This window comes from Parus major, chromosome 2 (assembly GCF_001522545.3).
Source record: "Parus major isolate Abel chromosome 2, Parus_major1.1, whole genome shotgun sequence".
NCBI lineage: Eukaryota > Metazoa > Chordata > Aves > Passeriformes > Paridae > Parus > Parus major.
In genome coordinates this window covers 66,502,260-66,574,348 of record NC_031769.1, presented here as the reverse complement: position 1 = coordinate 66,574,348, position 72,089 = coordinate 66,502,260, and the positions used below count along the sequence as shown (strand labels likewise).

General features: G+C 42.3%; 1 protein-coding gene across 1 annotated transcript; it reads right to left on the bottom strand.

Moving 5' to 3' along the window:
• Nucleotides 1–17,496: 17,496 nt before the first annotated feature.
• PXDC1 (PX domain containing 1) lies at nt 17,497–41,821 on the bottom strand. The gene is made up of 5 exons (XM_015619651.3): nt 41,301–41,821; nt 28,421–28,512; nt 28,028–28,145; nt 25,213–25,324; nt 17,497–19,153 (listed from the first exon to the last, which is right to left on the bottom strand). Exons 1-5 carry the CDS (start codon nt 41,554–41,556, stop codon nt 19,036–19,038), a joined length of 696 nt encoding a protein of 231 aa, XP_015475137.1. The 5' UTR covers nt 41,557–41,821; the 3' UTR covers nt 17,497–19,035.
• Nucleotides 41,822–72,089: the final 30,268 nt, after the last annotated feature.

Genomic DNA, 72,089 nt, shown 5'->3' with positions numbered 1-72,089 from the left:
AGGTATCTATTGATTGAAAAGTGATTTTCAATTTTACTGATGTCTGAAAGATCCAAATGGCCTCAGGGATTACAGCAGCAGCAGCAGCAGCAACCCTCCTGGACACAGTCTCTGTTGCTGCAGACATGGTATATGTGGATTTTAATTCTGGGCAGAGCTTAGTTCAAGAAACACTTTCTGGACAACAGCCTATGACAATTAATCTATCCTTCCTTCTATTGTTAACCTGCCATTCAGTAGGGAACAACAAACAAGAACAGCTAAGTGGAAGGGACAGCTGAGAAAGTATTTAGAGCATTCAGAAGTGGGCATCAGGAAATGACAGTTTCAGTGTTTGTTTGTAACATTTTGCTTAGCACAAAGAGTCATTCTGAGGATATAGAAAATGTCAGAATTGTTTTTTTGGAAACTTGTATTCCAAGTGATACATCAGTATTTCACAGTTTTTATGATGTCCTGGCCAAGAGGAAGGACTGACTTGTATTAGCTTTAGTACAATATGTTGGTTTCTGCCTCCAAGATGCTTAATGAGTCATTAAATTATTGAACAGACAGACTACCAAGAAAACCAAAATAAACCCCACAACAACAAAAAACCCAAACCACAGGGAAAGGGACTTATTTGGTTTTGCTTTTGAGAATCAGTGTAATAAATGAGAAATATCTTGTTAACTTTAATAGCAAATGCCAATTCTTTTGCCTGCATGAATTAAAATTGCTGGCAAGATTAAGAGAGAAAACTGTTTCTAAAGAACTGTCCTGGCTTGGTCCAATGACTATAGGAGAGTGGCTTATCTCTGGAATCTAGTGGGATTTCTTTGCATTTCAGGGAAAAGCTGATGGTATTTTCTTGTAGCACTCCTATGCCTTCCCTATAAAGTGCTTGTCTGCTGGATGCCAACCAGAATACAAGATCACCGTTCTATGCCTGCTTTCCCCACCTTCAGGACAGCTGCTTTGGGGATGAGCAATTGGTCTCAGATTCCAGTATACAGAGATGGCCACTGACTTCGCTGCCTGGAGTCCTGGAAGCAGACTTCCCAGGACATATCTCCTTTTTTGCTTACTTTTGCATCATCCTAAGGCCATCTTGCTTATTTGAGGTTGTAAACCCTGTTTCATCACTCAGTTTGAGACTGATCTTCATTGTTACTCAAATTACTTTAAACACCAGAGCTCTAGTCCTGCTCAGAGTAAAAAAGATATTTTCTGCAAGGATTTCCTCATGACTGTAACCTGCCATCTCAAATCAGCTATTGCTTGGGCACACCAGAATTTGGAGTGCACCAGTAATCAACATAGAAGCATGACCTACTGCAAAGCTTCTGACTGAATAATGCTCACAAAAATACCTGTTTCTGGTAGATCATGGAGAGAATAATGTCACATTTATCACTGAAACAGCTGGAATGAATAGGATGATTTTATTGATAGCTTAAATCAATGAGATGATTGCTTTTCCTCCTAGAACTCCCATTACATTCACAGCATCCTAAAGCTATCACAAAGACCAATTCCTTTCATAATAACAACACTACCAGTCTAAACAAATAAAGAGCCATCAGCCAGCATAAAACTACAGAAACAGGCTTTTTTCTTGATGAAAGGTTACAATTTTTCTCTAAATTTGTCTGTTCCTGCATGAAGCGCCCCAGTGCACACTGCTATTGCTTCAAGTAAGAGCACAAACAACTTATGAAAAAGCAATACCTTTGAGAAATTCCATCAGGTCCGTGCCTTGATAAGCCTCATGTTTGGAGAAACATGTTAAGTGTATTGGTTGAGTCTTAAGCTCCCTTCCACAGGGAAGAATGAAAAGCAAGAAGCGGTCAAGAAACAAACAGGGACAGAGTTAATGAAATGAGCTGATTTTCATCCTGGTGCAGAAATTGTATCTGAATTTTCAAAGCCTTCATTTAAAGTGTAAAGCTTCTTCAGCATATGGAAATGTTGGTGAATATTCAAATATACATGTGTATATATATGCACACAAATATACATGTATATGTACATATATTTAACTTAAATACTTATATCTGACTTTATGAAGCATTTAATTCCTTTAATCACACTAGAAAAGGACAATCCTAAACAAATTTTCCCTAGTAACAGCACTACAACACTAGGAATGACATGGTGGGCTCTTTCCAGACCAGGATATTGTAATCATGATGGTATAATTGCAAACAAGAGCAACATGTAATCACAATATTGAGTAAAATGTTCAAAATGATATTTCTTAAAGAGCTGAGATAATGTATTAGCTAGGAAAGGGGAACATTCAAACAAGAGTCCTGGCTATTCTCACAGCATGGGCACAGAAACAAAGCTGGAGGGCAAGCTACAGAACAAATGGATACCCACAGCAAGGAAGCTGATGTTAGTGTTTATTTTATACTTATTGAATATGCTACTGTCCTGAAAAGCTATGTGTCAAATCAGATTTGGAATTTCCCACTCTCACAAGTGATGAAAGAGACACCATTTACAAGAGAAGCTTTACATTTTTCCTACTAGGCAGCCACAGTAGGCTCAAAGCCTCCAACCTAAGAAATGCAGATTACAATTTTCTTATTTAGTAGGTTTTAATAAAAGGCTCTGTCTAGCATGAATGTGGAAGGCATTAATATTTATGCCCAACTGAAAGAGGGCTGTTTGTCACTTAGTGCCACTCCTCTATTGAACACCTTAATCTCCCTAGTCACTACTGCTCATATTTTTCTTTAAATTTAACTGCCTTTCTTGCTGTGACCTATTTTCTAGAGAGCATATACTCAGCTAATGCTGGTAGATCAAATCAAAACTGTAGCTATGATTCCTTTGAACAGAGATACATCCTTTTAATTTGAAACACAACATATCAGGGCTTTTTCTGGCATTTATTTCTAAATGGAAACACTAGATCTGTTTAGCCAGGCTAGTTTAAGCCTACCTTAAACTGAAAAGTAGTTATCCTTATTACAGCATCAAAAGCTCATTATTTTCCTCAAAACAGGCTGGAGTACCTCTACTATTAATTCAATTGCTATCTCTTACACAATAGCCACATGTTCCACAATGCTCAATAAAAATAAGATGGGAATAGCTCTGCAGATGTGATTTTTTACACATTTGAACCCCTGCTCTACTTCTGTGGATTTGCTTGCTGCTTCTGAAGCCTCACCAAATGTATAATAGTAACTTAAATGATGAAGCTGAAGCCAGAGGGAGGAAATGCCTTTGCAATTTTTCCAATCAGCTCAGCACCAGACACACCAGATGCTCAGCTCATCTCTGCTTCAGCATCTAGTTTCAGCTCAAAGTCTTTTGACCCTTTAACCTATTGCAAAAGATTATTTACCTTCATTGCCCAGCAGCAGCACATAGCCTACACAAATTATATACATTCATGTGAATGCTGGGATGACCAGGAGCTCTTCCCATCAGGCAGCCCCAGCAGAGCACTTGGAGGTGAGGTCCATGTGCTGTGCTCCCCCTCACTGCAGGGAGCTGCAGGTTTCAACCATCCTGCACAGGGACAAGGCACTGCAGGAGCAGGTTCCAACCATTCTGCACAGGGACAAAGCACTGCAGGGGCGGGTTCCAACCATCCTGCACAGGGACAAGGCACTGCAGGGGCGGGTTCCAACCATCCTGCACAGGGACAAGGCACTGCTGCCTGGAGCAGTGACACTCAGAGGAGACAGCCTGATTCACAGCAGCAGCAGGATCCTGGGAGAAGCTTGCAGCAGGGTAAGGCAACAGAATGTCATCTTCCAGGAGTTCAGCAGGAGCTGGCGTCTTTCATCCTGCTGAAGCCAACTTCTCCCAAGAAATTCAATTTTGCCTCTCAGCTATGCCTTAGAGCTTGTCTTCACTTCACTGGCTCCCAGTTAAGTGATCTAAGTCAAACCTCATGGGGATCCCCAGCTTCCAGAACACATGCATTCTCCCCAGCTCCCATGGCAGGGAGGTTGTGCATTGGAAATGGAGCTCTGGGATGAATTTTGGCAGGGGAGTGGGGACAAGTTTCTGTTTGGCAAAGTCAGATCTTCATATCTTCCACTGTTGAACTGTATCCTTGGCCATATGTTGCCACATGGATGGTATAGATCCTTGGTGGCTCTAACGGAGCAATTTTTTCTCATTCTTTAATAACTCCTTGAGCTTGTGTTTGACCTGTCTCTACTACTTCTCCTAAAGGCTGCTTTTTATGGTTTGTATGGAAGTCTTGGTCTCCACATATCTGGGTTTATTTTAAAAGCACCTCTTTCCTGTCCCCTGCAAAAGGGCATTTGTGTCAGACTGTGACCTGCACACATTAGAAGGCAAAGTTATTACACAGACAAAGAAATCAGAGCAAGCCTAACTACTAAAAAAGGCTCCATTAAATCTTTTGTCATGGACCATCTGAAGCTTTTCTCACATAAATAGGCATCTTCCCACTTGCTGCACTAGGAGCTGGATCAAGACCTTGGCTTTTGTCCAAGACTCAGTTTTCAAGAGCAACACTTCTCCAGAATAGTCACCTCTGTCACAGGGGAGAAAGCAAGCCAGAAGAAAGGAAGAAAAGTGAAAGGAATCCCATCACACCACCCCACTGATAAACAAACTCCATACAGCAGGATTACCAGACTTTAGCTAATCAACAGTTCCAGTGCAGCCAGGCCTGTGACACAGTTTAAAAAAGTAGCCACTGCTACCGCTGTTTGCATGATATTTCAGTCCAGTGAGATGCTTCTCTAAGCTGCTTTTGGAAAAGCAGATGTAAGCTCCTCACTTAGATATTACTGAAAATCTACCCTGCTCATATTAATTAAAAGGAGAATAACTCTCATTACAGATCCTAATTAGCACTGGATTCGTCAGAGGATGTCATATATGTGATGTTTAATGAGCATGTGGCAGATGTTACTCATCTCATTTAACACACAGCTGGCAGGACTTCTCACAGAGTACTGTGGTGAAAAAGAACCAGATACAATAAACTGTGCTTTGCGGAAGTGTTTCCGGATTTCTGGTTTGGGTTTCTTTTTTATTTTTTTGTTTTTTTGTACCCTCCACCACCAATTCCTGAAGGTCCAACTTCTTAAATTTTTGTGGAACTAGAAGAGCCCTGCATTTTTCCAGGACTGCTGCATGACTACCAAAGAAGAAGGCAAAACTGTAAGAGGTTATTTTTGTGAAGTAGAAAGGATAGAACACCACAGAGCCGAGCGAATGCTACTTGATGGAGGCACACACACAATTACTACTGCATATCTCAAAATCCTCTCCAAATTCGGTGTGCCTACAGCTGTGCCCTATGACTACCAGCAGCATTAAAAAGTGATACCATAGGCATATCTGTCAGGGGATTAAGAACACCAATAAATATCAGTCACAAACTCTCCCCATCAAGAGGCTGCTGCCCTGACAGAAGAACCTTGTGGCTGGCAGGTGGCTGTTGTGGTGGCCAAGCATCAGAGGCAGGCTCTGCCTGGCTGAAACCCATCCATCGTGGCAAGCAGTCCCTCAACTCTTCAGCACTGGCAGCAGTACAAGAGCATGCTATTAAATATGAATATCTTAGGGTGTTAAACTGCCACCCTCTATAAATAGCAAGGCATTCATTTTAATCATTTTATTGGAATATGGAAGCCTAGAAATATCTTGCTTTGGGATTTGAATATTTATCACCATTTGCAATCTTCTACTGCTTGGTAAGCTCCCCTAAATGGTTAGCTGCTTCTTCTATCAAAAACTCATTTTATTTTTCTCAAGTACTGCACAAGTTGCAAACAAAAAGACATCTGCAACTTGAGCTTTATAAGAAAAATACATTTTAAAAATGATGTGGATTTTTGTGTGTATTTAGCCAAAAGGCTGATTTTCTTACTGTAGTCAACCGAATTATTTACAACAATTAATGAAAATAAAACAAATCAGAATTAATCCTTTGCTAGTCTTGCATGGAACATCAGATAGTCCCCTGAGTGTTTCTATCAACATCTAGAGATGCAGCTGCACTCACCTTGAAATTTGTGTTGTGCTTTCTCAGATAAGCAATTCTGCATTAAGGTGGCAAAAAACTACAGCTAAAATCTGTGGAGGAAGAGAGCAAGAGAAGCCCCCAAGTTTAATTTCTAATGTAGGTCTTCACTTTCTGCATTGCTTTTTCTCTCCCCTACGGTCAGGACTTTAACCAAAGTTACCTGATTGAAAATTACCACTCACTCCAGAATAAAAAGGTTTTGTAAAGGGTGGCTCAGTTATCTCCTAGCTCCTCCCACCAGGCTACAAGTGTGTGCAGAGGCTCTGTACTGACCTTTCCAGAAAGACATAAATTCACCCTCCACATTTGTGTTGAAGACTCCCTCAAATTTTGTAGCAGAAGCAGTGGGTTCTTCAGGGACAGTCATGGGACAAGGCTGGCTTCAGGTTTACAACAAACTTTGTTTCAATGCAGCTACTCCATAAGAAGATTTTTGTGCATGCCCTGCACCCCTGTAGATATACCCAGCATTATTCCTGGGTTCAACCAAGTGCTCTGCAGAGCTGGTCAGAAGCACAAGTATTTGACAACGCTACCAAAAAGTGCAAGGGCAAGGAGAGAACCATTGCTCCCATCTTTTCCTCTGCTGTATTTGGAGAAAAGAACAAAATGGAAGTGTGCAACTCTAAATAAGAAAGAAAAATCCATTTTCCTTCTTACACAAGAAAATTGCACAACTTGGTTTAGTAGCATATTTTGCAACACAGCCTGTTTCCTGCCCTTTAATACTCAAGGGAGCACATAAATCAGAGTGCTTTCAGCAATCTAAGAGGACTTAATGATAGAGGAGAGCTCTACCTTTCACAGTAAGACGAGGGGGTTAAGAATAACATCTCTTTTTCCAATTTCATATCGACTTCTAACTGGGGAGGAATGGCCATTATAGATACAAAGCACATTTACCCTTTCCCAGATGCAATGGTTTTTCTATTTGCTCTCTGCAGATTTCCCACTCCAACAGCAGCCGTGTCCTCGTAACCATGGCAACCACTCATGGCAAATTCCCTCAAAACCCAAAAGCAGAAGGATGGAAAGGAACAAATATTTTAAGAATGTTGCACATGAAGAGGAAGACAGCCTCCTGTTTTCATAGATGCAAGACAGGATAAAACCACAGTACCCTCATGCTGGAGGGCTTGTCATTGGAGTGGTGACCTTCCTCACTGGCGTTAGACACAGTCCTCTGTTTCATCTTTAATATTCCTGTTGTACTCTGTGAAGACTTGCACAGTGTCAAAGCTTTTCTGAAGATCTGGCAGATCAAAGGACACAACAATGAATTTTCATGGCAGTATATGACAACCTTGCATCATGCCTAGGACAGATGTACTTTGAATTCAAAATAGTAGCTTAGACTTTTTTCTTCAAAACTAAAAAATAAAGATATGATTAAAATCACAGAAAAGGTAGAGTTATATCCTGAGAAGACCTTGGTCCACCTAGCTCAGTTTTCTGCCTCCAGCTATGTCTGTAAATGAGGTTAAAAACAAGTGCCACTTGGAAGGCACTTTCACACTAATACTCTCCCCAACCTTAAGGGACTCCCTAAGCCTGTTGTGGTTTATCTAGGTAGTAAGACTCAAAGAAGCTCTATTCCAAACACTTTTCCAGGCTTCTTTCCAAACCATCCTTTGGCAGGCAGTACAACAAGCCTCATTCACTCCACAGGAACAGCCACCTCCTGTTTGCATTGGGCCTGCCTCCTGCTAGTGTCACCTGATGGGCCACGGCTCTCATGGAAGAAGAAATAACAAGAAGTCAAGCTCTAGTCCCCTCTTCTGGGTCACTCATGGTTTTGTAGATCTCTATCACACCACTATCACACCATCCATCCATCCTTGGAAAGAGACAATGTAAGTTTCATCCTGCTTACCTGTTCCTTGATATCATCAAGGATGATATCCTTGAAAGATATAATCTCATATCTTTGCTCAAATTCATTACCTTTCTTCAGCTTCCTCCTGCTGTGATCTATTCAAGATGAGAGGATCAGAACTGCAAGGGCGGGAGGAGGGGGTGTGACCCTCGGGATTGGACTTCTTTACCCCTGTTCTCCTTCTACAAAGTAGTAGCATTTAATCTTTTATTCCACTGCTACTGAGTACTAGCTGTTGGTTTCATGGGACTATTACAAACCCACAGTTTCGCTCTTACATAAGAATAACAAAGTGTTAGCTCAGGATATTATATGTGAAGTTAGATCTAATATTACCCAGGACTTACATTTACATGCACTGAATTTCATCTGCTATTTTACTACGTCTCTCAAATTCAGGAGATCATTCTTCAGTCTAGCCTTGAGCTCCTCCAGAACACTTGGGTGATTAGTACCAGCCCTGTCAATCTGCTAATTTTCCTGTTGTTTATTTGTACCTCAACCTGTTCCAGAATTACTTCAAATTTTAGGCTGAGCATTTGCTGAACTGCTGCTAAAACAAATAACATAGGGAATCTCCCCATCTCCTTCTACAGTAAGCAGACACAAATAATTATCATCTCTGCAGCAGTCTTATCCACATGGCTAACAGATGGCCCTACCAACCTTTTGGGGAAAGTTTTGTTCTTGGTGTTAGGCCCTGCAGCCTCTCCTCTTCCTCTGAGGGCTACTGCTCAAGGCTGGCTTGAGGTGGTGCCGCTGTGTGACCTGGCTGCTGGGAGCAGAGCTGTGAGAAGCCTTGCTGGGGCTCTCTGCACCTTCCAGTGTATTCAGCTCAAGCCCTTGCTCTTGGTCCCTGCCTGAGCTGTGCTGTAGATGGCCCTGAGCCCACCCTTGCATGTCACAAACGCAAACCCGACCCAATAAATTAACTTCCCAGCCCTGCACCTCCTTGTCACAACAGACTCATGTGTCCAGCTGGACTCCTGGTCACTGTCACCCAGCCCACTCTGCTCTCTCTGCCAGGGACCCACTGTGAGGGCACTGTCCTACCTACTTTGCTTCACTCCTGGCTCCCTGCCCCTCATGCAGCAGCCTCAGCCCCATTACTGCTTGGCAGACAGGCTGGAAGGATGACCAAGTCCTTTTCCTATCGGATTCTCATATTTTTATTATATTATCATCATAAATTTCAAACCCATGATGACGAAACCTGAGGAATGGTTTTGGAAAGTGATGTGGGGAGGAGGAAAAAAGGGACCTCCAGTTTATTCTGGTGTTAGCAGAAGAGGCTCAGCTGCCGTGTACACCACACACATTCCCTGTGCCTGACCTTGATCTGGTTGTTTAACTGCTCCCCGTCAGTTCCTCTTGCTCTTAAAAGGGATTAAACTTTTCTTCTGAGAACAAAGAACACTCCTTCCTCCCTCCCTCCCTCCCTGTAAAAAATGTCAACAGCAACAGCCCTGACTGGAGCTAGGAAAACTTGGAAGGTTGCCATTAACTTTAGCAAGTCAAGAAAGAGGTTTCACTTACAGAGCAGGGACAAGATGAGCTTTTCTGTAGAAAATCTACAGAAAAGATAATGGTCCTCTCTGTGTTCAACATGTATAAATAAACTAGCATTTGATTGGACATCAGATATTCCTAAGCTTATGATATACACAGAAACTTGAAGAAAACAGCTTTTCATGCTGAAGCACCTAAAATTTACTCATGAATATAATACATTATATTGTGCCAGTGTAGCCAGCTTGTAGCCTCAGCTAGCACATTTTCCTTCGTAAAAATCTGTATTTTGGTAAAAATTTTACTATGCCAATCTACAAAGGAGATGGCATATAGTTTTCCACTGACTATACTTTAGAAAATTCTACAATACTAATTATTAAATAGCCTTCAAAAAGAAGGCTAATGCAGTATTGATAACTGTGTTGAAATACATGCAGAAGAACAAAAATTTAAAAATAAAAGTCAATTTAAGATCTATAGTCATGTCTCAGCAAGCTATAAGTGAACAGCAAGAGGAGCAGAAGCAGGAAGAGCACCTCAGAAAGACAGGTTTTCAAAACACCAGGTTTTATTGGCATAAAAACCCACAATATTAAAATATCTTATCATTTCTCCTGATTCTATTTAAGAAAACTAAAGCAGTTTTATGGTGCTCTGCATTTTAAATTATGTTTTTCCCCCTTCTCTCCTTCCTCTCTTTTTGTTGCAGCCTTTTTGGTGGTAAAGTGACAAAAGAGGAACAGGGAGAAAAACAGTGATACAAACATCAAGAAGAAAGAAAAAAAAAATCAGAATATGTCTTCTTGCAATGAGACTGATGAGGGTAAATATTGTCCTAAGAAAAGCCTTGCCATAATGGCATGTATAGAAATATATGAACAAACAGGCCTAGAAGCTGAAACAATGTCTGTGGCTGGTTTTCTTTTAAAACAATTATGTTGATAATGATTTTAGGAACACAGCAAATCTTACAAAGAAAGACTTTATCTAAAAGTTTCACCTTTTCTCCCTCCCATCCATATAATTTTTTATTAATATAACCTAACTCTCTACAACTTTTGGCTCTTGAAACAGGTTGTCATGCCTACATTCATGTCTACTAATGTTTAGCTCAGCTGCCTAAAATATTTAATCACATTCCAGTGCCATCTCTAAGATTAAGCAGCACTGATATTAACAGGGTAAAATGAAAACAAATATGGTCATTTTCTCACTTTCAGCTTATAATGTTAATTAAAATTAAAATTTGAAAATTAAATTTGAATGTCCTGACTTGGCTTCTGAACAGGGAATTTCATACGTCATCCACCCAGAGTATGGAAAAGATTACTGATAATAATAATTACAATGGATCACAAGACACTCCTCAGCTCTGAATATTAAATGGAATAAGGACTTGGAATCCTGGTCTAAAAGGTTCCCAGAAAGGGCTTGTTCTACAAAAATGCCTCGGACTGCATGAACCTAGGACACAGGCCATAGTCAAAGGAGGAGGGCCTAAGGAGTCAGTATTTTTCATTGCATGTCATACCCTTTCTCCCAGGTCCTTGACATTCAAAGGGTTTAAATTGTGCTGGATCTAAAGAGAGACAAAATCCTTACCTTAAATCTGCAGGCTGGGGCATGAAAGGTAATGCTTTCACATTGAGTGAGTAGCAGATCCTGCTACAGGACTTGTGCTGACACTAATTTAGAGGTGAGTTACTTGGGAAGAGCTTGGTATATAAATACCACACAGGACCGTGCAGAGCGGAGTCATCTCGAGTCCTGATCCAAGCAGAAATTCAATTTCACCACTTCTTGAAGTGTGGCGACAGCCAGGTGGGAAGCTGCTTTTCCCACCTGGGGAAATCACTCCTATGCTCTAGACAGCTCACTCCAGGCTTTAATTGCTCAGAGTAACACTTCTTCCGGATGCGTGCTGCGCACATCTGCTTTGACCAAGAACTCGACACGCAGGAGTGCTGTAGGTGTCTGTGTGTCTAATCTGCAGCCGTGCCCTCTGCTGCAGGTGTAAGCAGTGAGCAGCTATTTTTAGCACAGCAGTCCCATAGGATGCTCGGTTGGAGGCTGCTTCAGTGACTGGAATGACAACAGGACTGTACACAGGGAGCATAATTTCCCTCTTCAGGCTAGGAGTGTTAGGGGAGGCTTCCAAGTGAGAGCATCTAACTGCATATAAAATGAAAGATATTTATCTTCCTTCACAGCTATTAATGAATCACCATTTAGATGCCTAACAAACTTGCACATTAAATTCTAATGGCATCTTGCTTCCTTCATTAACCTGAACCACTCTATTGGTGAAAAAATCCTGTTCTTCTACTAGGCACTACAGTGTCTGATACTCCCTGATAAGGCTAAAACCCTAAGTCTGGATCTGCAATCTCAGAGCCGCCTAAAGTGGTAATTCCATCTTTTCTATTTATCATGTCCATGTAACAGCTCTACACCTCTCCTCTGACTCACTGAGACATACAATTCTCTGCCCTATTGCGTGCTTCATAAAAATCCTGTCTGGCACTGTAGCCCTATGGAAAATGTTTTCCACTTAAATGCCTCAGATGTCTTAAGCCAAAGCCCTGCAGGTTCACAATATATTGCTACAGTACCTGTTACAGCATCCCTTGACTGGCATTCTTGCTCCTGTTCTGTTGGTATCTGCTTATACCCATTAGCAGCCAGCCTTTTCTCCCCTCAGTCGTGCATCTAATCACCCATCCTCCACAGATGGCCTGCCACCTTCATCATTCCTCAGGTTGTTAAGCACGAAGAAGACAAATTGAGTTACAAGTCTCATCACAGATCAGAAGCTGCAGTTCCGAATGTTTCAGTGCAGATTGGGTAAATGTCCCTGCTGTCTCCTCAGCTTGAGGAATGGGAGTGCCACCCCTCTTAACTAGTCCACAACTAAACCCAAGGATATTATGATATTAAGCAGAAAGAAGATAGAAGCTGTTCTTTCTGAGAAACTTACTGCTTGCACATTCAACATGCCCACCACCAGTGACTGTGCAGGCTCCATGGTAATGCCACACTTATCAAGCCCCTGACCTCTGTGGGTCTCCTGCCAGGGAACACCTCCACTCTTCCTCTGGCCATGATCATATTTGCCACCTGGAACCACAGGTTATTTGACCAATTTTTTGGTCAAATATTTGACAAATTTGTGATTATCATAATGTCAGCTTGTTCATTGGATTACATATTTATTAACTTTATGGAGAGAAGGTGCCAATAAGTCATTTCAAGTGAACTGCCCATTGACTTTTAAAAATAGTTGGAATCTGAGAAGAAACACAAGGAAATCCCCCAGCCACCAAGGATTGTTATTTGATTATTTTTTGGAAGCTACATGTGAATTGATATTATTTTATTCTAAAACCCAGGGCAACATTAATTTATCATAAATGCCAAGGTCACATCAATGTTTTCTAGCAAATGAGTCATCAAGCAGTATCCAGAACAAGCTACTATACTCTTAACTCATGTGTTATACAAAGAATACATCCCCAGACATAAAGTCTTTGTAGACATTTCTGGAAAGTATTTCTCTAAAACAGGAAAGGTCATGCTAATATCAGGAGATGCTTGTAAAAGACAAGGCTTATCATAATAAGGGGAACTCATTGTGAATGAGGCAGGGTGGTCATCAGTCACCCAAGTGAGCATCAGCCATGACACAGCTCGTGTCAGAAGGCAGCCTAGGGAATCCTGACAACTCAGGAGCAGGACTAGAGGCAGCTGGCCTTGTCCACCTTAAAAATGATAAAGGTCCTAGATGGAGCTGAAGAAGAGCCCCTGGTTGGATGGTGTGGGTGAGGTCCTAGGTGAGGTGGATGGTCAGGGCAATCCGAGCCTGTGAGGGCCCTTGTGGCTATCACCTGCAACCATCTGCTTTTTTACTCCTACACATATGGGCATGAAGCATGCAGAGTAAAGTGCATGCGGGAATACAGAAGCTGAATTCCTAAACCATTTACACGAGCTGTGTGGTGCATTAAAGTGGGAACCACAATCAATTTCATTGATGCAAAATGTCTGTTTCCAGAAAGTTCAGCATATTCATTTTATACAAAGGCACTTGATCAGACCCAGACATCTCCTTCTTTCAACAAAACCAACCAGGGCTGGTAACATTGCTTGCAGGATACCAGGTGAGGAACAGTATGATTCAGCACCTGGACGCTGCCAGACCAGAGCTCTCTGAAAAAGATGAATTATTTCAGCTTCAAGACTGAGACTATCCCTGAAGATTTCCTCTGTTTGCATTACAGTCCTTCATTTATTTCTCCCTCCCTTGCTTTCCAAGCCTTCCCTGTGCCTCCTGTCTTCCCTTTGACATACACCCACTGCTTGCTTTCCTCACTGGAGGTCACTTCGAGATGGCTGGATGCACCATGTGCTATCACTGTGCTCAACCACTGAAGCCAGCTTCCATAAGACAAAGGAAAACTTGGCAAAATCTGGGACATTTCTCTTCTGAAATGAGCCCATGTTCATTCAAAAGCCATGGAATCTGGTCAACATAATTTTAATGGCTACAAAGGAAAATAATGGGCAATGGTTGATTTTCTGGTGGTGGTGCTGATGGTGTTTTTTTCCCATTTTACATAACAAAGTTGGCTTCTGGTACATGTAATTATTTCTATTTCCACCCTGCCCAGTACAAGGTGATACAGCTAAACAAGATTACTTGCAGATGGTTTCCAAACTGAACTACAATGCTAAATGGAGCTAACTTACTAATGGAAATTATCAAAGCTGCTTGGAACTCCCAGAATGCTGGAGGAATTTTGATGTGACTGCACAGAGATTTGTAGAGAGGACAGGAATTGAGAACCTCCTGCAAGTTGCCAGGGGATCCAAAGGAAGCTCAGCACCTCACAGACCTTACAAACACACATACTGCAGCTGCGTCCAAGTGTTGCTTTTTGCCTGGTTGTGTCAGAAATAGCTGTACCAGAGGGACATGCAAGGCTTTACACAGAGTGCCAACAGATGTAGTAAAACATTTTAGTGAAGAATCTTCTAGTTTTTGAAGTTCACTGGAAAACACATACACAGAGCCGGTGTTAGGATGCTTTTAATCAAGATTTCCTGTTCACATTTGGGTTTTCTTCTCACCAGTATATCAGTTGTCATTTCTACCTAAAAGTCTCTGAAAACAGTTAGTAGAATTTGAGGGCTAAAAGAAGGATTGTTAGAGGCATCTCCACAGCCCAGGCCAGGGCTGGACTCTAATCCAGTACTTTCTGGCAGAAGTGGGCACTTGTGCAGCTGAGAAATTATTTCCTACCAGACAGTTCTTCAGTTCAGTCATGTAGGTAGCCTCACAGGACAACAGAAAATTAACTTTACTACTCTGAAAAGTTGGACAAGGCATCTTTAGAAAATAAGGAGCTTTTCTCTAAATCCTTACCTGAGCAGGTTCCCTTAATAGCAGTCTGTGAAAAATGACAACCCAAACCTGTGCAGCAACTTCTATCCTGTAGTGCAAGGCATCTGCATGCTAGATGTCCTGCTAGGACAAAAACTAAGCACTGCAAAATTCTGTCTCAGCCAACTCTTGGTGTCACATCTTCCCTTCTTGATACCAAAGTTCAAGCTGTTCTTTCTTTCAACAGAGCACAGCGGGGTTATATGCATCAATTGTAAAATCAGAGGCATGATAACAGCGTTTGAGAAAGCCCAGCAAAGCCTGAATTCATATAGCTCAATTATAAATGCATCCCAGCAATCTTTACTTCTGCTTTTAGGTAATCTCCATTTTTTAGATCTAGATATATTATTACCTTGTTATTTTGCCCCTACCTAAATCCCCCAATGTATGTATTACTAACAGAGTTAATTAGAATGAGAATGGGTTTAGAGCAAGAAGAAATTATCTGACAGCACTGAAAATGGGAATGGTCTGTGTGCTATAAAACTTGAGAACTGCACTTCAGGGTGTGAATATTTCCACAAGAAAGCAATTACGTTGATGAAATCTGATCAGTAAAATAGCTTGAATAATTTGTGTGTGTGTAGGGAAGGGAGTTCAGAGATAGCTGACTGAAGCAGGAATGGATATTACAGGAAGCAATTAGAAAAGGTTCCTTTTTATTTTAGAGTTTGTTACTGAGCTACAGATTATTGCTGCTATGAAGAACGGACTTGGAATCCAAGACTGAGTTTTTAAAAAGTAGTTGATGTAACCAAAGAGAAAGAGACTGGTGGGCAAAGCACAGCATAGTGGGATACTCTTTTTCTTCCCTAACTCTCCTAAGATCTGGCAACACTATAATGTCAGCGTATTTCATGACTTGAGAAATAAAAACCAAATGATTTTGTCATCGCTACTCCTGCCAAGAGACACATACCTCCTGCTCCTTCCCTAGATACCAGCACACTTCAGCTCTGTTCTGCTCAGGCAGCTCATAGCAAGGACTGGTACACATGATCCCCACGATATGTGCCAAGGGCAGAAGCCAAAGTTGCAGAGAAAACACAGACCAGCTTTTCAAGGACAAGCCTTACATAGGAAGTGTCTTGGCATAGTGTAGAGAGGGGTTTGGGAAAAAAATTCTTGTGCCACTTACTTCCTTTAGAATCATCAATAGGTTAACTAATGAATAATGATGCTAATTTTTTACATTTCTGGAGGACCCCACACAGCACTGGACATGGAGGATTTTACCAACTGCAATGAGTGCACAGGGGAAAGGTCCAGTTAAGAAATCTAAAACATGAAATTTTATTTCAGCTACGTTTTCCTTACATAATGAAAGACTGATTTAATTTTTTTGTTTGTTTGTTTTGATGTTTGGGTTGTTTCTTCTTTGTTTTATACAGTAATGCATCAAGAACTGAATTCTGCAGTGTGTTTCAGGTCCCCAGAATGCCAGGGTACCTGTCAAAAATAAATATACTTCCAAAACATGCATGACAAGAATCCTGACCATCCAGAATCTGGGCCCCAAGGGCTCAAGCAGGTCTGGCTGTCCCTACTGATCCTTGGGTTTGCACCACTCACTCGTGGCCCAGGATCCCATGTCAGGCCCCCAGTCCCTGCTCCAGCAACACCATAGCTGGGCTGCTCTCACGTTCCCCAGAGCAGAGCCACATCCTGGCCTGCCCTTGGCCCACTCTTTTCCTCAGAGAGGTGCTTGATGCCATCCTGGGGCCCTGCTCCTGGCAGGGTGGTGGGACAGGCCCCAGCTGCCCAGCTCTGCGCTGACAGCCCCATGGGAGCCCCTGCCCCGCTGACCCTCACAGGGCCCTGACATTCAGCTTGACAAACTGGAAAGGCACACAGCTTAGCTGGCTTTCATTTGAGGAATGTGGCTGTACATTTTAAAAATTCACAGTACTTACCTATTTATTTTTTAATATATGCAATTTAAAATGCTTTAAAAGATAAGTAGTTACCATGTGGTCAATAATTCATAGGAAAATTCAAATGAATTAGGGGACAACATTGCATCAAAAGCCAATGACGCTGCTTTCCAAAATATCAGTCAAGGAAAACTCAGGGAGATGAGGTAGAATTACCCAAAGCAACATGGTAGGCTGACAACAAGGTCAGGAATTTAAATAAAATATTCCAATATCCAGTCCAATACACATGTCTACCAGATGCTAATTCTACTTCATCTTGGTTAACTAAGAACACTAGCAGAAGAATTAAAACCAATGAGAGTAAAACAAATAAAATGAAAATTATTTCCAATTCTAATTCAAGAGGCTGCTCAGGAAGTCTTTGAGTGAGTGAGAACATATTCCCTTCTACTATATAAATTTACCTTCTAAGAATATGCTTCATGTTCAAAAATAATAATGGCAACATTTGATTTCACTGATGATAGTTAAAATACAGAAATCCTCCACTAAGCTGAGTTGTATTAAACCACATACACCTAGACCCAAGATCAACATCTAGGCAGAGGTTTCATGTGGATACACATCATGTTTACAGTATGAGTAACATGTGGAGCACAGGAATTGCTATTACTCAGCATGTTGCAAAAACTGTGGGGAAAAGAAAAAGGATTTGACATATCTGGGAAAGTGTACTCAAAATAAGACCAAATAACACTATTTGAAGCTGCAGAAGTGTATTGAAGGTGAGTTATATTTTATTTCATTAAAATATATTTTAAAAACATATTGTGTAAAAGAATTAGGATTCTCAATAATTTATTATTTACATTAACAAATTCTGTTTGACCATTATTCTATAGATAGAAATGAAAAGTCTGCAGAAGGGAGTTGTGGAGTTGTATCAGCTTCTTTAGGACCAAACAAGCCTCTTTTCCAAGAAACATGTCCAAAAATGCATTTCTTTCCATTTCAGTCCCTTCAAAATAATATTTGCAAACAGATGGCAAAAAGCTCAATGAAAGGTCATGTTGGTGAGCGTTGAGCACTCACAGTGAGAGCCGGGAATTCAGGGTGCTCTGCAAGGGAGAGACCCCAAGGAGACTTTAACACTGCACTACTCAATAGTAAAGAGGCTGCAGGGTCCATTCACACTCTTGCTCCCACTGTCCTATCTCTGCTGAAATCCATGGCATTACACAACAAGGAGGTCTGTACCTGACCCCTCCAGGCAGATCTCAGAAAACTGGACAAACTCCTTGAGACAGGGTGGCAGTGGAGAGACTGTTTTTCCTATCACTGTAGGCACACTGCAGCTTATCATTCTTTTCAGTCCAAACACAACATAAATCTCAGTGTCTTCCTTCCCATCCTCTGGGAAGAAATATGCATAGGGAATCATCTCTCTGATGTAAATGTCTGTAAGCATCATTCACATATGCTGGTCCACATGAAAAGAAAAAATATTATCAAAGTGCCTGCCATAGCCTTGACCCTTCTTGGTGGAGCAGCTCAGCTTTCCATCGGTTTCCAGACCTCTGAAATCATCTGGGTACCCCAACATCATGCACAGTTCATTGCAGTGCCAGTTGCTGCCTGCTTTACTATTCCAGGAAAGAGCAGTCAGCCTTTCAGTGATTATACAAAAGCCCATGATTAAAAGAAGTAAAGCTGTCAGCTCATGTGTTCTGTTTCCTGGAGGCACTCAGTGGTATTTCTGACATCTCGTGTAAGGCACCAATCATCCGGTAGCCGAGCAAAAAGCGACCCACGAGACCTCCATTAAGCAACTGCAGAGGGAGCTGACAAAGTTCTGCTGGTTTGCTTGTCTTCTTGCTTACAAAGCATAAAAATGTGGTCACGCCATCTGAGGAAGTTTCTGGTGGTATCCTAAAAGGGGAACTCAACTTGCACCACAAGGAGCACGGGTGACTTGTGCCTGCTTCAGCACAAGTTTCTGACAGCTGTGTCAGGGTGGCAATTCCCACAGACATAGCAGAGACTTCCTCAATCCCCAGGAAGCCTCTGTTGCCTTGCTTTCACAGAAAGTGAATTTGTTTTCAGCAGCAAAGCAGATTCCTCCTTACAAGATGTCTCCATAACACACAACGGAGGACCACACTTATAAAACCAGCCTTGTGGCGCTCTTGCTGGATCTTCCCTGCAGTTGGTCTTGGCTGTACAGCCTTATTCACTGAGATGCAATGCCAGAGATAGCAGAACCTATGGACAAAGAGGTTGGCTGGATGCTGGCTGACTGCATCCCCGAGCAGCCTCAGTCCAGAATGTCAGTCTCAAATGGGACCAGGTGGTAGTATGTCAAATTGGTAACATAGGCTGTTGGATCATCACTGTCTTCCAGCTCTGAGGTAAAGTCACTAACACTTTCGAACCTAAGGAGAGATGAAAAAAAAACCACCAAAAGGCATTAAGTCACTTAGAACATCAAAGGAATTGGAAAAAAAGGACGAAGGGAGTGGGAGAAGCACTTGGACCTGATTCCACCCACACTTCCTTCTCCTATACTCATGTGTTTATGAGTAAACCATGGGCCAGTGAGAACCATGGTGAACACAAGCAGGTAATCTTTTCACCCCTGACTTTCAAAGCTACTAGTGAGGAAGGAAGGAAGGAAGGAAACAGCAAATGAGTCTTGAAAGAGTGAATCACACAGTTGAAGTCCACATCCTTCTATTTTGTTCCCACAGCGTGTGTCAACAACACAAAATGCCTCAGTTCTCACATAAAAGTGAAAAAGAAACTGCCTTTGTTTTCCATCTGAATTTGGACTCTCAGCCTTTCACTTCACAGGCTCCTTCTCTGCATTTGGCTTTAGTAAGAGGCCAAGTGTCTAATATAGGTAGCAAAAAATTACTACAGTGTCCTTCCTCCAGAGTCTAGCTGTCCTTCCCATGGTACAAGATTTAGATTTTGACAATCAAAGAATCTCAAAACATAATAAGATTCTGAAATTTAGTTTCACTTGTTTTGGTATTTTCCTCCCCACTTTCCAACACCTGTTTCATAACATGAACTCTTGCAAAAATTACCTACTGTCTCATACCTACTCTCAACCAGAAGTCATCAAGCTGTTAAAACCTACACTTCTCAGTTGCACATATTCCCATTCCAAGAAGGCTTGAATTTCTATGGTAAGAAACATTATCTTCTTCCTATACAGTCAAGCAGTTAAAGACAGTCACTGCAGGCCAAGGACTAAATTTCACCTAAGTTCTAAACGGGGTTTGAAAAACCATAAAGTTTCTTTTGCTCAAACTCTCTTTAATATCTTGAAAGAAATGTCATTCACTATGACAGAGTGAGAAATAAAAGGAGGTAGAAACTGCAAAACATTGCACAAGATGGAAAAAGAAATTTTAACCCAGCTCTTACTTTTAGCACGCGTCTCCAAGACCTTTATCAGCCTAGCTGGCCTACTGCAGCTCTCCAAATGATAAACAGATAAACAGATGAGCTTTAAAATAATTAATATTTAAAACTGCATCTCATCTACACATGACCTAGTTAGACTCCTTAGATAAGTGAAACAATTGCAGACATCCCTCTAACCTCAACCTAGAGGGTGACCCAAGAGTTAAGTATTTCAGAGGAGCTGAAGAAGAGTGGTAGGATAAAAAAACAGGTAAGTCTCCCACTCCCATCTCTCCCAAAACTTTATTTAGAAGTATCATGGGTTATTGGATAGCCTGCTCTATACATCTTGCAATGTATGGCCACAGTTCTATCTTTTCCAATCTCTTTTTTTTAAACTATGAGACCCAAAATAGAAGACTTTTTTTGAGCAGAAACTCATGGATTTTCTCACGCGGTGCTGTTGCTTTGCTCTTCGCTTTAAATGAAACAACAATGAGACTGAACTTTGAATGGTTATTAGCTTCATTCTTCCAGTCCCTCCAGGCTGTTTACTTGCCTGCATGTGTGGGAACGTGTGCACAAGGGAGTTGACTTGGTTCCTTGCAAACACTTCACAGATCATGTTGTGCTGTCTTATGGACTGCAAGTCATCCAGAAACAACAGATTATGAAATACCAGTGGGGCAGATAGAGTGAAGAAAGCGGAAGAGGAGTCAAGAAGGCTATTCAGATTCTGGTCTCTTATCAGCATAAAGCCACATTATTACCTATGAAAGGTCCCACAGATTTTGTGGTTCTCCAGCCTCACTGCTAGGTTACTACAAGCAGAACATGAGGTCCAAAGCAGTGGAAGTCAGATGCTGTGATTAAGTAGAAAGCTTTTCTTGCCACCAAAAAGGAATTGTGTGCAGAGCAGCCTGCAAAGCACTGCTCAGGAGTGCTCATACAAAACCAAACTCAATAAGCCAGGACTGGTTACCACAGTCAATGTTCTAGCTGTGTACACCAACCATCAAAATACTTTTGTGCTGCTACCAGCAGGTCTTTCTCTCAAAATAAATCCTGCAGCTCTACTGTGGACCTTCAGATTCCTGAACCACTGCCATTAATTTTTTCCCTCAAAGAACCTCGACGGACACACTTGTCTTTTTCAAGAGCCTGCTTCTTGTACTGTAAGACAAAATTCTTTACCATTTTAACCTCGGTTAAGTCATTACGTTTGCTAGTCATATTCACCAGGAAGAAGAGGTAACAACATAGAAGCTTATCATTTTGGCAGGCTTGCTAGGTAAAAAACTGGTGGTTGGGCTCAAAGAGTGAGGGATGGTGGAGTTACACCTGTTTGGTTTCACAAGCAGTGTTTTCCTGGGCTCAGTTTTGGGGCCAGTCCTGTTGAGTATCTTTATTGATGGTCTGAATGTGGGGATCAAGAGCACCCTCTGTGAGTTTGCAGACGATACCAAGCTGAGAGGGAGTGCCAATGTGCTGGAGAGCAGAAAGGTTTTCCCAGAGGGATCTGGACAGGCTGGATTGATCTGCCAAAGCCAATTGTACGAGCTTCAACAAGACCAAGTGCCGGGTCACGCACTTGTGTCTCAACAAGTGGCCCCAAGCAGAGCTACAAACTTGGGGCAGAGTGGCTGTAAAACTGCCTGGCAAAAGAGAACCTGGGGGTGCTGGTCAACAGTGGCTGAACAGGAGCCAGCATGTGCCCAGGTGGCCAAGAAGGCCAATGGCATCCTGGCCTGGATCAGAAATAGTGACCAGCAGGACCAGGGCAGAGACTGTCCCCCTGTATTTAGCACTGGTGAGACCACACCTCAAATCCTGTGTCCAGTTCTGGGCCCCTCACAGCAAGAAGGACATTGAGAGAAGGGCAGTGGGGCTGGTGAGGGGTCTGCAGCACAAGTCCTGTGAGGAGCAGCTGGGGGAGCTGGGGTTTTTTAGCCTGGAGAAGAGGAGGCTCAGGGGAGACCTTATCACTCTGTTCAACTCCCTGAAAGGAGGGCAGCCAGGTGCAGGGTTGGACTCTTCTCCAGGTAATAAGTGACAGGCAAGAAATAAGGGCCTCGAGTTCTACTGGGAAAGGTTTAGATTGGATATTAGGAAAAAATTCTTGGCTGAAAGGGTTATCAAGCATTGGAACAAGCTGCCCAGGGAAGTGGTTGAGTCACCACCACTGGAAGTATTTAAAATATACATTCATAGAATCACAGAATGGTTGGTTTGGAAGAGACCTTAAAGATCATCTAGTTCCAACCCTCCTGCCATGGGCAGGGACACCTTCCACTAGGTCAGTTTACTCAGAGCCCCATCTAGCCTGGTCCTGAATGCCTCCAGGGATGGGGAATCCACAACCTGGGGAACTTGTTCCAGTATCTCACAACCCCTATCTAAAGATTTTCTTCCTAGTAGCTAATCTAAACCTACTCTCTTTCAGCTTAAGGACACCCCTCTTATCCTATCACATGCCCCCATGAAAATTCCCTCTACATCTCTCTTGCAGGCCTCCTTCAGGTACTGGAGTGAATTTGCCAAAAAGGCAGCTTATCCAATGCCCCAGACTGGGCTGCTGGCCTAGAAGACAGAAGTACAAACTGTCTACGCAGAGAAAGGTACCTCTGTAACAAAACCAAAGCAGAAGTCCAAATGCATTTATTTACCACCTTTTTCTTTCAAAAGGACTTCAGACTACTCTCCAAGAACCACACACAAAAGGACTAGCTACACCACACGGATGCTGACACACTGACTTCACCACAGTTTGCAACAGTATGGTGTGCTGCCAATCAAAATCAGAGAGAAAAGGAAGGAAGCAGAAAAGACCTACTTCAGAACAAGAGTAAGCAACTGCAATGTGGAAAATTGCTGTGGTTTCTTTTGCAACAAGTATGAGACTTTTCAGCTGATGGGTCACTGGGCAGGTGGCACTGCAGGCTACATAGCTAACCAGCACAGAGAATGGGCACTTCCTGCTGAAGTGTCAAGCACCTCTTCCCAAAAAATACAGGTCTGCTCTGCAAAATGTCTCGTTCAAGTCCATCAGCAACCAAAACCCACAAGTCATAAAGTGTTTAATACAGCTGAAAGGAAAAAATTCCCATCTGAGGATATCAAGCCCACAAGGAATTAACTCTGATTTCAGGGTAGAACACACCATAAATCCAATTTTACTGAGACCGAAAGGGAGCAGCATAGGATTTGAAAGATTTTAAAGTTTCCTTTCTGGGCTAATAACATACATTTAAACCAACAGTACAGAAAATCTCTGCTTTTGAAAAAGGTTCAATTTTTACAAAACAGCTGTGCTGCACTGGCTCCATTATCTCCTGGCTATTATATCTTGGCTATAAAATACAGCTGCAGGATGGGAAAATTTAGGGCACTGTATAAAACACACATTTGAAATTTATTAACTTCTTGACTCTTGACTTCACATCCTTTGGAAAGTTAAACTAAGCCAGGCTGCATAAAGTCAGGCTGTTACCCTAGATTCATTTCTTCCACCACAGTTTATGGGAAACTGTTCCTGCCATTCAGTTTTTATCACATTAGTATTTTCTGACTTTTCTGACTTCATCGGGATGACAATTAGATGATTGTAGTTTCTGATCCCAGGCTGGTAAGTTTTGCTTGGGCTGGAGCACATTTTTAAAACCAAAACTAGCTATAAATATTTTTTTAATATTTTTAAAAATAAACAATTAAAATAAAGCAGGAAAATGCTTTCTTTGGTAATTTTCTCCTATAATTTGTCACTCTCAGTACAAAGAGTAATCCACTGTGAACTATAACAATTTTGATTTCCAGGTATTGGCCTTACAGAATAACCTCTAGTGTGCCATTTCAGCCTCATTATTAAAAGCTTATAAGCTTAAATGCTGTTAGCAAGGTCAAGGTTCAAAACACTAAGTTAATAAAAAGACTTCAAGTAATTACACTGAAGCCAGATACACTCTCCAGCCCCTGCCAAAATGTTGCCAAGCTCTAAATCTTGTTACAGACTGGCATTTCAAATATGACAAGACAGATTACTGCATTCAAAGATAAAGGCTCAATAAGTCTTTCAGTATTCTCTTTCTTTCATTCAACTGGTCTAATGAAAAAGTAGGTCAACATTTCTCATCAAAAATATTTAAATTATTCACTCCCTGAAGCTCATTGAAATATCAATTACCTGGTATGGCAGACATCTGTAGGATGCATATTTCCATCAATACCCATCTGTGAATACAGTCACTGAATTAAGACTTAAATGAATCATGGAATCACAGAATGGCCGGGGTTGGAATGGACCTCTGGAGATCATTCACTCCAACCTGTCTGACAAGGCAGGGTCACCCAGAGCAGGTGACACAGGAAGATGTCTAGGTAGGTTTGGAAGGCCTCCAGAGATGGAGACTATGTGACCTCCCTGGACAGCCTGTTCAGTGCTCTGCTGCCCTCAATGTAAAGAAGTTCTTCCTCATGTTGAGATGGAGCTGCTTGTGCTTTAGTTTATGGCCACCGAAGCCCTCCTGGTTACAGGTTTCTGACCCCAGAATACCTACATTCATTAGGAGGCTGAACTTTCCAATGAAGCCAGTCTACCTTGCCTTTTCCCTGAGGATATACACATGCTACCCCAAGTCCCAGCTGAGCAGCTGTTGACCTTTGTTCAATTACTTTAAGGGATGTGTTCCCTCTGAGGACAGTGTTTTGCTTCCCAAACGTTCTACTACCCTTTGTAGCAGGATATGCCATTTGTTAGGCTGTTGGAGTTTCCAAGTTTGGGCTCAAACCAGCTCTCATCACAGTCATGAGAGAAAGAAATAATTCTCCCTTCACAGCACCCCTACAGCAATCTCAGTTCCTTTTTTCATACACAGAGGATTGATCACTCTGCAGTCAATCATTCTCCCATTTTACCCACTTTAACAGGAAATTGCTGTCAAGTGTTAGCAATCAGGCCCAGTAACATTTTACTAGTCAGGATGACAGCTGTACCAGTCTTGCTCTTCGACAGACAACATTTTGCTAGGGGGTGGGAAAGCTATAGTGAAGGTGACAGCATTGCTCTTGCTCAAACTCCACTTACAAATGTTCTGCTGAATCTACATCCAGGTGCTTCTCTTTCCCATTAGGTATACTGTGGTCAATGACTATTGTTTCGGTGTTGGCTAAACAGAATCCATTTGATCGCATGATTTCTGTTGGGAGAAGGAAAAAAAAAAAAAAAGATTTAAAAAAAAAAGCTGGAAAACAACTGTGTATCATATGTAATTGACACTGATATGTAATTGACATGGCTATGAACAGAGATGTGTGCATGACACTGAAAATCTGCACAGGAAAGCAGGAATGAAGAGCTGATTTCACAGCTTCTCACATCTGCAAACTGACAGCGCTGAAGCAGTTTTATCCACCTATTCATTACACAGAGCATCTGAAGCAACTACCACTACCAAATCGTAATTGTATTTTTCTTACACAGTTCTAGGCTTAAGCAAAAATAAAAAAGATATAAAAAGGGAAATGAAAAGTGACCTTACAAGTTAATTCAACCACCAACTCTAAGTCATGTAAAGAAATACCGTGTTTTACACTGCCCTTCATACTGTTTGTTTCTAACTGTGTTAGAAGCCTCCAATACAGAATGTCTAAAATTTACACCTAATTCCACTGACTGACTTACTACCTTGGGGAGAATTGATAACTAGTGAACAGTATTTGATGTGAATGAGAAGTTAATCCACATTGGTGCTATATGGAAAGTCAAACAAGGCAATTCACAAGGATTTCCTTTGGTCACACAATTTTAGATGAAGCTAGGACCAACGCAAAATAAATGTCCATTTCAAAAAACATCAGCACTGGCTTAAGCAGGATAACTTTTGATCTGCCTCAAGACAGTATGACCCTGTGTTAGAGCCTTGCTTGTTATCAGCACAACAAAAAAAAATTAGTTTGTGGCAGAAAACAAATTCTGCCAATTTCAACAAATCTCAACTATATATACAGTTCAAGCAATGAACAGATGAGACAGGAGAGAAAAGGTTTGCTGTTTTTTTTAACATTACATGCTCCTGCATTAAGGTGAAGCCAAGACTCACTTCCATATTATTCCTGAGAGTGTTCTTTGACTTTCATTCCGTATTTCACTGCAACTCATTTTAGCAGAATACATTTGGGTGTTGTGAAAACTGAACCCCAGCAGAATCACACTTCACCTTACTCGTCTTGAACCAGCATTGTGTGATCGTAAAATAAGATTTGCACCACAAATTCAAATTCAGCTTTCATCTTAGAGGGCTTCTCTCTTCTCCATCACCTACTACTATAAGCAGGACCATGCAGGGGACAGTTTGTTTTTTCAGAGAATACGAAACATTTTTGCATGCTTTTCCAAGACTGTGATCCAGGTAGAAAGCTGCACTATGACTAACAGGAATGTTGGTGTTTTCCTAGTGTCCTTGACTTGACCTAAGAGTTACAGCATTTCACTGCTGCATGAACTGCTTTACCCATTATCATTTACTGCCATCTACTGACAGTGCTGTCAGACACTGAACCATTTCCATTGTGCAACATCCAGATGAGGCAAATATCAATTAACATCAAATTTCCACCTCCATTCTTAGCATTAATGACAGCAATCACTTGAATGATAAAATTAATTATCATAAGATGATTTTGGATAGCTGCATAGGTAGGAAACTCTACCTCTATTTAATTAGGTATGACTCATCACTGCCAACAATAACTTAGAATTAAAACATGTTATTATTCAGCTGACATAGTTTTGTTAGTACCAAAGAAAATTGATACCAGTTCCTTGCCAGACACTATAAAACTTGGAGGACTATGTAGTATTTAATTTCAATTAACTGTAAATAAGCTCTTCTGGTGATACAAAACCAGGAGTTGCCATTAGGCTCAAAAAAGTGTTTCAGTATAGAAATGCAAACCCAGGCACATCAGCAGCTCACAGACCTTTTGACAATGGTCAGTAGCAGATGAAGAGGGGAAAGGCTAAAAGAATAGGCAAGGATAGGCTCTCCACTTTATCCACTAGCAATCTGTGGTTTAGGAACTTCAATGTACCTTTCCTCCACTTCCTTGTCTAGTTCCCTTTTGAAGTCACTTCTGCTTTCAGTTTCACCATATCCTATGACAGTGAGTTCCACTCCATAACTATGCTTTGAATGGAAACAAAACAATATTATAACCTTTCTTTTGTTTAAAGCCTGTTGTCTGTCAATGATATTGAGAGCTCTTGTTTCATAAGAAGTATAGGGTTATTGACCTCCTATTCACAGCTTTGTAGACTTCCATCATACCAGTCTGTAATTTCTTCTCACTGGTGAAGTGTCCTTCTTTAGTTAACCCCTTTCTAGAGAAGTTGTTCAACAACTTGAATCCTTGCCTTTTATTTGTATAATTTTAAATTCTATTATATCCTGAGATGAAGAAACCAAAATTGTGCATATTGTATTCAAGATGGGACTATGCTACTTTCCTCTGTTTCCCCCTCCTTTCCTAATAATATCTAATATTCTCACTGCTGATATTGCCCATTGCTTGACACCAAGCTTACATTTTCACAGAACTGTATCAATTGCCTCAAAAATCTCCTTTCCAAGTGGTACCAGCACTGTGATGATACACAGTAAGGACTGCATTTTCCTCACATTCACTGCTTTACATTTGTCAGCCTCCCATTTCACCTGCCACTTTATTGCCTGAATGCATGTTGCACAGTCTATCAAGGAAAATTCTATGGCCTATATCACAAAGCACTATTGAGAACTACATTTTGAATTGTTGATAGAGAAATAATAATGGGAACAGCAAATGAAGTAATTTTCATTCTTCAATTCTTGCATCAACTGCAGGAAGTTAGCAATTCTTACCTGATATTTTAACAGGGCTTTGAAAGCTTGGCTGAATTTTATGGACGTTGTCATTTTTTAGAACTTGGTCCAAAGGAGACCTCTCAAAGAACGTGAGGACAACTTCAGATCTTGAATACTTAAAAAGAGAGAAATAAACATGGACATCTATTTTTAACCAGCATTTTGCTCTGTCCCTCTTCTCTATTTCCACCCCTTCAGAGTATGACCGAAAGACTTATTACAAGTGACAGCTTGGAGGCATCATTACACAGTTCTGGCACTCAGCATTTACTTTAAATTGCTGCTTCTTTCAGAGTTTGGCAAAGCCCATCACATTCTAATTTGCATGAGAGTGCGTGTCACCATGGAGGAGGAGTCAAGCTGGGCTAAATTGGAACTTGGCTTACTCACCTTCCAGGGCATGTTTATAATAGTCTTCAGAAGCTTTTCCACTTCATTAAGTCTGGCTTCTATATCATGGGCTTCTTTTATTGTGATGAGCCCTAGAAACAAAGTAAACAGATAATAAGCATAAACAAAAGCACACTTTTGCACACTTCAGCAGACAGAAGCAGCCCCTCAGAAAGATATGGAACAACCTCAAATATGCCTTCCAGAAATGTCTTTTAAACCAGTTGATGATAAAGTGTGCGCCCCAAACTGAGGTGGGTGTAGTTTACAAGCAGAGTTGTGCGCCTGACACAAACTCAGCTGTTTATGACCATATGTAGGAATTGCAAGACAAGCAGAAGCAGAACCACCTACTCCCTCACCCTCAGTTTCACTACACAGCATTCCCAGCAGTGATAGTTAAACAGCCCACTTTCTGCTTCCAAGAACCATTATTCATAACTTTTTTTTCTGTAAATAAAAAGGAAAAAAAACCAAAACCAAGAAAACCAAAAGACACATTATACAGATAAGAGGGGAAATAAACACAAGCTAAGCAAAAGGCTTTGAGAGCAGTTTTGTATTTCTAAGTCTGTAAGCCCCAGTGAGTGGACCAAGGAAAATTTGTCAGTATCATGTTTTGAAAGTGCAAGGTAACTGTTAGGATTTTTTTTTCATCTATTCAGTCACTGAATTATCACAGTGCTGCAGAAGGGACTAAGACAGAAATCTTACCTCCCCATATCCAAAATTATGCATTACAATGCAATATTGAATTGCTCGGTATGGCGATCTTAAACATTGATCCTGTATTTTGAATGTATAACCTGCAGGACATCTGTAACTTTCCCCTCCTCTAGCAGACTGAAGGAAATACAGCACAGCTTAGATGCTTGTACAGGGCATATGAGGAGAAGTAAACCCCAAAATCTCACATGCCTCTAGTGGGCCTTTTATTGTTGATATTTGCAACCTTCTTTTTCTAATCAAATCATCATTTAAATTCTACATTTGTGCACCATTACCAAGGAGCAGAATACACCCATAAAAATGAAATACCTAGGAGAAACTATTAAATATAACAAGCCACAATAAACAACCAACCAAACGAAAAAACAGAACAAAAAGATGGAACAGGAAAAGACACAATAAATCAAAACCATCAAAATTAAAAATTTGCAAAGCAGTCTGTGAGGAAGCACTTCAATATACTACAATTGTGTTAAAGTAAGTGTATCTCCATCTTCCTATTCGAAAGACAAATGCAGAGCCACACATCAAACATGCAGAGTGTGGGAACAGCATCCACAAACAGTTTCAGTCTGCACCAGTCCTCGGTGTTTGCTACCAATGAGATACAATCCCACAGAAACTTTCCAGACAAAAGTGTGACTTGGAAGCTGTCAGCTCTCCTCCGGTTACAGCTCTAAATAAAACAGAGATTGTCTCCAAAGCAACCGGCTTTACTTGACAGTTGTCCCACAAAAGTCCCCTGCTTGTCTAAGCCTTTCTCTTGCTCAGCAGTCCTTCATTTTGCCTATTTTTTCAGCGTGGCTATGTCCTCACCCCAGTACAGCTTGCCCCCTCTCCTGACATTAGAGCAATGCATACCAGCAGGCATATAAGGGCACAGGTGGTGTGTGTGTCTTGCTTTGGCTGGTGTACGCTACAGTCAGGTAGCTTTGCTTGGAAATTCTCTGAAATTCTCTGTAAATGTGAAGAAACTCATCTGCATGGGGCCACAGACTGCATACTGGCTGGGCTGTGCTTGGCATTACAGACCTGAATTGCAGACCAGCACTCTTCATCATCCTAACTACGGAGTGCAGGCCTGGGTGGATCTGCTTCACCCCTCCGCAAATATGTTCTCATCCCACATTTGGAACAAGTTCAAATTTTTCAATGAAAGGGCTTTCATCTTCCCTAAAAGAAAGAAAAAGCTGCCGATGGCCCCACAGCTCAGACACCCATCCATGATGTTAGAAACACGCTGCTGGCCCTGCTGCAGCCCACATCAGAGAAAACAGAACCAGCCACCCCAGTGCCAGCTGCCGTGGGGTGTCTCCACTTCTCCTGCTGGTCTTGATCCACTCTACATAAACAGTGATATAGTCAGAGCACAGGCTGCCCAGCTGTGGCTCCCACCTCATTGCTGATCCACCAGGGATTCAGCATTCAACTGCTCCCTCTCAAATCTGCCCTCGATCTCGGACCCTTCCCCAGATAAGTGTGCACTGTTGGAACTAGTGTTTTATCAGGAGGAGGGATACTTTCAAACAAATTAAGATATTCAGACTGGGAAGGGGATAAAAAAGAAAAAAAAACAACCCCAGACCACCTCAGCAACAGCTCTGAGCATTCATCCCCATGAGGAAAACCAGCCAAGCGGTCAGGATTTCTCTCATTAGTAATCAGGGAAAGCATCTGCAGCTCCACATGGCCTTTTTATGCTTCACCAAGAAGTCAGACAAGGCTGTCAGCCTGTTGCACTGTCACAGATCACCCCGTGGGAGGTTTTACAGCTTCTTGCATTCACAGGGAATTTCCAGCCCTGGTATATTATCTCCTTCCACCTCTTGGAAAGACACCAGCCATGCAAACCCACACTCCAACTTGGAAACTGGCACAGAAGACTTGTAACATCTGACACCATAAAAACAGTTTCTTACTGAAGCTTTCAGTAATACCAAAACCAAAAAGCAGACAGCGTAGGAAGGAGGGTGATACATCTGCCTGGACAGCTTCCCATAGATGTGCTTAATGATTGCAGATGTGCAGCTTTGGGGTGTAAGGCTGCTGACCTTAAATGAATTCTGCATACAGGGAGTTCAATTTGGCGAGGCTAAAGCCTTTTTTTCATACATCTGCAACCCAAACAAACAGAAACCACTTGACTGGGCTTATACACATATATTTAAACCTGTAATTTCTTCTTCAATTGTCATGAAGTTTGTGAGGCCCTCATTTATCTTAATTCTACGGGGCTCTGTTTTTTTAAAGTTAACAGATGCTCTTGTGGTTTTCAGATAGTCATAGACCATGATCCCACAACCTGACAGACTGCTCCCAAGCCCACAGCCATGCTAACCAGAGCGAGGCACTGCCTGCCCAAGCAGCCAGGAGGAGTGGAGGTCCTGGTACTTCCTCTCCATCCCTTTCAACACTCTGTCATCAACCACGGCACCTACGTGCGTGAGGAGCACTGGGGTTTCGCAAGGTAAAGTCTCTGGTGTCAACAGTGGCTTAAGGGGTTCCCACCCTCCCCTACACCTCATTTCCTCTCCCACACCACAACACAGAGCTGCTTCTGCTTTGCCAGCACAATTAGGTGAGCAGCAGGGAATACCTCAAACCACTCCTGTCAAAGGCAGGAAACCCCAGACTCCACAGAAGAAGCAAGAGACTGCAGCTGAGGATACCCCATCCAAGCTCCTTTCTCACCCAGGCACTGTATTAAGTTTGAACAGGGATCAGAATTTGTGTAAAGAAGGGTCACAGAAACGCACCTAAGTTTCCAGGCCTACTCTTCACTTTGTGGGAGCTTCTCCTTTGCCTGTCTTCTTTCTTCTGTTTGGAAGATTTGTCAAGGCAGCAAGAAAGAGAAAAAAAAACCAAAACCAGAGACTGTTGCAGGATCTCCAGACGCTGGAAACACGTCTGAACAGACACACGGACATGCCAGCCAACACTGCAGACAGAGCCCAGCTCCCCCACCATTCATTAACCCTGACACAAATGCACCAAAACGTGGATGCATCTGGAGTGTGTGGGACCCCCTGGCCACATAGGAAGCATCCATACAGCAGCCACAACATGTCCCAAGGCTGTTGTCTCTGCCCATGGGCCATAAAAATAATATACCAGTAAAGCAACTAGTATCCTGGAACCAGTTGTGCTTTCTTCACTTTGTTATAGATGGGTTCAGTCATGCAACAGAGCTGAACTCAGAGCTGGGAAATTTGTTAGTGAGGTCATGGTGAAAGTCTGTTCTCATGCCTTTTTCTCAGCTCTGGCCCTTGTCTGGACTGCTAATGGAAAACAGGCACAGACTCCTCCCAGGAAAGCTTTGCTCTCTGTCTTGTTACCTGTACTATACTTGGACAATTAGCTATTATTCCAAGTGATTTAAATGCTATAAACACCTATGTTTATAGGGTTTAAGGTAAACTGGAGTCCCACTGACTCCTTTGTTTTTTTGCCACAAACCCTGCTAACAAAGTTTTAAAATTCCTTCACCCTTCACATGTGGGAGCTAGCAGGCTGGTGACAGGAGGGATGACACTGCCTAACCCAGCTTGGCACTCACCCATGCCTGGGAGATTGCTTTATTTTTATTACATAGTCAGTGACCTCATTCAGTCTTTTTGACATTCTCTCTGCCCTTTTCCAGACCGAGAGCCCCAGGCAGAGTCCTTAAGGCTGAAAGGGATTTGCTTTCAGTTTGAGACCAAGCGTAGGTAGCAACTCTGCACAGAGCAACATGTGTCTGGAAAAGTATGGCACAAGCAGCACCAGAAGCCTGCAGCTTTCTTCCTGCCCTGGGTCCCTGGTGCCGGGGCAGCTGCAGGAGGCTGGGAGAGCAGGACAGCAGCTGTGTACCTGGCACGCTGGCTCACAGCGTGGGAGAGGGGCCCAGAGCTGCAGGAAACAGGCAGGAAACGAGCTCAGCAGCAGAGGAGAACGAACTGAGAGCCAACTCCTGATGGAAACACACAAGCCTTGGTAGGGCTGTCCTATTACTGCTATGTGAGCCACCAAAGCTGATGACATTCTGAAAACCGCAGATAATGCGTCCCATGTTTCTACCACAGGAAGCAGGACAGGAACTGCAGCATGTGCTTCAAGGCTCATGATTAAATCACAGAGGAGTCCTGACAGCATACACAGATGACCATTGTCTCAAAAATCCTCTAGTGCCTTCCAAGGAAGAGTAAGTTCATGCCCAAGTCAGGTATGTATCTGTAATGTCATGTCAACGATGACACACAGAAGCCTGTTTTTCTGGAGGTGTGTTGCTATGTACAAGTCACTGTGTATACATGGTACCAAACTGTGGGCAAACCCCGTCTCTCCAATCTGAAGGGTTACACTTCGTGTTTGTGGTCAGGATGGGAGAAAAGAATGTTCAAGAGATACCCAATTTTCTCAAAATCTGTTCTATACATACAGGGAGCTGAGCAAGACCAGAAGCCAAGGTGTATTTTCTGAAGATACGTGCAAGATGGAATGCCAATAGTCCTAAATGCTGTGTGTTTCAGTATGCATGTGCAGATTGAAGTTGCACTGAGCTCCTCTCATCTAATTCTCTCTCCATTCCCTACAGGAAGACTGCAGAGTAGGTATCAAAGGGGAAAAAAAGGGGTAACAAATAAATCCAGATAGAAATCCTACTGTGTTCTGTTAATCTACACTGCAAGAGAGATTTGAGGCTTATAGATTTAAATCATGAGTCAATCCTTCTCTTTTTGCACAAGACCCCAAGCAGCAGCTAGGGATTTCAAATCTTTAGGGAAGACATATAAGTTGCCTTGCATGGGAGACTGCTACTTTGCTGTCTCTCCTGACCCGACTTCAATGGGAGATGTGCCCTTATTCCCCAGGAACACCTTAGCACTGCAGTGCTAAAACTTTTTTATCCTTTTCCCTCAGTTCCTCCTTTCCCTCAGATATGTTCTAAACCTTGTGTACACACACAATCCAGAATGTAGATGGAGCAATAGAAGGAAGGTCCTAGTCATTAGAGAATAGTGCTAAATAAATGAGTCTAATTCGATCCATCCAAAGAAGGGCCAGGCCTAGATCAGGCTTCTAGGGACTATATCTAGTTGACTTCTAGACAGATCCACAGACAGATATTCCACAGAAACATGCAGAAACTGAAGCTACTCAGCTGGCACATGGATCAAGGCTGAAAGACGACAGACAACTCAGTCCCATTTTTTCTCCTGTTTTGCTCCTTTGCACCACATCCTACTTCCTCCCTATGCTGAACTGGGCCTTCTCAATACCACCTCAGCTGTCATTTTCCCTGCCTTATGGACACCATACCTTGCTCCTCCAGCAGCTGCCCAGGTAGGATCTGTCCTCACCACAAACACTTGTTCCCTCAGCCTTGCCACCTGGGAACTATGGCATTAGCCACCTCGGACAGGATTCTGAAAAGGTAGTAAAAGCTCCCATTAACAGCTGCCTCCTCTCTGATGAAGGAGAGGAGGATAAAAGATTGCTAGAAGGGCAAAGGAATATTCATTGGTATGTAAAGGCAGGAAATAATAATAAAAAAACCCCAGCAGATGGGAAAGCTTGTTTCACACAGCTTTTCTTCAATAACTGCAGAAATAACACCACAGGGATCCCTTAAGTCCAAAGACTTGATAAGATCCAGAGAAGAGCAGATAATTACAGGCAATCAGGGATGTCAGATCTTCAATTACTAGAGACCAGGACCATCACTTTCCTGTTCTCTGCCTGTTATTTATGCTGTTTTCTGCAGCATCTGGCTCTCATCACCAGAGACAGGATCCTAGACCTAGCTACAGCACTGGTCTGACTTAAGTATGGCAGCTCTAGCAAGTCCTCTTTGATGCCTCTTGCCTAACTCTAAAAATCCTTCTCTCTTGGGGCAGACACACTTGCCCCTTCCCCTTGTGGGGAAGTTCATCCCTCTCATGTGGCAGGAGTCACTGCAGCCTTTACATAGGATTTGCTACTGATGCAGTATCACTGACAAGACCCCTCTTGGTGGCATTACTGAGGGAGCAACTAAAAGGACACAGCAGAGCTGAAGAGAGGGGTGGGTGGACTTTGGACATTTATCATATTGTGCTGCCTTTCTCAAACTTGATTATGAGGACCAAAATTTTTTAAAGAGGGATCAGTACACAAAATGCATGTGGGTCACTCCATATCTTCAGAAATTCCAATAGTAGTAGCAAACATATTGAAGATACTGAAATAAATCTGTTTGATACAGAAAGAAAGAGAGTTTTCAAAACCCTGCCCACATCTTTCTTCTTTTGCAGTTCATTTGAAGAAGATGCAGGATGGGGAAAAGCCCTGTCCAAACAATTGTCTGACTGAAATCCCCCAGAGCAAAAGTGACCATGACCTGAGGACCCTGGCACACTTGAATACCCATGCAAAAAAAGGAGGCAAGTTAAAAACTGGGAAACCCAGACCCTCAAGATGATGGGTTTTCCACACATTGTATTATTCGTTATGAGATCTCCCAGGATCTCTGGAATGGAAAAGGCATGTTTTTGTGGCAGAACACAGCAGACAGGCTTTTCCCACAGAGTTCCCAGTCTTGATGCCTGATGAGCCAGAAGAAAGAAAGATGTCAGAGAAGCATGAGATAGGAGTGAACAAAGCAGTCAAAACCTGATGAAAAATGCAAGCTCCTATAACCATTTTTAGTGCTGATTTCTTATCAGGTGAGGGCTGTCATGAAAAACACACCTCATTTCCATTCCTTTCCACCAAAAACTTCCCTGACACATTGCCTTGGTTCACCACAAAAAGGCAGCTTGAGTCTAGCTTTGTAACAACACAGTCAGCTTCATTTATCTCCATCATTACAAATGAACCATGAAATTCAGCTGATAAAAAAACAAACCCAGAAGCCACAAACTTAATTTTGGTTATACAGTTCTGCTAGAGCCTGATAACCAAGAGCTGCATCTTTTGTCTGCCAGAAGACAGAAGCTCTGAGCAAGCTCCACTAATGAACTGTTGACAATGTCAACAATGAAAAGAGCACAATAGATGCAGTGTATTTATCTATATTGTCACAGCACCAAGAAACAGCTGCTGTCTGTGGAAACCACTATGCTGCTCCTCATAAATCACACTCCCAGATGGTCTTGTAAACAACAACAAGAACAACAACACTATAGTGCAGCATATAGAAAACTAAGTTATGAATGTAACATTTGCAAGCAATGTTCCTGGGCTGGCTCTTTGGGAACTGCCTTCTGTGTTGTGCACATCCTTCCAATGGCAGCCCTGGAAGAGCTTCCTGCTGCACAGCCACTCGGACATGGAAAACAGTTGATCACCTCCTTTCTGCAGGAGGATGCCACCCCAGGGCCAGACACAAGGCTTGGAGATGGAGCTCAGCCTGGTCTCTGTGAGGGACCGCTCAGGTCAGCTGAGGGTGAAGTGACTGCTTCTACGCCACGAGGCGAAGTAAAGGTGCAAGGTTTCTACAGGAAATCTCCACCACCACTACTAGAAAACTTCTAGGGATGGACAGAGGTTGAGCACCTGCAAGGTGGAAGGGTACAGAGAAGATCTGCAGAGCCATAAATAACCATGGATGGCAGCACACCGGAGGGAAACCTGGAGCCAAAGAAGAGGAACAGAAAGCAGCTCAGGGAAAGCAACTTGGAGAAGCAGAGGGAAAATAACAGAAGAGCAAGTGGAAAAAACACCACGACAAAGCAGAATGAGTCAGAGGAGACATGGAAAGGAGGAAAATGAGAACTTTGGAAAGAGAGGCCCATCTAGTAATAAAATAAATCTGTCAGAGGGTTTCTGATTTGGCAGTTCAGAGTATCAGAGCAGGACCAGGCACTACAGGTAGGTACAATATGAACAGTTATATTGGAAGAGCATCTGAGCTATCTTCTATCTGTTTTGATAACAAAGGCAACAAACAAGTGCAGAGGAAGATTGCCAGAAACCACCCTGCCACTCCATAGGCAAAAAAATCCCAGTTTTGAAAGGCTGGTAATGCGCTCTTTTGGCTTCCTTAAGGGGTTGATTCTGCCCTCTGAAGTCAGAGGCGAGGGAGGTGTGTGACTGCTGACTGCACTGAAGCTGGCTCAAGTTCTAGGATAAATCTTAGATGAGACCTCCTCACAAGTAGTATTCAGAGAAAATAGGAGAGGGAGGGGGAAAAGGAAGAGTCATTTTCCAGATTTATACCTCAGTTTTGGTGTCTATTTGGTCTGTTGAAACTATTTCTATTTCCATCAATTTTAAGTCAGCTTCTAAGTCCATAGCTCTGCTTTTCTCAAGAAAATGGATTAAATTAAAAAGTAGACTTTATATAGAGAAACAGACAATTTAGTAACATTAGGCTGTGTTCTTTGCAGGAGTGAATGAACCTGTGTTTTCCTGTGATCCTCTTTTGTGCATTTGCCTAGAGCAAGGGACAGGCAGATTTCAAAGACAAATAAAATACTAGCAAGTTAAAGCACAGTGAATCATACTTAGTCACCCTGCAGGTATGCACATATCTAACCTTATTTACCAGTTTCCTAGTGAGATGCCTTGTGTTGCTGAATGTTCTTGGCCTTTAGCATCATTGTACCCTCCAGATGCAGAGTGCCCTCTGCCACGTGTTCTTACTAGTTACCAAAGACAAGACCAAACTGTGGGAATACAGCCCTACTTCCCCCAGGGACCTCCCCTCCTCTCATATCAAAGAAAGGGTAAGATGAACAGCCACTGCAGACAGCTACACCTCCCATCCTCTCCTCTGCAATCTGAAAGCACTCAGCAGCTCCAGCAAATAAGGAAGGGAAGAGCATTGTGGAATTCAATCTGGGAGGATGGGGGGTCAAGAAAGGAATGGAGAGGATGGTTTCCTTGTGCTGAACAAGAAAAGGAGCACATTCCAGCAGAGCAGGAACTGTCTGCTGAAGCCAGCAATAAAGGTAACAACCAAGTCTTTCTAAAATTGCTGACGTTTTTAAAATAACCACAACTTTCGTTTAAAAAGTTAATAACATCAAATAGCTCAAGCTTCCACTCTCAGTTGTATCCCTTAAATGTCACACACTGCAGCTTGACTGAGCTGTAAGATAATGCTAGTCCTTATAATGCTCCTTAGGCAAATCTGTAGGGACTTTGGAGTCCTTCAATGTGATGCAAATTTGGTTTGCAACACTTTATCTCTTCCTCCAGATAAAAGGCAGAGCTGATATTCACCTTCTTTCAGGAAGCCCATGATAAACACACACACACACACACACACACTCATATATATATGCAAATACATTTGTATATATATAAAAATACACACAAAAGTATATGACTAAATGCTAACACACACAATAATGGGCTTTTGTCAGGTGTTTTTGTTGGGTTAAGTACATTGAGCTTCACTGTAAACAGCAGGACATCTGCTTTTAAACAAGGCATTAAGAAACCATGCTTATCCCATGATTTTTGTAAAGACTGGACATGCCCCATGCAATCTCTTTTTACACACAAAGCTTTGCATCACTGTCACTTAGTTAAATGAGGTTTTTATGTCTCAACTTTGTCAAGTTATCAGAGGCTGTGGCCAGCCAATTTAAAATGTTGGTATGATGAAGTGTTCTTTAGGCAGAGAAGCATACTCTGCAAAGTAATTTTCTTTAGAGCAGGAGCAGCATAATTTTGAACAGAGTATTGCTAAAATTGTGACGCATGCTGTAATTGCTTAGAAACTACTCCTGATTTTCATTCTGTCTCTGTTGCAAAGTTAACCCCCACTCCCTCAACAAGCTAAACAGATCATAATCTATTTATATTAGGCTTAGATTTTTCTAATCCTAAACTGATGCTTTGCTCATTCCCCATTCTACTGAAGTCTGTGTGCCTGTTCCTGAGATAAAGGTAAGTCAAGGTTGCTGGCTCTAGATTTTAGGCAAAGATTGAGCAACACAGGCTGAGGATGGTTAATCTTTCCCAGTTGTTCATGCATGGTGTATCTACCTGGGACTGTCAAGTAAAGCCAGTGCAAGGGACTGCAATCCCATCTGGCTCACATAGCACAAATAACACTTCAGAGAGAAGTGAAGAGTTGAATACTTTGCAAAAGCTCTGGCAGGCCTTGAGACAGGAGAGGAACCATGCTGCTTGAGACAGGCACTGAGGAATGGGAAGGGCTTTAGGATGAGCAGCTGCTTCTGTGCATAACCAATAGGGAAGGAGCACTGGGAGGGGCAGGAGGCCAAGGATCGAGTCCATTTGCAGCCAGACACAGCACACACCCCAGTCCAGCTGCCAAGCTACTCTTCAGAGCCCCGGAAAGCCAACAAGAAGGACTGCCTGCACCCTGGGACGTCAATTTTTAGTCATAGTGACTCTGGCAGGTGCTGTGCCCTGCAGACCACAGGCAGGGTCACTCCAAACCTACCCAGCATCCTCAAAAGCCGTGGCCCAGGTGCCACATACACTTGAAGGCCACGTTACCGAGAATTTACTGCCACTAAGTGCTAGTAAAAATCACACCTTCAGTTCTTTGGGCAGGACACACACGGTGGGCAAAAAGCTTTTGCAGTACTTCAGATCCCTGGCCAGCATCAGAAACACATGGGGCACTGTTTTGTGCGGGGCTGAGAGGTGGGATGCGGCATCTGCAGGAACACCCCATTCCCAGCCTGCACCCAGGCGGGAGGAGACAGCCCCCTCCGGCACCCAGCCGTGCCAGCATCTCCCATTCGCGGCCCGCAGCGAGCAGCCGTGCGGGGCTGCGGCCGCCCCGGCTGCCCTGCGCCCATCCCCGCCGTCTGCAGAGGGCACTCGGGGCCCGCGAGTGGCGGCGGAGCTCCCGGGGCCACCTCCCGACAGCGGGGACAGCAAAGCCGGGGGACACAGGCCGGGGAGAGGGCTCGTACCTACGAGCGTTTTAATGGGAGGCATTTAAAAAACCCAAAGCGAGCCCAGCACCAGAGGTTAGGGAGCTGCCAGGACCATGGAAAAAGACCTGTCTCACTATGAACACCTGCCAGCAAATATCCTTGGGAAGGCAGCCCGGGAGGGATCGTCACTGACAGGGAACAGAGGTCGCTGTCACCCAGGGACGGCCCAGGAGTGAAGTCCCGTGGGTTTACACCTGTATGAGCGGCGGAGACCCAGTTCCGAGAACAGCAAAACGCAGACCCTCTGCAAGGGGGTCCCACTAGCAAGGTGAGAGGCTAAGTGAGAACTTGTGAAGACTTTCCCATCCTCTCACAGAGAAAATCATGCACAGAATATCGTTTCTTTCCCTGTTCCTTTTCAATCAAATAACTTACGTCGTAACTCAAACAACTGGGGAGACTGGGAGTGTTACATGCATTTTCAGATGACTGGGTGCTCCTCACCACTCTACACACTTGAAATACGTCAGAGGGGAACACATAACTCTAAAAAATACCCCAATCATTAAACAAACTAAACCCAACCGGCAAGACAGCTTGGGTACATCCTACTTCTGCACAGCAAGGCCTGAGCATGGACAACATCCCTCGGAGTTGGGTTAATCCACTTTAGAAACTGGAAGAGAACAGACGTCTCTACTAGCCGCTGCCGCAATTCCCGTTTCACAGAAGTTATGCGAAGAATTACGCCAGCTCCCAGAGTTGCTGCGTCCCCTGGCAAGCGCCGCAGCCCTTTTTTTTTTTTTTTTGCCCCCTCCTTGTGGCAAACAACATACCGACATTCGGAGATTTTTCAGCTACACCCTTTTTCCTACCAACCACCCCCCCAGCCTTTCATCGGGGAACCCGGAGGCACCGGAGAGGGGCAGCGCCATCGGGGATCCCTCTGTTCCCCCAGCCCAGCCTAGCCCGGAGCCGCGCAGCTGGAGACAGCAGCAGCGATACTGGGGCCACCCTCCTGCGGGGAGCCCTCGGCTCCAAACGTATAGTCAAGAAAAAAAAAGAATTAAAAAAAAAAAAAAAAAAAAGAGAAACACAAATCAACATCCCGGGAGGAGTTTCCGACCGCAAAACGCCCCCGCAGTTTTTCTGCCCCCCCCGCCCCGTCCGGTTCTCAGCGGCTCCAGCTCCTCAGCCCCTTCCCTCCGCCGAAGGGGATCGCTCGCCCGCCCGCCCGTCCTCCCCGGCCAGCCCCGGGGGAGCGGCGGCCCAAACCCGCCCGCCGAGAGAGCACAGAGCGCCAGGGCCGCGGAGGCTGCTCAAACCTTGGAGCAAGGGGGAGCGGGACAGCTCGGGCCGGTCCTCGGGGAAGGAGTCGAGGAGCCGCTTGAAGAGGCGGCCGAGGTCGGAGTAGCTGCGGTGCAGGTAGAGGATGTTGCGGTCCGACCACTCGGTGCGGATCTCGTAGAACTCCTCCTCGTCGCCCCGCCGGCTGATGATAAGCCGCCGGATGCCGTTCACCCAGCAGCCCCGCACGTACATGTTCACCAGCGAGGTGCCCTCAAACACGGCCGAAGCCATCCCGCCGCCGCCCGCACATCCCCCGCCGCCGGCGCAGGGCGAAGCGCACCGCCCCGCGCCGCCGTGGCCAAGTTAAGAGGAGGAGGAGGAGGAAGAGGAGGAGGAGGAGGAAGAGAGAAGGGGGGTGCCACCCGCTGCACGGCCCCCCCGGGCTGGCCCTGCCCGCCGGGGCTGTGTCGCCTCCCGGCGCTGGAGGGAGGCTCTCTAGTGCCTCATAGCCGGCGGCCGCAGCGAGGGGACGGCCCGGGCACCCTGCCCCGCCGAGCCCCCGGCGCCCAGCAGGGCGGCTCTCACCCCCTCCGGGGCGGGGAGCAGGGCGGCTCGGCCCCTTCTCGGCAGAGAAGGCAGAGCCCCTCCCGTCCAAAGGCGGGGGGACGCCCCTGCCCCGCAGCCAGCGCCCACCCCCCTCCGCCGAGCCCTGCGGTCCCCGCGGGGCGGGATCCTCCTCTTCCTTCTCGGGACCTTTTCGTAGACACCACAGACATGACGAGGAATTTTTTTTCTCCTCCCAGTGACCCCAGAAGGGTTTTTTCTGTTTGTTTTTTTTTTTGTCGTTTTTTTTTTTCTTTCTTTAAGCCTCCGTCCCGGCCAGCTGAGGGAGGAAGAGGGAGACTGGCAGGCCGTCAGCCACAGGCTGGACCAGCGCCCCCGCTGCGCCCTGGGAAACCTCGATGGAGCCCCCGGCAACCGAGCCTGCACCTCCGGCGGGAGCGGGGCCAGCACAGAGAGGAAAAACAGGAGGAAGGGAGTACACAGCTGGTGCCCTGGGACTCCTTCGGCCTTTTAATAATAGTCTGGCGGGACGGCAGCCCTGAAGGAGCCTCCAGCAGCGTCGCTTACTGGAGGGAGATGGGGAGGTTTGTGCTGCAGATACTCCTTCCCGTCGGGACCCCGTGCCTTGCAGTGCCCCAGAGAGAGGGGCACGGGGGCCGCGGCAGTCGGCAGCAGGTATTTGGCAAAACCGGAGCAGCACTGTAGTGCAAGGAAGCGTGTGGGAGATTCCTGGATGCCTGCAAATGCCTTGGAGCTGCAGGGTTAAGATTTATATAGTGAAGGTGAAGCAAATGACAGCACAGTGATGTAGGATGCATCATCCAAAATGGGATTCTGATGGAAGGCAGTAGCCTTTAGCATCAGGCTTTCTGAGGCAGAGGGGCTCGACAGGGCCAAGGAAGGCAGTGTGTGACTTCCCTGGGTCATGCCATGGCCCGGGGCAGGAGAGACCCTTCCTGTTTGTATAATTTGGGGAGGTCAGAGGTCGTTACACTCACACTATGTATTATAACATTTAAGCCAGTTTCTGCCAGGGTGACATCTGTGGCTCAGGAAGACAGGAATTCACATGGTAAAAATTCAGGTGCTGTTTAACCTCTGAGAAAAAAACCAGCAGAGCCTCCACAGGCAAGATCACTGTTATGAGGATCAGCCAAAAAGCAGTGCTCGGAGAGCGTCAAGGCTGGATCAGCTTGGGGTAGCAGGAGTAAGCATGATGGGGTGGCACAAAGGTGAATGATAATAGGTTTTTGTAAAATGCATAATTAAATAACTAAACCATACCCTTTTCAATAGATAACATTAGAAGTAGCTGCTTACATCATTCAGGTTCCACATGCCTCTACAAGGCAGGTGGAGTTAAAGCAACTGCAATGATGTCCCAATTGTATATTGTCTCTATTTTGCTCCTACATAATAAAGCTGGGTTTAGCTCTCTCTGAAGCACAGTAATATATATATACAATACAAACAAACAACTGAGCCTCATCTCTCCAAACAGAAAGGCATGTGACTTTTTGCTGCAGCCTTGCTCTATAGCACCTGCAGACATTTCTTTAGAGAAATCTGTGGTTTTGAGAGCAGGTGGGCGATACTCAAGATGACAGAGCAGATCCTATTCCTGCTAAACTGACTTCACAGAGGATAGTGCCAGGCCCAAAGTGGTGATACAAAACCGGAAAAAGCAAACAACCTGAAGACACTCACTTCCCCATAAAGAGGCATGTAGCTTTTCACAGAACAAAGCATGTGGCAGAGGGTTGGTCACCTTGGATCACCACAAAAAGAGTTTTCACATCACTGTCAGGCTAGGCATGTCCCACATATTAGCTGTTCAGAGAGCTCAGTGTGGCTTCACAGGAAAGGAATTACTGTAAACCCTTGTATTGTAGAAAGATCTCCACACAGTTCCTTTTGTTCAGGGTAGGCTTTTGTAATCCCTTCTCTTGTTCCAGTACATGGTGGTCTTGCCTGTTCTTCAACATAAAAAACCCCAAGCAAATAAAATGCCTTCTCTTCTGGCACTTGCTGTGCTAACCTGAAATAACCACACACCCTAAGGAAGTGAAACTTCTAGGAAGAGAACCGCGAGAGTAACCCCCCCTTTTTTAAAGACAGCAGCCTTGTGCTGCTTCTGTTTAAACAATGAAAGCACTTAACTTCTGCTCATTCTGACTGGTATTTTCTACCTCTGAAATAGAATTATTTTTGGTGTTGTTGGTCTTCCCACAACCTGCGTGTCACTGTGTCACTCAATAAACCTCTGAGGCTCTCAGCACCGAGTAGGAGCTCTGGCTTCAGCTGGATTCCACAAGGTCTTGGCTGGGGGTTCTCAATTTAGGCTAAAGTTGGCATATGCCATCCTGTAAGTTTAAGCATTAAATATTTGGCTCTATTTTTCTCTTTTCATCTGACTGATGCCATGCTTCCATCTTACTTAAAGTATTCAAACTACACAAACCCCTGTGTGCCTGTCACTGCATGCTCATGGGAAATGAGCCTAAGCTGAAAATTCTATGCCTAAAGGGCTTGAAACTGTCATCCTGATGCCAGATTCTGCTGAATTTTACAAATATGAAAGGTACTCCTGTGCCTAATGCTGAACATGCAGGGTCAGTTTGTAATTCCCCCATGAGTACAATCCTGTTTCAGAAAAACCTTAATCCAGTAAGTCCAGAAGTACATCCTCTTTTTGGAGTGGAAAGTAGAACTGTGCACAGCTTCAATCCTGTCACTGAGCACTTCTGGCACTCATTGCCTGGGGCGAAGTTGGTAGCCCACCACAATCTAACCTCACTCTCAGCTCAGGTGGCAGGACATGCATATATATATATATATATATATATGTCCTCTCTACCCCTGGGTCAGGAGAGCCCTTATTCCAGCAGTGTAATGTTGATCAGACACTAAATATGGGCACAGTGGCTTCATGAAAGTTGGTTAGTAATAAACATCTATTACTGTGTGGCTCCAGAAAAGATTTCCTGGAAAATGCTTACACATGGAAAATAATAGTTTGTTTTAGACTAGAGGTGTGCTGAGGAGGATGGTGGAATTGACAAGCTTATCAGCTTTATGGAATGTAAAATTGACGTTCAGGAAGGCCAAAGGACACAGACATCTTCCAGATGAAAGTATCATTTATATTAGCTCTTGTTATTGTCAGAGTACAACTTGATATCTCTTGTGTGGTTTTAAAAATACTGAGAGGCTGGGCCTTTACATTTGACAAGTTTTTTACATGTTTGTAGCATGGAGAGAGGCACTGTGCCATGGTTGCTCTTCAGAAGAAAATGGGAAAATGTATTTGACTTTATTTAAAGTAGAAATATGTGCTTTATTAAAATACATTTTATTCCTTCTTGTGTGACATGCAGTTTTACTATTTTCCATATTTAAGTTTTGAGACAAAAGCCATTATTGGCAATTGCACTTCAGAGAATAAAGATGACAACAGCCTATGTTTTATCCACTTGCATTTTTGTAGTCTTACTTCTCACTGGAGTCATAAAATGTTATGGGAATGCATGCCTTTGCTTGGCCATTTATTAGATTGATTTTAACCTATCAATTTTATGGTCTTGCATTTTACTTTCACAAACTCGTAAAGGATTTCATTCATTTAAAATACATGCAAGGTACCTACCACATACTGTTAATAACCTTGCTGAAAGGACTTGGGCCCTGTAAAGGTTGCTCTGGTCAAACCAATGCAAACACAATTGAAGTGATGCAGCAAAACAGCCTGAATATGAAAAGAGTCCAGGGCCAAATCATGGGGCCTAAGAAGCTCAAGGGCAGGTAAGTCTTGGCTCTTGTATTTGTGATATGAACTGTGGCTAGAAACACAAATTAAGTCAAATGAGCTTGTAGCTTTAACCTTGTGCTGTGACATGTCAGCTCTGCTTTTTCAGGTTTCTTCATCAGTGTAGTGGAAATTATAGGGATACTCACCTTCTGTCTTATAAAAGCAGGCTATGAAGACTTCTAAAGGCTATTTCTGAACCATCTACATTTTTCTTCACATGTCCTGCAGCCTACAGTCCACCACAGCACTTTCTTCTGCCCTTACCAGTTATAGTCCCCAACAATTACTGTCTCCCAGACTGCATCTACATTTAGGAGGAACTTCATCTAAATATCTAAGAAGAACTCTCCCTGTCATTGTTTCAAAGTCATTTTAGGACTCCTTTTACCATTGTGGCTTCAACACCCTTAGCACAGAGGCCTGATGATGGTGGCCTCTTTCTGTTCACATACATGAACTATATCCTTCTCAGGGGAGGAAGAAGCTTTTCTACTATTTTCATAATTAAAGTCCTCATTTTTGGCAGTAGGCTTTATATTAAGTAGTAAGGAGTGTCGACCACTGCAAACATGGGAAAAATAAAATTTTCACCATAAGGAATAAATGAGCCATATCTTTTGTGAGCATGACCTGGCCAGTGAAACTGGCAGGTTTCACTACTTCAGTTTAGATCATTAACCTCTTTAAAGGAAACAGATTATTGTTACAGTAGCAGCCACTAACCAGCCAACATGCATTTCCACCTGAGAAACCACGGTGAGCGCCTCTGGGAGAGGGACACCTAAAGGTGGGATTTCTCATGGAAGAGACAAGTTGGAGCTCATGGATGGAGGCAGGCTGTGAACTGCAGGCAGCGTGGCTTTGGCAGCACTGTCAGAATTATGTTTTCTGCACCACAGCAATTACCCCTGCCAGGTGATCAGGCTTAAAACCACATTACTGAGGTACAGAAGAGGAATAACCAGACAGGGGCAGACAAGGGAGTACTTCCCTTAGCTGATACTGCCACCAAAACTCAAGGGTTGGAAAATGCTGGTCTAAAAATTCAGTCTAAATAGCTTTGGTGCACCACCCTGGAAAGTGTCCAGGAGGGGCAGGAGGGTGACAATGCCTGCCACGGGCTAAGAGGCTCTCTGGTTGTGCAAGGCTTCATTTGCACAAGGAAGCAAAAATTGTATCCAAGGTGTCTGGCCCCATAAATAATTGCTTCTTACTATTCAATACCTGACATCACTTAAGTCAAAAGGCCACCGCAACGCCCAGATCTGGAGTAATCTGTCAGCTCCTGTCTGGTGCCTTTTTAAAATCTTTCTGTCATGAGAACACGGATGGCCTGGACACTCTAGTGAAGAATAGGGTAGCATTTCCATCCTCAACTATCAGATTTGGAAACACAGGACACTGGAGTCTTTGCAAAGAAGTTCAGTTAGTTCATTTGGCTCTGTTGCCAGTACAATGTTGGAGTAACAAAAATCTTCATCAGTTGCTCAACCAAATACTTTGTAAAGCAAGAGGGATTGAAACTTTATGCACTTACTCGAGCAGTAGAAGGAAATAATTGGATTTAAAAAGCATCCCTCTCCTCTGAAATACCTGTAAACTACATGGGGTGGGTATGTGGTTTTTTTTCCTGTTCTCCCCCAATATGCACTATTCTGCTAAAAGGGTTTTTTTCAATGTACAAACCAAAGTCAAAGCAGCTTCTCCTGTTTTAGCCTCTAGTTCACATGACAAGATCCATTCCTTCTGAACACCTCTGTTGAGGGGGAGCCCTTGATTAAATGAGCTACAGACTGAAACATCCTTTCATGCTCCTGTGGGGAGTTTTGACTGCAAAAGGTTTGCACGCATAGCCAGAGCACTGCTGGGACTGTGTATTCTCACTTTGTTCTCCTTCCCTCTCCCTCAGGCGGATTCTGTGAAGTACTGAGCCCTCCTGGAGCAAACAGGAGTTTAAAAAGTCCTCAACATCTTTCCAGTTTTGGCTGCCTCATAATATAGGCATTAATGTATGCACAGCCTATTTTTAGAATCTGTAACATGCTTTTTGGGTAAAAAAAAATTCTTGAAAGGCCCCTTCTTCTCCCTCAGAGTTGACATTGAATTGGATTTAATAGAAGAGCCTGAAATTCCTTCCATTAAAAAGTGTATTATAAATGCTCAAGGAGCTGTAACTGCAGTTGAAAGCTAGGTATATTCCTGCCAAAGGGTAAACTAACTTCATCTAATAGAAGAATATTTCTAGTGGGACAATTTATCCTTTATGAGCCTTTTTCCCAGAGACAGCATAGAAAGTATATCTTCACTATGTTTCTAGAAGAGCAAAATAAAGTAAATATACCTGCAGGTTTCTAAGAAAACCACTGCCATTAAAATATGCAAGACAAATTTATCTGTGTTTTCAGACTCTTATCCCGGTGCAATCAGCCATCTGGGCAATAAAAAAGTCCACAATGCTGGCCTTCAGTATGGTTTGTAATGATCCTTCAGATGGCCTAACACCACAAATTTGTATTGCATTTTGAAATAGGAAGCCCTAAAGTGTTAAAATAGATGAGCATTATTATTCTGTGTCTGCAGAAGGAGAGACTGAGACACAGAGCAGAGAAAGCAGCTTGCTTAGGACTACAGAAAGAGGTCATCCTAAAGTTTGAAGTATTTGTAGCATTTGGCATGTGAATTTGTATACAACCCTTAGAGAACATACGGTTTTGCAGGGGAAAGAAATCAATCCCATCGCATAAGACCACTAGAGTTGTAAATGTCCAAGAGAGCTATTTGCACATACTAACAAATCCTTTCTCTTTTTCTTTTTTTTGAGGATGAACTGTTGCAATGTTCTTCCATTTTTTATTTCCTCATTCCTATGAAATAAAATCACTGAGTTTAAAAATGGTAGGCAGTGGACAACAACAATCTCAAACAAAGTATTTTTTCGCTTTTTTGTTAGTAATTGAAATGACTTCTTCCTTTGCTCTGCTACACTACCCCAGGAGAAGAAGTTGCCCTTGTTTTAGATGAAAATTCTGTATCTTAACCAGTGGCAACTCTCCTGTAAAATATTTGAACAGTCCTGCTGACCTGCAATAGGCTATTCATGCTCTTAAAATTAAGGGCACGCAAAGTGCTCAGCTACGTGAATAAGGAGCCCTTCAACATCTGCTTAAGGCAAGGAGAAGTTCTCAATGAAAGAAATACATAAGAGAGCCACAGCAACAGGAATTCAGAGTATGACAGACATGCAGGATTGGACCCTGAGCCTGATGAACAAGTAGTGCTGAATTGCATTCATTCACCCAGCAGCATCAGTAAGATACAGCTCATCGGTGTTTGCTGCTTCAAATACTTCAAGTCAAAACAAGCGTGAGTGATTTGACGTGTCTACACAGCATAATTAGAGATGTAAACAATAACTGCCACTGCAGAAACTAGAGCAATATGCTAAGTAATTACCTGAGTTATTTTGGCCTGGCTACGTTCTGCATCATTACGGGAATAATTATAATTACGGGAATTGAATTCAAGCCCATCACACCTTTGATAGTTCAGTTTGTGCACAACAAACTCATCCTCAATTTTTATGATGTTTCCTTGAACGCCAAGGGTGGCCCATGCTCTCTCCCATTTTTTGTCATCTGAGCCACAAAGGAAAGACCCATTAATGAAAACAAGGTTAATTATGCTTTCATCAGAATGGCTTCAGAAGAGATTTCTTCTGAGAAAGAGCAGAGTGGGGAGTCCATTTGTTCTATTCCCTTCCTCCTTAAAAAATAAAGTAAAACCACACAATGAATGTCTCTATTTACATTTCAGAGTTCTTTTCATGCTTAATATGCCTGTGTGAATGTACCAAACACAAGTGAAGCATGAATAATATGTGACTATTTTTCCTTTTTTCCTTATATTGCTTAGCACTCTATTTTTTTAAACTCTTCCCAAGAGCAAGAAGGTAACCATTTCCCTGCCCCCTTCCTCTTTCTTTCTTTTTTTCGTTATTCAGGACAGGGCTTGTAGTGAATCTGTTAGGACTATTGTGCTATATTCATCAGTTCTACTTGGTGCAGCTCATGTGTGAATTGAGGCTTTTTATCTCGATGAGAAAAGAAATTTCCCTATATAGCATTCTAAGTTGATTACTGTGTTTGCCGTATGGGTTTTTTTCCCTTCCAAGTAGACATATGAGAAATATTTTCCTAAAGTCCTTATTATCATTTGTCATCTTACAGAGGCCAGAGTCCTTAAATATTCATGTGGTTTGGGTTCACATACACTTAATATACACTGAAAAAGGTCACAAAAGGTAGCATAGCACCTTCTCTTTATAAAGACAAAATCTGATGGACACTTTCAACATAATGAGGTTAACAGAAAAAATCTTCCAAATTTTTGTGTTTGCATAGGACAGTGATAGTTCTTCTGTAACATCAGCTTAGGACTCTCAACTGAACCCACTGTGAAGCCTCAGATAAACATGAACAAGGAAGCAAAAGAAATACAGTGGTTGTATTGCTGGAAAAACCACTTCTACCCATGATAAAAAGACTCTGGACTTGACTGCATGGGTGTCTGAAGTACAAAAACTTATCAGGTTCAGCATGAATTATATGTTGTTTGTTTTATTTGGGAGAAGAAGGGATGCAAAGCCAGTGCCTGTTCTTGTTTCCGTCCCATGCAGGTAAAACTCGTATTCCAGTGCCAATCCCCCTGGACACCAATTTAATTTTCAAGTGCAGTGAGCTCCAAATTAGACCAGCTAAAAAAATCTACAGAAGCCTCCAATTTTCAGCACACAATGCTATCATATCCATGGATCAGAGCCAACAAACAATGCAACATGGGGCACCAACCCAACTCATCTTGTGAGAGAGGGAGTGTCCTTACTGTCAATGACAAAAGTACAAATCCTCAATTTCTGCTGAAAGCAAGGCTATGTAGTAGGAATTGCTACAATATCCTACCACAGGATTACTGTAAATGCAATGCATGTTTTCATTAGGCCTTCCCAGCAAAGATTTACCCCTTGTCATCACTATATGATCCCAACACACCCTTTAGTCCAAGTCCATCTCTTCTGCTGCTTCAGTGAAACATCTGCAAATGGAAATTAATTGTATGAGAAGTTGGAAGCTGCACACACAGTCAGTGATCCCAGAAAACAAGTAGACATGAAGAGAGTTCAAGGAGCCCTTCTGGAGGAGAACTAGGTTTTAATGGGAGTAGTTAAAAACAATTTGACCTCAATAAATTAAAGATTCAATAAAATAAGTAAGCAATAAATGATGAAATACAGACGTCTGATGGAAAATGCATATTGTCTGACTGGAATTAAAAATTAACTAACGAAGAAATCTTAAGAATTCAAATATAAAAGGGTTTCTGAAGAAATTTAGTAGGGAATTTACCAATGAGGGTTCAAAACCTTACTTCAGTTCAGGGCCTAATTATCAAAGACATTTTCACAAACTCTGCAGATGAGAACCTCTGCATGAACAAGGGTTTCTTTGTGATGGGAACACCATCTTGGTGCCAAACTCTTCTTTTATGCCAGACCTGGCAGTGCCATCACTAACATCCAACGATTTAATTATATAAGGCAAAGAGGTAGGATAATACAATCTTACATTAAACATATGGTAAAATATGCATCTGTGGGCTAGCCTGTTGATCAAGCTGCTTCTCTTCAATTGTTGCCTGCCAAATATTAAGGGTTGCTTTTCCACTCGTACCACTTAGATTTCTCAGTTTTCTTATTACTCTAACTCAAGATGAGGTGACAAAAACTGCCCAGAATGGTTACTTGTAGCTGCTGAACTATTTTTTCCCTCTAATCTTGGGTGAACTTCCTATGTTATGGGGATTCTATTCTTCCCAGGACACCTTCTCACTCATCCCCAAAGACATTCCCCATGAACTTGAAGGTTTTTCTGAAGATTTTGGAGTGATGTAGCTCCACAAGCACAGATTCATTGGTGCAAATCACCAGGGAACTCTGATCACTCCCATGTACAACTATGTGTCAGCACAATTAAACACAGATGTCAATGAAGCCCATGCAGAATTAGGCACAGAATTGGAGCTTTATAGCAAAATGTATCAGTGGGACCAGAATTTCAGCTTTCTATTCTTCCCTAAAAGGAGTCACCAGGAAGGATCTAGTGAAGACAGAGGCATCTGCAGAGATGAAAAAGAGATGAGAGACTTTGGGAAGACCTACAGGGAACAAGAAAACTGACAGTCTAAGCCCTCAAAAGCACAGCAGCTTTCATGTCTTTTTTAGTTGCACAGAATAATCAATACTAGGGCCTTGTATCCTCCAGTGCTGAAAGGAAGCAAAGAGCACAAAGGCGAAACAGCATAAGTATCAGCCATCTGCTTGTGAGGAGCTGCCAGTCCTGTGGTTTCCAATAGGTGATGGACGGATACAAGCCTATCCTAGCAGGTGGAGCAGCAGCAAGCTTTTGTTCCTGCCTTTCCACAGCTCACAAATGTCACCTTCTTTTGAGTGAGAAGTTGAGCAACTTTTCCCTTTAGAGTGGCTTGATACCACCCCATACCAGAAAATGCCCTGTCTATAAAGCAATTCAGAACATAACTATTATACATATATATATTTATATATATAGTTAACCCCTGGCACAGCGCCTGAGTAAAACAAGGGAAACTCATTTGACTTCTTCTCATCAGTTTTCAATTTTAAAAAGTGTATGTGGGGGGGTGGAGGGGAAGAGAGTCAATGCCTCTTAATTGTTCCTCGGCTTCCCATCAAAAAGGTCTGGGCCTAAAATCCCAGGAAACCTCTCACTCTGTGTCTTAGGCAGGATTCAGGAGAACAATAGCTGGCTACAATCGATGGTGCTGCAGCAGAGACTTGTTAAAATATGTGTTTGCATTGCTGTCCTCTACTGAGAAGTGCCAATATGTAACAGCCACGCATAACAGCTACAGCAGAGAAGTATTAGTAATGCTAAGTGCTGAAAATCACACACTAATTTATCTTTTAGCTTCTCTGACAATTGCTAGCAGGATTTATCTTCCTTTAAAAAGCAAACCAGATGGATAGAAGCTCTGCAAAGAAATTTACCACAGCACAACTCAAGAACAGTGTGTTTTAAAACAGAAGAGCTCGTTTTTCTCCAACAGTGCATTTTTTCATCCTCCTTTTAGTTCCAAGGGTTGGTGATGCCATAACACCCAAGAGGGCAAAACTGGCTGGCCCTAGAGTAATTATTCTTAACATCCCTCTCAATGTTATATTGCAGCCTTCAAAGCTGATAAGCAGTTTCTTCCAGTGTAAGCCCAAATGTTATCTATCCATAGTAGTTTTCCAAACCCATATTTGGTACTCAAATTTCCTTGGCTCTATTTTCCCAGAAGAAGCAACCCCTCTTTGCCTACTGGAGTAATGACAAAGTTGCCCAGCATGAAAGACTGAGCCTGAGTAGCTACTCCTGCACACGCTTGCCACTACCAGACAAGAGACCCCAGCACATGATTGAGGGAAATAAGTATCAGAATACATAAAAAATATAAAGTTGCCATTGCGTCCAGCTTACCTCCCACCGTCGTAAATATAAAACCATTAAAAATACATAATGCTTTCCAGATCACTCCATTTCGTGTGATCAGATCTTCCCTATAAAGGTTTTCCTCTACAAATCATGCTCAATTTCTTCAGATGCCAAGGGACATAAAAAAAAAAAAATAGTAGATTTGAACTCTTGGAGAATATAAAGTGTTATCTTTTATTTTTCTCTCAGACTGCTGAGACTCAGTTGAGTCTCCCACTCAGGATTCAGATAATCCAAGGTATCAGCTTGGTGTCCACTGATTCAGAAACTGAAAAAACTAATTTGGAAAACAGCAAACAGGACTGGAGGCCCAAATCCTGTTTGCCTGGGTTTAAGGCAGAAGCGTGCAGTGAATCCGTCCTTCTTTCCTGCAAGAAAGTGGGAAGAACATATGTGGTTGTGCAAGCATCAGCTGCTTACTTGGGGACATCCAGTCACACCACAGCACATCAGATAAACTGGGAGGCCAATCAGACCACATCAAACCAGAAGGTTTGATGATCAAACTCTTTCAAAATCAGGTTTCTTACTGGAAGAATCCCTGCATATGCATGTCTAATGCACTCAAGCTTGACCAAGTCACACAGCCTAAAAATGTCAAGATCACCAAGGAAATTCTGTGAAGAAACAGGAATAAAACCCTTTTTGTCCTACCACCACAAGGCTTGCTTTCTTCCTTTGTTGCAGTAATTCATTTTGTACAGATTTAACAAGCTAAATCTTAAAGTCCTTCCTAAAACAGATTTGGCATAGCTGAGCTCAGAATTCAGACTTTCATTCTTCTTTATTCCTTTTCAGGCAGCCTTCCTGCTCCTTCAAAACGAAGCACAGACAGCAGTTACAGAATTAAGAGTTCATCTCTGCAAAACTAATTAAAGGGCATTTTTTGCCATACTTTTTGCCTTATTAATAGCACCATGGTACTTCTGAAAAGTAACCGTGGCATTAACAACTAATGATGATTTTAGAAATAGAAGCAATGCTTTGCTTTCCTTCCCCTAATAGGATTCAAGAGACACAGTGTGGCATAGAAACCCCTGTTGTGCATATTCATCTCACACAGAGATCATTACTGGGGTTCATGTCCTTAACACAAGCATCATCATCAACTTTCTGTTCCCAAGGAGAGGAAAGACCACTGGAAGGAATTCATCACAGTTATTAGGTCACAGGTTTCTTGTGCTCAGAAAGGGTCCCTGAGCTTTGGACATGTTAAGAGATGGTGTTCAGAAAGCTCAAGAGCTTGCTTCTGCACCAGAGAGGTATAGTCTGAGTAAAAATCCCTGATTTCAGTGATGGCTGGGGAGCAGTGCTGCTGAGAAGTACCTCAGGTTGGTGGTGGACAGTGACCTGGGCACCAGCCACAGCCTGCCTGGAAGCCAAGGTGGCCAGCAGCATCATGGGCTACAGATTACCAGTTGTTTCCTTTTCCTTGGCATTCATGAGTCTGCACCTAGAATATGGCATCCAGTTCTGGCCCCAGGGTGAGAACACATGGAGTCAGACAGGACAAATCCAGGAGGGCAAGAAGTTGTCACACAGGTCTGTGAGGAGACATTGATGGGCCATGGCTTGTTCAGGCTCGAGAAGGGGTACCTGAGAGTAGACATCCTGTACTTTTGAGAAGAGATAAAAAGGCAGGTACACAGAAGTAAACAATGGCCACAAACTGAAACAGGGATCAAAGGGGGAAATCCCCCCTTGGGACAGTCAGGCAGTGGCTCAGTTGCCAAAATGTTGTGCAATCTCAGCCCTTGGGGGATTTCAGGACCTGGTTGCATAAAGCAATGTGGTCTGATCTCATTGCTAATCCTGCTTGGGGCAGGAGGTTGAACTACAGACCTCCTGAGGTCCCTTCTAACCTAAATGGTTTTTGCAAAAAAAAAAACCAAAAAAACCAAAACCAATAAACATTTGCAAGGCATGTACCCAAAAAAGTTTTAAATAAAAACAACTCACCCCTTGCCACAGAAGAGCTGAAAAGTTTTAGGAAGCAGGATTTTTCAGGTGCAATGTACAAAAACAAAATCAGCCCTCCCCCATCTTCCTCAACAATATGCAATGTTGAGCAATTACACTAAAATCTACTTCAGATGTCATTAACACTTCAACTTTGTACTGACCAGTCACTTCAGAGATTAATGTACTTGGGATTCAGAAGAAAGAAACTATTTCCTTTCTTCCGGCAGGCATTCATAACAAAGCAAAGAAGGGAGTGTATTATCAAAGCTTAACTGCTGTTGAAGCTTTTGAAATAGAACTTCTGCCTGTTTCTTCCAAGAAAACATCTGCTCTAAAAATATAAAACCAGGCTAAATCCACCATATCATCCAGGGAGATTCTTACCCTGTTTACACTGGCCCAAGTTTGAAAAACTCCCCAAGAAAGAAATTATTCTGAATCTACACTATTGGGGTTGAGAAATGCATGACCAGCTGAGCCTCAGCATAAACAACTGTACCAGGAAAACAAGCAATCCACTTAGCTATTGCTTAAGAAGAATAAAAAAGGACCGAAAGAATACAGGTAGTGTATATCACCCTTTGTTGGGATATGTGGGAAGCTGCATAAGACTCCCAGCTCATAGATTTATGTGTCCCATGGTGTGGCCAAAGGGGGTTGTGAAACCTGAGCAAGGAAGGCTGTTCTCCTCCACCTGCACAAGGACTTGTAAGGTCCTCTCAGCTGTACGGAGATGTGCACTAGATGTCCAGACTTCATGTCCCTTCAAGGAGCCAAGCACAGTACCACCTTCCCACCTAAATGAGCAGAGTTGGAAACCATGTGCATCTCCTACTGTTCTGTTAGCTCCTTTAACATCCAAACCCATGGCCCTGCCTTTATTCTTCATAATGGCCTACACTGCTGATGACCAGCTTGTGAAAGAAGTGTGGGATCAGCTTCTGCATTGAGTTTTTAACTAGAACCTGGGCTCATTGAAAGGTTTTGGATTTGGAAAGATCATCTATATGGCAACTTACAGTGTTGATGAGTAAGCTCTGTGCTGAAAACTTACCTCATTCCATGCTTTGAAATGCTACACTCTGTTTTCAAATTAACTCCCGTTCCTACTTGGGTCATGCAAGTTTAAATACTCTTTCATACACATCTGTATTTTTAAAAAGCATTCCAGAATGAACCCCCACCACCCTGCAAGAAAAACGCTTTGGGGAATTTGTAGGAGGATTAGAGCTTTAGCTACAAAATGCAGAATAAAATATGAAAGTATTATAATGCTTTTTCAGAAACCATCTTTTCAAAAATTGGCATTTTCTTCAGCAGCTCTGTGGTAAAAAGCCCTGCCCATGAGTCTTCTCTGCTTTGAAGTCTTAGCATTTTTGCAAAATAGAAAAAATTGAATGTGGAGTACAGGGACTGTAATTATGCTCCATCATTCAAAATAAGGGAGAATAAAAAGCTCAAGCTTCTGTGAGTTTTAAAGTTGAAATGGTCATGACCATGAAGGAGACGGTAAAGCCTCAGGACAAAATTCCAGCTTTGCTGAATTTGTCAAGGGCTCTACTACAAGGTTTCTCACTTGGAATTCTACTCTATGGGCTTGAACCTGGCTTTATACTAATGTAAGCCTCGTTTTAAAGTTGGTGTGAAATTATACACAATTCCCACATTTAAAAAGAAAATCTCTGGGTGAAAAAGTTTTCCTTTGGTTCACTAATACTTAAGTATTCCAGTCTTTAGTTAAATAAATAATTCAGGAACTTTCAATAAAGAGAAAAGAATTCTTGTATGTTCAAGTAGAACAAATTTCAATGCTAGATAATATTTAGTGGCCTGTAATTACAAGATGTTTACAAAGCTTTCCTTGTAAAACAGAAGGATAATTAAACTTTTTACTTCAGAGCAAATGTGGTATTATTCACCATAACCAAAGTTATAAATGGGGCTAATGAAGAATTTATTACATATATGGACTGCATGCTTTCCAGGAGAGTGCTGTGTGTCTCCAGCATATCCTTCTAGACAGGGAAAGATATGCCAGAAATAAAGATGTGCCAGAAACAAATCTAGTGTTTATAATGGGAAAGAAGGCAAACGATCACGAACAATTGTCTAAGAGAAAAATGAAAACCAGTATTTTAACACTGTATATACGTCCTCACAAATGTAAGAAGGAAATATTAGCACTTGAAGGAACAAGTGCTTGAACATTTTTTATAATGTTTCTGGTGTGAATTTTTGGTGCTCCTACTAACAATCAGAAACAGGAAAAAAAAAGTGATATCTTCTTTCTCTGCAAAAAACCCCCCATATTGCATATAAAGGAAGACAAAGGAAATCAAAGAAGAAGGAGATGGTTTTCTTGTCCTGGTGGAAAGCAGAAAACCTACAGTGTTTGCATACAGTCCAAAGAGTGATGCAATAGCAGCTCACAACTGCATTTAGGAGCAACTTCACTTTCATTATACTTGAACACTTTCCCGAGCAATGCCTCCTGACAACGGATTGTCACGCCTACGCAGCATCATGTGGCTGTGTGGGCATGCTCTATGATACACTAAAGATCAGTGATAGAGCTCAGACATGATAAATATTTACCACTTGGTTCAAAAGGAAGCCAGAAATACTTTAATGCTACTGCTATCAAGTCTTATCACATATATTTTGTTAGTCATTCATACCTTGCTTGCAAATTGTGTTTTTATCATGCCTGTAACCCTGCAATTCTGGCTGGATCAGATCATCTGCCATGGATTGTTACCTAGACCTGTCCAAAAGTAATACACCTTTAGAAAAGCTTTTTTATTCTCTCAGGTCACTCTTTCTTATCTCTCATCGTTTCTGATACAGGACTCTAGCTACAACCCAAGAACACCAACACATCAATACAGTGCATTGCACTTGCTAAGTAATTTACATACTCTTGCAGCAGACAATATTATGTTCTGGTTATGTTGATTGTGCCCTAAGCAAGACATTGCAAACATTTCCATTTTAGATTTATTCTCAGATGTTCCCCTTGTGTAGTTCTCACGCACCACAAATTACCTCAGTTTTCTACTTTCTATGAATCTACTTTCATGGATTAAACCTAAAATGTCCTTTTTGAAGCCAAGAAAAATTAAAAATACCAAAACCACGAAAGTCTGCAATAACATCATCTTCTCTTCTGCCATGTTTATGGTCATTTCCTGTCCTGTGATACATGATGGAGTCATTCTGTTTAGAGTCAGCATGGGAGAGTACAAGCAGGAAACCTGTCCTGTTAAAACTATTGCCATACTTTAAGTGATGTGTAACTCTTATGGTCATGGACTGTGAGCAACAAAGCAGTCATTTAAGTGTCAGCCAATCCAGGTTTTGAACTAGACTAACTCTTCTAGAGTCATTTGGCCTAATAAATGAAGGAAGATCATTTCTTGACATCTATTTCACTCCCCCCACTGCCTCACCTCCCCAGAAAAAGAGAGATCAAATCATTTCAGACAAGCATAATAGGATATTGTTACAGGATGTTGCACTGGATCACCTAGTACTTTCAGACTCATGCTCTCCCTTTGCTGCCCCAGTTCCCCCCAATGTAAAGGGACCAAAACCCTTAGGTGAAAGGTATTTCACCACGTAGAATGTATCCATGTAGTCTTAAACCTAATATCTGATAATGCATCGGAACTCAAGAACTTCAATAATTTACTGCCGTTCAAAATTAAATAGTTTTTATACCACACAGCAGCAGGAAAAATGTGGTCTCAAAGAAATTCCAGAACAGCATCTATTGCATGCTTCTTGTTGTCATTTTAATTAAGATCATGAGGATTTATTATTTGTTTTGGTAAACATTCAGATGTTCTAGTAAAATAAACCAATAAAACCATGAGAGTCTAGAGAAAGAAAGAAAAACAAGTTCCTATTTGTCGTGCTTATTTAAATATAACAACCTCCTGTGCTTATTTAAACTTTCCTTAGTTTGTGACTCTGGAGTCAATTTCAATGCCACAGACTCATTAGTGGATTAACAGAGAGAAAGGCTGAATGTTTTGATACAGATCAAGAATATTTTGTGGGGGTGCAAATGACAACTGGCTGTAGGTCATCCCCTTGGATAATAGTATTCTGTAATCAAAATTTTGATCCCAATATCAGATTTCCACTTCTAACATTTTAGAAGCACAAACAATCTGAAATCACTCTTCAGTTCAATTCCTGCAGAAGCAAGTGACACTTACCTTGGTGTCTTTACAACCCCATAATACCATCAGATAAGCATTTAGCTTTGCTAAGGCAAAATGCCCCCAAAAATGACATATTCAGGACCTCACAAATACAGCTCCCTTCAGCTGCCTACAGAGCTCAGCCCAGTTAATTACAGTACTTGCCCACACAAATCAGTTCATTAGCCTCTAGATCATCCTAATGAAAATTCTTGTGAGATCAATCCAGATTTCCAGCTGGACCAAGTAAAAGAATGCCTTGGTGTTGTTTATAAACCAAACCCAAATGAAAAAGGTGGTTTCACCTTTCTGGTTGCATAGCATGGCCTCACCAGCAATTGCTCTGGCCTCTGTTTGGAAGAGGAGGACAGCAGAAACAAACAGTCTCATTTAGCTTGTCCTGTCTTCCAGTTTCATTTAGGTCAGCAGCAAATCTCACATTTACTTTATGAAATCTTCAGGTTTTTACATGTTTGCTTCTATTTGTCACTTCAAAAGCTCAATTTGTCATAACTGGTTCCTACTCTGAGTTTCCCCTTGAGCACTTCAATGCTCTCTGTCTAGACATTACTTCTATGTATCAGGTCAAAATTATTTTCTCAGTTGTGCTCGGCTCTGGGCAATAAATCCCTCCTGTGTGATAAGTGCTACAAAGACTTTCCCCTTCAAAAGCTGAAAGAAGGATAAAAGCAGCATTTTCCTTACAGAGAAGCAGCCTCCCCTCTCTTTGTAGGTCCAAAGGAAAATGTTTAAAAATTAATTTTTTTTTAAACTCCTCTCACTTTCATTTGCTTACATTTTCATTTTGAGATGTGTTACAAAAATAAGCAGAAAAACAAGTTTCTCTGTTTGGCTGGTTGTTCTGAAACTAGACAAAAGTTTTTCTCCTTAATTTCATATCCAAAATATTTTCCAGAGAAAAGAGCATGAAATACAATAGATATTAAAAAAAAGAATAAAAAAGGAAATAATGGTCTCTTTATGGTCTCTTTACACCTATATATACACTGACTCTTTTATGTTCTCCATTAGAAGTCTGGGACTTTCAAGAGCATTTTATTATCCTATTCATTTCCTTTCATGATTTTATTCATGTTTGCAGAAAATTAAGTCTATTTTCAGACAGCACTCTATAAGATCAGAAGCATTTTAAGAGTTTGTTTGGCAGAACACCTTAAAAGAAGCTGTTCCTGTTCACAGGAGTTAGACATGGCATTCTCAGTCACAGTGTAGCCCTCTTCTGAAGCAGATCCATAAAAAAAGAAAAATTCAGCTTTTTCCCTTGCTTCTTTCTTCAATAAAATTAACGGAAGGGCTCCCATTTCATGGTTTGGTATGTGTTCAGTCAAGATTAGTGGGTGATATCTGTCTTCATCAACATGGAGGTAATTTCATTCTTGCCAAGCGTGATGGTTGCCATCAAAAATCAATCTGGTATATCTTCAAAGTCAGGCTCAGCCTTTACTTCATGAATGCAAATGCAGAGAAAAGCCATGCATCCCTATAATTGCATTAACATCCCATGTAGGGTGATGGGATTTGGTCCATCAATAAAAATATTATCAAACTGAATCTTGGTTACTGGGGACAAGAGAGGTATTTGGGTACACGAGGAACCCAGCGCAGAATCAACCTGGGCACACTGAAACATAATGAACACCTCTGTGAAAAGGAAAGTGGATATATATATTCCCACATATACAAACCACACTTTTGTATTTTGAAAAGGGTTCTTTTAAGGACACTCTGCAAGGACAGGTTTGGGAGTTGTTTTTTTTGATAGCTGCTATGTCACTTCCTTCTTGTCTAGCAAAAGATGAATTGATGCATTTTGACAAACTCATACTCACAACTCAGATAATTCCTAGCCAGCCATCACATAACATACAATTTAAACTAGCATAATAATAAAATAATGTAGAAAGTTTAGAGGTTTTAAGAACAATGTTTTAGAATTTCAACTTGAGCTTGCTGCCACCAAAGACACTTGGTGCTCTGGGGCTTACAGCAGTGGCAGACTTAGCTTTCAGCTCGGTACACTTCATCCAAAAAGAGCTAATTTACAGGTCAGTTCTTCTGAAAGTCTAAGTCTAATGGTTGGAGACATTACCACTGTACCATCCTGTAAGGGGACACCACGACTATACCATCATGTAAAGACCACTTGCAGTTATAAGCCTAAGATGTTTTGTATTAAGAAATACCAGACAATGTGCACTGGGCTTGCTGGTGGGTGTTTTTGGGAACTGGAACAAGGAAGAGAGATAAGAAAGATCCCTTTGTACTGCTGTATATGGGCCTACCGCTTTTGCAAGCTGCAGAACTGCAAAGCCATCAACTGCAAACCCGGCCTTGGTGAATTTAGTAATGCCAGCAAGCATCAGATCTCACAGTGTAGGAAAAAATGACTCCTAGAAACAAGATATGGAAGGTTAACAAAGCAAATAAAAAAGCATTCTTAGTGCCTGAACATCCTACACTTTTGTAGCAAACATAAATAGGGCAGTCTAGTTGTAGGATACCAGGAAGAAGACCATAGGAATGCCTCCTCTGAAAACTTTGCTAACAGAAAGCATTTATTCTAACACATCCAGCATGTCCTTTTGAGACCTATCATCCACATGCATTAAGTTTTTACTGCTGCTTTAAAACCAAAAGGGTCTCTGGGAAGGCCCTGCATACCTTAAGTGATGGAGTCTGGCTGAGAGCTATTGAGGCAGAAGGGCTCACAGAAACAATTTTCCCATGATCAAGCTGATGTTCTTGGGCACTCTGTAACTTGGATCACTGTTGAGTGTGATGAGTTCAAGCACATAAGAAAAGCCAGAGACATCTATTGATTTGAGTTGGAGTGGCTTTGATGTCTTCTCCCGACAAGACAGTGAGATAAAGAGTGGCCAGTACCTTTTTGGCAGCCTGGGCCACCTCTGCAGCTATGCAGATCACATAGTGGCAGGCCTTAGTACTCTAGTCTGCCACATCTCCCCTACCTTACTGAATTCTGCTTGTCTCCTGGCAAGCCTCACAAGCCCCCTGAAAGGCCAACTGGAAAAGGGGAGAACTGGACAGCTTGGGGCACATCAGACCCTCCTGGCAAAATGGAAGAGGGAAGGGGGAAAAGAAGCAGTGAGACGAATGCTCCCCTCAAGTGAGGGCAGAGAGAAAACTGCTGCAGGGCAAAGGGAAAAGCACCTACCAGGCAGATGCAGGACAGGCACTTAGGAAAGGAGGATGCTAAGACACACAAAGTTTGTAGTTGCAATAAGAACTTTATTGAAAAATTCCTCCGAAGCCTATGGGAGCAACAAAGCGTGTAACCTCGTAGGTCAAATGCAAAACCAAATTATACCAGTTCTTTGTAGGTGACCTCTTAAATGTACATACGCACGCATAACAAGATGAGACAGTTGTGTGCAAAGGAAGAGCCAGCACCAGTGACTGGATATAAAATGACAAGCCTTTTCAAAATAATGCATTTGTTTCAGATGAGGTTTAGATGAACAGGCTTTTAGGGTGAGCCTTTGCACTCCGTCCCATCTCACAAAGGCCACAGAGCTGTAGAGCTGGAAACCAAGGAGTAAATCTAAATATGGGTCTAGATCATCTTCTACAAAAACTTCCAGAAAATTCTTCTGTGACAGCAACAGCCAATGTACAATGTTGAGATGGTTCCCAGAGCCATCTCAAGGCTTCTTTTAGGTCAGACTCCAAATCCAAGAAGAGTTGGACCACCTTCTTAGAGTTTCAGATCCCACCTAGAATTACCATGTGCACCTGGGGATTGACATCTGGAAAACACATGCTTATATATGCAAAAGGGGAAAAGCACAATGTGCAATTACAGTTTCTCTCTGGGAAAAAGGAAATAACAGGAAGCAAGAAGAATAAGTAAGAAAGAGGAAGGAGGTGGTTGCAATGAATGTAGTGGCCCACAAAAAGCACTTTCTAATTTGGAGGCAATAAACACAGTCATGAGCAAGATTCAAGGTGTGATAGAAATCAGAGAGGTTAATTGAAAAAAACATCAGATGCGAAGCAGCACAAAATCATGTGAGTTTTGCCACTAATTTCAGTGCAGCCAAGCCTTTGCTGCAGTTTCTTTAGGGCAAGCTCTGGTAATCAACTTGAGCTGCAGAGCATAGAACCGCCTCTCTTTCCTCTCCCCTGAGACATTTTAAGTTTACTAAATAAGGCACAATGAGGACTTTGCATGTGCCAGCGTAAATCACAGCCTTTGTGTTACTTCTCCTGCATCTGTTGGAACAGTGTGCACACCAGGGTAAACTTTGGCTTGATAACCTCCGTGGATGTCTCCCTTGTGCTGGCAGTCCCTCACAGAGTTTGTTTCTGCTGCAATGTATTACCTGGAAATCTCAGGTCTCTGCTAAAGTTTGATTCCCAAACATCTCTTATGTCTAATTCATTATATTGCAAGAAGGAATCTTACAAAAAAGGAAGCAGTATCCACTGATATAGTCCCACTGCCATTTTGAAACTCTCTTCTGTGCCTTCTGACCCACAGCAGGTGCCCCATTTCTCTCTTATGTCTTCATATCTCCAACCCAAAAGGGCTGTCCTTCAAGACAACCTGCAAAGCCCACAAGAAGCCTTCCCTCTGTCTCTGGAGTCAACTTAACCTTGGTCCTCCATGGTCTAAAATATCTTTATTTAATGAGTCTTTCATTAAATAAAATTGCCTGGGGTGGGAAGTTTCATTTCCCACCCCAGGCAATGTAATATCTTGAATAAACCTCCAGAAAAACATTTATTGCATAGCTCCCCCGGAGCTTTCCTGCACAAAGGCAGAAAAAGAAAGACAAACTTCCACATTCATTTGAAATCTTAGTTTGAAGCCACTGAAACAGCATTTGTTGCCTATGTTGTACTGGTTTCTCTCTGTTCTTATATACCAAGTACAACTCTATATGGTGTGAAATATCTCTTTGGCCAGCGTGAGTCAGCTGAGAAGCTGAAGAGTCCTTGATTTAGAGTAAATGCTACTCACACACAACTAAAAATCAGTGTGTTATTAACATTATTAACCTCCTAAATCCAAGCCACGACACTGTATCATCTAGTAGGAAGAAAATTAACTCTATCCCAGCTAAAACTAAGACAAGGTTTTACATCACCACAGGATCTTTTCCTTTCCCCTCCTCCTCTGGTTTGCAGCCAGTTGACTTGGATAAATTCACTATTATCAAATTTTGGATCCAGAGCTACAACATGTCTTGCCATCAAGTTCCACAGAGAAAGCCAAAAGAAACATTCATCACACAGACTTGCAATCAACAGCCTTTAGCATACACCCTCTGCCATGAACCTCTGATTAGGCAGTCAAAATTATACCCTTCTCAGATTGTTTGCTCTGGGCCTGCTGAGGTGGCTCTTCTCTTGTGGACTCCTCCAAGAGAGCCAGACACCAGCCTGCTGATATTTTCATGGTTTATATAAGCACATTCAAATCAATACAAATCAATTCAGGTAATACAGACCTGTGTAAAGTTCATGTGACATTTCAAAATTAAAAAAAAATCAAGAAACAGCTACTCAAGAACTGAACTCTGGGGAAACCTTGATTTCACTTTTTCCTCCCTTGTATTTTTCTCTGCTTTCTCTCCTGATCCATGTGGTTTCAAAACTCTTTCTCATTTGATGGAAACATTCTCACCCTTGACTCCTGCCCTCCAGCTTCATGGTTTTTTTCTGTTTTGCAGAGCCAGCGTGGGCTGTGGGAGGCAGGTGCTCCCTCTGGCAGTCCAGAGGTCACTGTAATTTCAGCAGTGACTCAGCCCAAAGTGAACCCACAGGGCAGAGCTGGCAGTGACATCTTACATAGTCACAGCTCCATACAGCCACACTGGTTTTGAACTGTGCTCTCTATAGTGAGTGATTGCAAAGGGGAAAAGGGAGGTATGGCAGCCCCCAATTTTTATTGTTTCTCTGCTTCTAACATTTTTAATTTCTGAGGACCCTTCCTGTGCAGCTCCAGATTCAAGCACAGAACCCCATGCTTTCTTCATAGGAAAACTAACAACTACTCCCAGCTCCTGAATATTTTTCAAGAGCCTGAACATTGCTTTCCCAAAACAGATTGATCAGTGTTTCCACAGGGGAGGTAAATAATGGTCTACATTCATACTTTGACTACTACTTAAGGATACCAGGAACAAAAAGCACCCAAACTTTTCTAAAATTAAATGAAAACTAAAAGAAGCCTCTCATTCTGCCACCCACAGCTTCCTAAATCTGGCACACTAGCATAGAAAAAGTTCTCACAGCCACTTCCTTTGAATGGTTCATTAATACAAATTGTTATCTCCTACACAAAATATATGATTAACTGTACCCTGCATCTTCTCAGAAGACATGTGAATTGCTTGTTTGTGTTGTAGAACAAACAAGTGTTATAGAAAGGGAGAGAAAGGTCTATGTTTGGGACTATTGCCTTGGCTAAATCTTTATTTATGCTGATTTTTTTCCCACTTTAGTTAATTTGTTTGTTTTTTTCAAAACCACTAACCCTATGGGGAAAGAAGTTTGTTGGCTGCCATTATATTATTTAGTGCAATGTCTACAGAGCACCCTACCATGGTGATAAATACAATGCTAGAGTAGCGACAGCAATCCTGTAATTGTAAGAGTCACCAGGGAAAACTATAATAAACTAATATATATACTAAAAACTGGAAGCACAGACTTCTGGATTACCTAAGCTGAACTTTTTTACCTTATAAGGACTTCAGAATACACCCCAGGAAGAAGTTTGGGGTGTATTTGGATTTAACTTCTCTACACATTGCCCAGAAGTACCTAAAGCGAGCCTACAAGAGCGATGGAGCAGGACATTTTACAAGGACATGTAGTGATAGGACAAGGGGTGATGACTTCTTACCCTGAAAGAGGGTAAGTTTGGATTAGATATTAGTAAGAAATTCTTGACTGAGGGTGGTGAGGCACTGTAACAGGATGTCAAGAGAAGTTGTGGATGCCCCATCCCTGGAAATGTTCAAAGCTAGGTTGGGTGGGCCCCTGAGCAACCTTGTCTAGTGGAAGGTATCTCTGCCCATGGCAGAGGGGATGGAACTGGATGATCTTTGAGGTCCCTTCCAAACCATTCTATGATTCTATGAAGTCAGCTACACTGCTAACAGCTGCTGGAAAACCCACATGATGCACGGCCAATTTTTTTAAACTGTTCACTAAAAATCTTCTCTGCAATATTTCTTATTGCTTTCTTTGTCTCTCATCAGCAGTTCATGCAAGTTTCAAAGAACCTCAAGCCCCACTTGAGGCTTGCAGGTGAGCAGAAAACTTCAGGACCATGCTGCTCTACTTTGGGAAGCAGCTCTCAAGTTAAGAATATCTTCTGTTCTCTAAGTATTTTTCTCTGCCCACTGTTTTCAATTTACTTTGGTAACTGAGTGTGAAATAATTAGTCCAGAAGCTTTATCAGGATGCAGAACTCACACCATAATTCTTAGGAATAAAAAAAAGAAAATAAATTAGAGAAGACTGTCTCCAGTGTTACTTCTACCCAGTAAAGAGCAGGGAGTCAAAGTGTCTGCTTCTCTCCTGGAGGCTGAGATAATTGTATCGTGTGATCTTTATGGCATCTGCCAGCTGGGTGAAATAATAACCCCGAGCTTCTCCTTCTGTGATCTCACTGGCTCAGCCACCACGCAACCTCTTGTTTTGACTCATGTGGAAGAGGGTTAGTCCCAGTCTCCATCCTCTGCACTGATCACAAAGCAAAGGGAAAACAACAAGCTCTGAACACATCATTCATGGAAGACTGCCAGTATTTGCTTTCACTTGAGATTGCAGCGCTCCGAGTTAAGAAGTTTTATAGTTACCACGTCAACATGGAAATCCTTTGGTCTGTGAATTCATTCATCAACCCAGCATTTCCCCTCCTGGATTTATGTCCTTCAGCCAAGCCAGTCTTTTGAGCATTTCATAATGCCACAATTATCGCTGTCTCTTAGCATCAAAGCAAGCACACAGTGAGAGAGCTTGCACAGGTAAGCACAGGAATTGCTTGGCAGAGGCTGGAGAGCCAAGTTTGGTGAGCAGTGCTGAGTGACATTACCTCCTGGAGGGGCTTCAGCTGCCTTCCCTGAGTGCAGTAAACACACCTTTCCCTCTGGCAGAAAGGAGTCATCAGTAAATGTTACCTTCTCCAGCTGCTATTTGTGAGCCTAATACAAACTTTGAGGTAGCTTAATAACTTACACAGAGAACTTCATTAAGTTCTAGTGGACCTAGCTGCAGCAGGGAGGGCTGAGCCCAAAGAAGAGAAAAGCATTACAGTTCAAATTTTTAAAGGTAGTTACATGATACTTCCATGACACTGAGAGCAGTAAAAGTAGTTTTGAAAACTACTGTGAAGCAAAGTGTCGATGATGTGTAAGGGAATTTCAGTTAAGTCACAACTTGAGGTGAATTTCAAACATCCATAACACGCAGGATATGCGAATAGGGAAAGGACACACAATAACCTGTAAAATCTGAGCCTGGGCCCCCATTCAGTGTCAACACTATTAAACTTAGCAATCTGCATTTTACTTTTTTTTTTTCCAAGGGATTCACCACTTTACTCTTCCAGAGCTGAGAGAGCAAAGAGCTGATTAAGTGCAGAGGGTACAGAGAGCACTTCAAATAAAATGTTGCTAATTGTCCAATGATCCATCAAATCAAAGTTTGTTTCAAAACACAAAGGCAGAGTGGTCCTTTCAAGTAGTGAGCCAACTGGTAAGGATACAAAGTATTTACCTTGGAGCTGAAACTATTTGGGAAGGATAAGCAAGTTATTTTTGTATATCCTTTAAGTATCTTCAAATATCCCTGTCATCTCCTGAGGCCCTTTGGAGAGCATGCCTGTATGTGTCTGGATCAAAGGAATAATGGGGTACATGAGAAATAACACAGTCACTCAGGCAATAAGGTTATGCCACAGAACATGAGATCCTCAGTAATGTTAGGAGAGCTCTGCAGCATAAAGCATTACTCTTTAACAAAGTGGTTGTAGATTAAAAAATAGTCATAGGAACATCAAAACATGACCATAACATGAAATCTGTAGTAAAAGAATCTTTAAACTGTTTTGAGAAAGAATCTCATTGAAAACCTCAGACTACAGAAAATTTTGCTACCTTTGTGGAAGTATTTGCTCCTGATTTTCAGAGGTACTGCTTTCAAAAGAGTGGCAGTTTCACAGATTTTCTACTGTGGATCATGTATAAGGAGCAAGAAATAAGATGATTCCCCAACATTCCTCAAGAGTCCCAACAATGCTATGAGATGTTGGAGAACTGCATGCAGTTTTCCAGTGGAAGGAAGGCCAGACTCCTGGAAAGTCTTTTGTTTGAAACTCCTGCTGGAGCAGAGATCCTTTGCAAAAGGTCAGTCCCAGAGACATGCAGGCTGTTGCTGAGGAGGAAGGCCCCAGTCAAGGGCATGCAACAGGGAATGGGATGAAGCCATAGGAAGGGATGCACACGGTGCAGGGCTGCAGTGAATACAAGGGCCAGGCAATACGATTTGGCTTTGCTTTCAGGTATAAAGGCTCACATCCTTTTCGAAGCACCCTGCTTCTTTAAGCACATGCCTGAAGCCCTGAATAAAGGCCACCTGTGGCAATGATGCAGGCCCAGGTAATGGCAGTGACATGAGAAAGATATGCCTTGGAAAGGAGTCATTTTATCAGGAAATTGATAACAAAAAACAAACAATATCCATAAAATCTGAAGCTGCCAGAATATATTTTATCTCCCAGGGAAATAAATTTCTCATGAATGCTTAGAAAGTTCCAGGTATTTTCCCAGACCCACAGCAGCTGATTTCCATACGGTACACGGGCCAGACCAAAATAAAGCAGTCACATAACTTTCCTCTGGTCCTGAACAGATCTGGCAAAATTTATCTGGGTGCCTACTTTCCCATTTAGGCCTACCACGTGCGGCTGGCATCATTTGCAAACCCCACACATTTCTAGGGGTCAGATAAGGCTGACTCACAACATAAATCCAACTCCAACCATGTCAGTAACTTGAATCATATATATTTTTACTTAACAGGAGGCTTATGGTTACAGGCTGAAGGTTTCCAGTGCATGCAAGGGAAAGTAAGTGGTGGAAATTGTGAGCAACACACTTCTGGGCAAGAAGGGATGGAGATAGCCTAGGAAGCTTCTGTGTGTGTGGAGGTTACTTCTGCATCTGGAAAAAAGATTCTAGGGGAATCTTCAACATGTCAAAGATGACAGATTTCTTCTTTGCAGAGAGCCTGTCAAACACCACCATTAAGAACAATTTCTTAAGAGGCTGCCAAGCACCTGTTTAAAGGTCAGTATTGTTACAATAGTCAAGGTTGCATTGGAGACACCAGTTTTACAGGCTTGAAAGGCCTACAAGTGCAGTTTTTATAGGAAGCACCAAACATTTTGGTGCCTGGAAGGAAATGAAGTTGGATTGAGCCAAGGAAAGTGTGTGGGAGCTTTATTGAAATTTCCAGCTCAGTGCTTTTCAAATCCTTCTTTTGTAAACTGTGGATGAAGTTTCTCTAATTGATAGAAGTGTTTGGAGAACAAGCTAGTGTTTATGAAATACTTTGAAAGTAGAATGGCTAGAGAATTATTTTATTGCATTAATCTTTTTACTTCTTGGGAATCACCCTACAACAAGACTTCGAACAGTCTTAACAACTGTTTCTCTATATTCATGAAGCTGTCGAAAATGAATGCACACATAAATTCAAGCTGGTCAAGAAAGATGAAAGGTTGTGGGCAGATCTTCGTCTAGACCATTAAATGGCCACTGTTTCAGGGAAAGCTATTTAGGCACCCATATTACTCTATGATTTTAATTCATGACCCTGATTGTGTCTTTTGACAGCATTACAGCATAGGCACACAAGGCAGTAAAACTGCCCTCTGAATATTCCTGGGAACAGCATGCAGAAGCAGCATGAACCAATGAATTGAGAAAGAAAAATACTGAGTGACTACCCATGCAAAATTTCCCCAGGTTCTCACAGGGGCATTTTCATTAGAGAGAAGAATCTAATGAATCCTGAGGTCTCCTGAGCTGGTCATCCATCCTCCAAGTTCAGCCAGATGCTGCACATCCATCAGAAGCAAATATGGGTTTTTTAGGAACACAGAGGATGTCTAAAGAATGTGGATGTGTTGGGATGAAAACAAAGCTACAAATAGCTGATACCAAGAAAAAAAATCAATAATGTCTTTACAAAGTAAAAACCCAGACCAGAGGAAATTCATTACAGCCTACTGTTGTCTGAGGGAAAGGATCAAAACTACTCATCTGGCTTAAAGGCCATGTAGCTAACGTTTCTTGAATTTTTCCTGCCAATGTACCTAAATAGAAGATTTTTTTTATCTCTCCCAGATACATGGCTAATTAAAAATAGCTGTGGTACTCTGAGATATCTCTAATTGGCCTTGTGTGAAAACCCTGTATTCTGCTGGTAATTGCGATTATTCTTCCACTGCTACCAACTTCACCTTCACTAGATCAGCCATTTATTTTCTGAGCTTTTAGGACCCTGGCTGAAAACACAGGAACTATTAATTTTCCATCCACCTCTTTCACACAGTGGTACACAAGGAACTTCAACATAATCTTCAGTTTTCATAAGACATGCTATTCTTTCAACTCAGAGCAGACTTCCTCCAATAATGTATGCATTCAAGGTAAAATCCATTTTGGGTGAGAGGATTCAAACACAAAATCATTATTTGCTTCTCTTTTTTTTTTTCCCCTGCAGTTATGGCTTTCCCTACAAAGTGCTGTTAGATAAAACCCTTAAAGCTGTAATATGTAACACCACTCAAAATGTCCAGAATCAGCATCATCCCATGGTGTTAAATACAGGCTGGACCTTCAATTCATGTAAGAACAAAGAATTCACATGAATTTCATGGTAACAACAATTGCCATCCCTTTGCTTTTGAGAGGCTTCCTTTGAATCAGATTGTGCAGACAGATCCAAATTTGGCATCAGTGCCAGCTCACAGACTTAATTAGACATAGCCTTATTTACTGTGCCTCATGGAGAAGAAAAAAGGCCTGTGACTGTGGACACTTGTAGGCAAAGTGTCAAACTTTCAAAATTAATAAGCCAGACAGATGTTCCTGAGAACCTCAGAGTGGATGATTTGGGTAAAGACAGATTATGCAGAAAGGCATGAAAAACAATCTGAATTTCTATTTGGGAAAGAGTGACTAAAGTAGGGGAACAACAATGCTGCTTGGTCACACTGGATCTGGACATGCTTCAGGGATAAATAGCCAAAGTATATTAAGATAAATTAATTAAATATAATTAAAATTAAATTAATTAAATATAAAAAGTTATATTTATGCTATAATTATAAAACTTCACTGAAAAATGAACTTTTGTGGAAGGGGAAAGTGACCAACAAATTTGGAACAGTATCATAGGACAGTTTAAGTTAAAACCAACAGGGGAAAAACTAGGATAGCCAAAACAACTATGTTTACAACCTCAAATGCCCAATGTTTTTGTATTTTTAAAATTGTCTGAATATAATTTAAACAAGGAAGTACATGAGTTTTGAAGAAATGTAAATGCCTTAACAAAACCTGGTTGCTGCCAAAATACTTTGCCAAAAAGTTTCATTTTCTCAGTTCATTTTACCAAGAAAAAGGGAGATGAATTGCTTCTGTTTGT

What these genes read in the sequence shown, in the direction of transcription:
- PXDC1 (XM_015619651.3), bottom strand. Translation starts at nt 41,556, where the DNA reads ATGGCTTCGGCCGTGTTTGAGGGCACCTCGCTGGTGAACATGTACGTG. An exon ending in CCGCTCCCCCTTGCTCCAAG is followed by an intron (nt 28,513 to 41,300) that starts GTTTGAGCAGCC and finishes CTTTGTTTCTAG; the next exon opens with GGCTCATCACAATAAAAGAA. An exon ending in AAGCCCTGTTAAAATATCAG is followed by an intron (nt 25,325 to 28,027) that starts GTAAGAATTGCT and finishes TTCTCCCAACAG; the next exon opens with AAATCATGCGATCAAATGGA.